This window comes from Saccopteryx bilineata, chromosome 1 (genome assembly GCF_036850765.1).
Source record: "Saccopteryx bilineata isolate mSacBil1 chromosome 1, mSacBil1_pri_phased_curated, whole genome shotgun sequence".
Lineage (NCBI taxonomy): Eukaryota > Metazoa > Chordata > Mammalia > Chiroptera > Emballonuridae > Saccopteryx > Saccopteryx bilineata.
In genome coordinates, this window is record NC_089490.1 from 226,900,293 (window position 1) to 226,957,975 (window position 57,683).

Below are 57,683 nucleotides of genomic sequence, written 5' to 3' on the forward strand. Positions count from 1 at the left end.
GACAACACGCAGGGCTGGTCCGCCCCGCCCCGCGCGACACCGAAACCACGGGACAGAGCGGAATGACGCGGGTGGCGAGGAGGGCGTAGCACCAGCTCCCCAGGAGTTCGAGTCCCTCCTGAGCTAGGGGGGTGTGGCGCGTGGTTGCGGAGGCGACAAGACTGACGGCACAGTAGGGGCGGGGCAGCAGGATTCGGCCCCTTTCCGGGAGCCCTGAAGCCCTCTTAACACCGGAAGTTCCGGTTTCGGTAATGGAGGTCAGAGGTTAGCAGGAAGTCGATACGTGGCCGCCGCCTGTCCCCGCTGAGGAGGCGCAGCAGCCGGAGATGGCGACGGTGCTGAGCGCAGAGCGACTCGAGGTCTCTGTGGACGGCCTCACGCTAAGCCCGGACCCGGAGGAGCGGCCGGGTGCGGAGGGCGCCCCGCTGCTGCCTCCGCCGCTGCCGCCTCCTTCGCCTCCCGGGGCCGGCCGAGGCCTGGGCGCCGCCGGGAAGCAGCTGGAGCCTGGAGAGGCGGTGGCTGGGGGCGCGGCGGAGGAGGCGCGGTGGCTGGAGCAGCGCTGGGGCTTCGGCCTGGAGGAGCTGTACAGCCTGGCGCTGCGCTTCTTTAAAGGTGAGCCCAACGGGCCCCGCCGCCCCTACCCGGCCGCGGGAGCCCGGCCCGGGCTGCGGTCCCCAAGGAGGGCTGGACCCGTCTCACCCTCGCGGTGCCGGGCCGGGGCCACCGTAGTAGTGCTGCGTCCTTGCGGGCACCCGAAGTTTGTCACTACCTGCTTGGCCGCTGGGTCACGCCCCTGAGAGGCCTGAAACTTTGGTTTAGACGTCCGAGTCCCGCCTCAATGAGGTTACCGGGGGATTTTACCTGATTTACTTTCTCGGGTTTCCGTGAGCCAGGATGGAAGAATGAGGCTTCTCTCTCCCAGGGGATCCCATTCTGGGTTTTTTTTTTTAAACTATCGCATTCCTTTTTCTGTTTATTGTAGCTTGGCATATTACAACCCACCCATTTTTACTCTTTTGTTGGTTGTGGAAGAAGTCTTTCCGTAGGTTCCTACATGCCCTTTCCAGTTGTCTGGGGAACTGTTTACTGGAATAGGGTTTGATCACCGGGCAGTATTGATGTGGCAGAGAAGAGGAAGTATTAAGCTAACACATTCCCTCTGGCTTGTCAAACTCTAAAGAAAAGGGATGCCTGCTATGTCCTTAGTAACTTCTAGGTGAGCATTTTACCTTGTAAAGTATGTGACAAGAGTGAATTCTCTAAGGTTTAAAAGTGCCCTCTGTGCTTCTCACAGAATTGTAAAATATTTGTCTTAGAGCAAGATTGTGGTCTGTGGGTTTTTTTAATTGGGTGATTCACTTAAATGGTGGTGATACCAGTCACATGACCTTGTCAGTGGGAAAGACTGATGAGAAGCCCGTTAGTTTGATTCTTAGAGATATTTAGATCTCGTGTTGATTGGATGGGCAAGGAGAGACATCAGCAAGTGGTTGCTAGGTTCCCTATACATTCGAAAACAGCAAATTTATGACGTTTTCTCCAGAGGGAGTATCTTTTGGAGCACATATTTTACTAGCTGAAGTTGAGTAGTTCAGTGTAGTGGTACAGCCAAAGGTTACTTGCTTTTTCTCAAAATAAACTTTTAATTGTGCACACGAATGAAATCCTCTAATAAATTTTCCAGAACAGTTTTGATTATTCCATATTCATTGCACTTGGTGTTAAAAAGTTTACCCTTGAGCCTGACCAGGTGGTGGTGCAGTGGATAGAGCATCGGACGACCCAGCTTCAAAACCCCAGGGTCTCAGGCTTGAGCATAGGCTCACCAGCTTGAGCGCAGGGTCGCTGGTTTGAGCGTGGGATCATAGATGTGACCTCATGGTCCCTGGCTTGAGCAAGGGGTCACTTGCTCTGCTGTAGCTCCACCCACCCCCATCAAGGCACATATGAGAAAGCAATCACTAAACAACTAAGGACCTACAAGGAAGAATTGATGCTTCTCTCGTCTTTCTTCCTTCCTGTCTGTTCCTCTCTCTCTCTCTGTCTCTGTCAAAAAAAAAAAAAAGTGTACTCTTGAATAGTCAATTGTCATTGCCCTCTGTGCTCTACCAAGCTTGTGAAAGTGGAAATGGATAATGGGTTTTGGATCGCTTGACCCCTGAATTTAGTGTTTCCTGTAGTGGTGATATATTATCACATATAAAATTCTGGTGGTTTCTGCATAGTTCTTCTAACTATATTTTACCTTGTTGTTATTCTTAGAACTTATTTTTCCAGATTCAGTAAGGTTAAAGTATCTTGTAGCAGAAGTATATAGGAATAGAGAAGAGCCAACTTTTTTTTTTTTTTTTTTTTTTGTATTTTTCTGAAGTGAGAAGCAGGGAGGCAGAGACAGACTCCCACATGCGCCCAACTAGGATCCACCCGGCAAGCCCACTAGGGGGTGATGCTCTGCCCATCTCGGCAGTTGCTCCATTGCAATCGGAGCCATTCTAGCGCCTGAGGTGGAGGCCATGGATCCGTCCTCAGTGTCCGGGCCAACTTTGCTCCAATGGAGCCTTGGCTGCAGGAGGGGAATAGAGAGAGAGATAGAGGGTGGAGAAGCAGAGAAGCAGATGGGTACTTCTCCTGTGTGCCTGGTCAGGAATCGAACTCAGCACTTCCACACACCGGGCCGACACTCTACTGCTGAGCCGACCCACCAGGGTGAAAAGAACCAACTTTTAATCCTAGCTTTTAAAATAAAACGGATGATTTCATCTTCTGAGCCTGTCCGTGTGTGTGTGCGCGCGCGCGCGCGTGCGTGCGTGTGTGTGTGTGTGTGTGTGTGTGTGAGAGAGAGAGAGAGAGAATGTTTGTGAGACAGAGACAGACAAGAAGGGAGAGAGAGGAGAAGCATCAATTCTTCATTGCGGCACCTTAATGTTCATTGATTGTTTTCTCATATGTGCCTTGACTGGGGGATTACAGCAGACTGAGTAACCCCTTGCTCAAGCTGATGAGCTTTGCTCAAACCAGATGAGACCGCGCTCAAGCTGGCGACCTCGGGGTCTTGAACAAGGGTCCTCCAGGTCCCAGTCCAACGCTCTATCCACTGCGCTACCACCTGGTCAGGCTTCTGAGCCTGTCTTATTTGAATATCTTTGATAGATTAAAACACTATAATGTGCAGTAACCTTAGCATTGATTTGGAATCAGGAAGCCCTGGGTTCCATTTATTCTGTAAACTCCTAGACAATTACCTTTTCTGTTCCAGAATATGTTTCTATCCATGCATATATATGGAGCTGTATTAAATGAAATTTGATGCCTCGGATTTAAGGTTTAGTGATCTAAACCTAATTCTGTTTTGCTGATGGTAGGACTCCTAGGGGAACCTGTAATTTGAGAGCCTACTTATCAGCCATCTTAGAGGAAAAAGCTACATTATAGGAAGTGGGTGACTAATGTGTTGCTACCTTTGTTTTAATGTGTGAATTTTTCCAGTGAGTATTCCAGTGAGGCATTTTTATCAGTCTTGTAAGGACTTCTAATAGATCACTATTTTGTGGTTTTGTACTGGTGTCTCACAAGAATTAGAAATAGCACTATACTTTATCTTCTACTGTGGAATAACTATGAATCTTAAAAGGATGGATATCTTTTTCCATTGGAAATAACTTGAATTGGGAATTAGGTATCGTGTTTCTCATTCCATTCCTGTCACGGTGGTAGGTCAGTGACTGGAACCGATTATATCAACTACCTACACTTTTATTCTTATGAAGATAAAAGTAAAATAATAGATGAACTGTAGGCAAATGTAGGTTAACATTTCACCACTTAAACTTCAGACATTACTGAGTCCTTATGGATAAAGTTCCATATTAGGTTACCACTATAAATGAATCCTACATTCCCTTTTGCTATTAAGGAATTTAGAGGCCAAAGAAGGAGTTCAATACCCAGTAACAACTGCAGTGCACTATGGAGGATCCAGGGAGCAAATGCCATTGTGTGTGTGGGGGGGTGCCAATAGCCATGCCTGTGAAGGGCAAGGCATGTGTGTTTGGGAAATGGCAGATAGGAAGTAGTTTGGAGAGAGCGAGAGAGGAGAGTTGTCAGAACCGGGGACTGATCTGAATGTCATTGTAAGTAGCCTTTTTTTTTATTGCACAGTGAGGAACCATTGAAGGTGTTTAAAGGAAGGAACAAAGTTGCCCAATTCTAGTTTAGCAAGATTAAGCTGGTTTTCTTATCTCTGTGTAAAGCAGTACTAAATTGGTTGGCTTTATTATAGCCTTCATACATTTTGGATGGAGTTAACTTGGGGAGTTGTATTTTAGTTTTTAGAATTCTTAGGGGTGATTTTTTCCCCTTCTCTAACACTTTATTACCTCATCACATTAAGCTGGTAGAAGGTTAATTTAAAATTAATTTAAAATTGCAGACTAATAATTGCCACCAGTTATTGAGCAGATGTTCACTAAAAGGCAGGTACTATTTTGAGAGCTGTATATACACTATTTTGTTTAATCCTCCACAAACCCTTCAGTGAGGGTATTATCCTGATTTCTTAGTTGAGGAACTTGCCCCAGGCCACTCAGTTATTATTAGTAAGAGGCTGGGTCGGTTCTCAGGCTGTATGATTCCAAAGACAGTTCTTTCCACAACCAGAGATGAACAGCAATTAGAACTCTGGTTTCTGGTGGTGGTCTGAGGAAAATATTCTATTTTATTACTTATTGATTTTAGAGAAAGAGGAGAGAGAAAGGGTAGGTCAAGGAGTGGGAAGCAGCAACTCACAGTTGCTTCTCATATATGCCTCAAACCAGTGACCCTAGTGTTCCAGTTCAGTGCTTTATGCATTGCATTACCAAAGGTCAGTCTGAAGACAATATTTTAAAGTTATTACCCTGTTGCCTTATCACATCTTGGAACTTTTTTTTCCTTTTATTGAATTTATTGGAATGACATTGGTTAACAGAACTATATAAGTTTCAAGTATACGACTCAACAAAACATCATCTGCACCCTGCATCATGTGCCCTTCACCCAAAGTAAAGTCTTTTTCCATCCCTGTTTATCCCCCTTTTGCTTTTTTCTACCTCCCCCAATCCCCTTACCCTCTGGCTGCCACCATACTGTTTGTATATGTTTGTGTGTATGTGTTTGTTGTTGTACATATATATATTTTTTCTTAATCCTTTCACCTTGATTTTTTTATTTTTTTGGAGAGAGAGAGACACACACACACACACACAGACAAGGGAGAGATCCCACAATGATCCCAACTCAAGCCGGCCCCTCCGCGCTCAAGCTGGTGACCTCCGGGTTTTAAACCTGGGACCTTCGTGTCCTAGATCGATACTCGATCTTTTTTGCCACCACCTGTCAGGCAATCCTTTCACCTTTTTTCATCCAGTCTCGCAACACCCCTTCTGGAATTTATTTACTATATTTGCTTGGTCCTGGTGGTATAGCTCGATTGGTTCGAGTATCATCCCAAAGCGCAGAGGTTGCTGATTCGATCCCTGGTCAGGTCCCATACAGGAACAGATCGATATTTCTGTCTCGCTACTCCTCCACCCCCCACGCCCATAAAATCAATAAATAAAATATTTAAAAATAAACTTTTGAATACTCACAACTGTAAACCTACTTTTGCCCACCCCTGTGTGTGTGTGTGTGTGTGTGTGTGTGTGTGTGTGTGTGTCGGGGTGTGGGTGTGTTTTTAAAGATTTTATTTATTGATTTTTATGCCTGACCAGGTGGTGGCACAGTGGATAGAGTATTGGCCTGGGACACAGAGGACCCAAGTTCAAAGCCCAGGGGTTGTCAGCTTGAGTGAGGGGTCAAGGCACATATAAGAAAGCAATCAATGAATAACTAAGGTGCTGCAACAAAGAATTGATGCTTCTCATCTCTCTCCCTTCCTGTCTGTCTGTCCGTATCTGTCTCTTTCTCTCTCTGTCTCGCTCTCTGTCTCTCACAAAAAAAAGCTATTGATTTATAGAGAAAGAGGAAGGGAGAGGGAGAGAGAGAATGCGAGAAGCATCAATTCATGATTGCTTCACTTTAGTTATTCATTGATTGTTTCTCATATGTGCCTTGACTGGGCAAGCCCAGGGTTTCAAACCAGTGTTCCAGGTCGACACTATCTACTGTGCTACCATAGGTCAAGCTCTCGTGCTCTCTCTCTCTCTCTTTCTTTATATATATATATACATACATATATATATATGTATGTATGTATATATATATATATATATTACACACACACACACACACATTTTTGTAAGTGAGAGAAGGGGTGGCAGAGAGACAGAATCCTGCATGCACCCCAACCGGGATCCACCGGCAAGCCCACTAATGCTCTCCCCATCTGGGACCGTTGCTCCACTGAAACCAGAGCCATTTTTTAACGCCTGAGGTAGAGGCCATGGAGCCATCCTCAGCACCTGAGGCCAACTCACTTGAGCCGATCAAGCCATGGCTGCGGGAGGAGAATAGAGAGAGAAGGTGGAGAGTGGAGAAGTAGATGGTCACTTCTGTGTGCCCTGACTGGGAATCAACCAGGGACTTCCACACACTGGGCCGATGCTCTACCACTGAGCCAACCAGCCAGGGCTGACTCAAACTATTTTTTAATGTAAGTGGTTTTAATTAACATTTGCCCGAGGCCTCTCCTTTATTTACTACACATGCAGAAAATACACAAATTTTAAGTCTATAGCTTGATAAATTTTCACAAAGCAAACATACACTGGTGACCAACACACAGGAGGAGATAATGTTTACTTTTATCAGTTAACTAAAATGAGAGCTACCCTGGCTCAGTACTTAGGAAGTTGAGCTCTGGAGTCAACACTACCTGGGGTACTTACTCTAGTTTTTCCACTCAGTTGTTTAAATTCTGTGCCTTCCTTTACTCAAAAGGTTTTAAGAATTATAGGAAACTATATATATAAACTCATAGCACAGTATCTGGCAATTGGTATTCTGTGGCTGGAGAGATTACTGAAACTTATTACGGAGTGTGTTGACTTAATGGGGGAAAAAGTCAACTTTTATTAAGCACTTTGTACATGCTTGGCAGTTTCCAGTGTTTTATATTCATTGACTAAAATACTGCATTGTTTTATAAGTAGTATAAGAATATATCAATCAAGTTTTTTCTCAACCCAATATAGGAGAGATGTGGTTTTAATTTTAATATTTCTAAAAGATGAGCTTTATTCAAAGTACATTCTCTGTGAGACAATGGTATGATAAGGGCCATGAAAGAAATGGATTTGGTTAGTCTGCTATGATAGAAATATGGTATCCAGGATGGGGGTAGGGGGGATGGTCTTGCTCTCCTCTGCACAAATCAGGCAATCCCTGGCTGCTCCTTTCAGTTTGCAGCATCATCCTTTAGGGCAGGGGTCCCCAAACTTTTTACACAGGGGGCCAGTTCACTGTCCCTCAGACCGTTGGAGGGCCACCACATACAGTTCTCCTCTCACTGACCACCAATAAAAGAGGTGCCCCTTTCGGAAGTGCGGCAGGGGGCCGGATAAATGGCCTCAGGGGGCCGCATGTGGCCCCGGGCCTTAGTTTGGGGACGCCTGCTTTAGGGTTAAAGACAAAATGGAACTCATTCAGGAGAGAGCAATTTGTACAGTGTGGGAATTCAAATCCCTGCCCTCATTACCATAAAGGCTGCTCTTTAGCCAGTGTGTGCTCTATAGGCACTATATCAAGACTTTGGAGTGTGTTATTTCCAGCCCTAGCTAGAACCCCAAGGACAAGTTAGTATATCTCCCTTTTATTGATAACAACACTGAGGCTGGGGAAGGTTACCTAATTTGTCTTTGTTATATAGTTTGTAAATAGCGGAGCTGGAATTTAGTATGTAGGATTGATAAGGCTGTGGATGTTTGGCCTAGAGAATTAGAAAACTCAGAACATGATAGGTATTTTGTAGCCTTTTTGAAGTCTAATCTGTTAGTGTGTTTTATTTAATGCTGAGGATTTAGGAATAAATCCTGTAGATGGAGATGAGAGAGATCAACTCAGAAAAAAAAAGTGAAAATTACACTTATTTGATCAGTGGTTCCCAACCCCCGGGCCGCAGACCGGTACTGGGCCATGGGCCACTTGGTACTGGTCCACAGAGAAAGAATAAATAACTTACATTATTTCCGTTTTATTTATATTTGAGTCTGAAGGATGTTTTATTTTTAAAAAATGACCAGATTCCCTCTGTTACTTCCGACTAAGACTCACTCTTGACACTTGTCTCGGTCACGTGATACATTTATCTGTCCCACCCTAAAGACCGGTCCGTGAAAATATTTTCTGACGTTAAACCGGTCCGTGGCCCAAAAAAGGTTGGGGACCACTGTATTTGATGATGGAATAGACTGCTTTGGAGCAATGAATTACCATCACCAGAAAGTGTTCAAGCACAGATTAGCAGTTACTAGGTGGATATGCTTTGATTCTTTTTATCTACTACAGATTTTTTTTCTTTGTGATTACCATGAGGTTTATATAAAATATTTTATAGTTTTGCTAGTTTAAGTTCATAACTTCTGCAGCATGCAAAACTCTATACTTGTACTTCTCCCTCCTCAAAGTTTAGGTTACTGACATTACAGTTTACAACTTTATATTGTATATCCAATGACATTACTGGAGGTCAAGTAGATATGTAGGACAGATTTGAGCTTTGTGCAATTCAGTCACCTGTCTTTAATATCCTTTCCAACCCATATATTTTATGGCTTTAATTTCAGCAAATAAAGGCTAGAAAGGACATTAAAATAATTTGTTACATCTCTCTACCTTTACCTCCAGACTGAAGGGGAAAATACTATTTTTCCATGAACTTTATCAATTGAAGTGTGAAACTAGTAACTTGTGTATGATTAATTTCAGGTGTAAGGAACTTAATTTTAATCTTTCAGATCTTTGGACTTGGTAACTGATTATAATGCTGCTATCAAATTATTTATGCTGTCATATTAGAACTGTAAAGTTAAATAAATATTAAGTTAAGAACATAATTGAAGTTATTTATAGGGTTTTTTTGGTGTTTTTGTTTTGTTTTGCGCAACAGAGACAGAGAGGGCCAGATAGGGACAAACAGGAAGGGAGAGAAATGAGAAGCATCAAGTCTTTGTTGCGGCACCTTAGTTGTTCATTGATTGCTTTCTCATATGTACCTTGACCAGGGGGCCTACAGAAGAGTGAGTGACCCTTGCTTAAGCCAGCGACCTTGGGTTCAAGCCAGTGACCCCGTGCTGAAGCTGGTGAGCCCATGCTCAAGACGCAACCTTGGAGTTTCAAACCTGGGTCCTCTGCATCCCAGTCCAACGCTCTTATCCACTGTGCCACTGCCTGGTCAGGCTAGAAGCGATTTATACTTTTAATTGCTTGGGAAAATGTGTTTTATGTATTGTTTTGGTTTCTATTGCTCCTATAACAAATTACCAGTGGCTTACTTAAAACAAAGAACACTTCTTCTTACAACTGTTGGGGTCAGAAGTTCAAAAGCGGTCCCATAATATAGACATATATAGACAAGCAATCCTAAGAGAGAAATTCATAGCATTACAGGCCTACCTAAGAAACAAGGAAAATCTCGAACTATCTAACTTTATACTTAAAGGAACCAGGAAAAAAAACAACAACAAAGCCCAAACTGAGCAGAAAAAAGGTAATAAAGATCAGAACAGAAATAAAATGTAAAACACAATGCTTCACCTGACCAGTGGTTGCTCAGTGGATAGAGGTCACTGGGTTGAGCAAGGGGTCACTGGCTTGGCTTGAGCCTCCCCTCTGCTCCCTCTTGGTCAGGGTGCATTTGACAGTCAATCAATGAACAACTAAAGTGATGTAGCTACAAATTGATACTTCTTAATTTCTCTCCCTTCCTGACTCTCTCTCTTTAAAAAAAAACCATAATAATAATAATAATAAACAAGGTTTCTTAGACTCAAAACCAAAGCTCCCGTTTTTATCTAGATTCAGCTTTTAAAGAACCTAGAACCTGGCCCTGGCCTATTGGCTCAGTGGTGGAGCGTCAGCCTGATGTGCAGGAGTCCCGGGTTCGATTCCCGGCCAGGGCACACAGGAAAAGCGCCCATCTGCTTCTCCACCCCTCCCCTCTCCTTCCTCTCTGTCTCTCTCTTCCCCTCCCACAGCCAAGGCTCCATGGGAGCAAAGTTGGCCCAGGTGCTGAGGATGGCTCTGTGGCCTCTGCCTCAGGCGCTATAGTGGCTCTGGTTGCAGCAGAGCAATGTCCCAGATGGGCAGAGCATCGCCCCCTGGTGGGTGTGTCAGGTGGATCCCGGTCGGGCGCATGCGGGAGTCTGTCTGTCTGCCTCCCCATTTCCAACTTCAGAAAAAAAAAAAAAAGAACCAAGAACCTTGAATTTCTGAACCTTTCACTAAATTGGCTTCCTTACTCTTTCTAGTGGGGTTTCATTGAGGATCAGAGGTAATTGTGTATGTTCAATCCACCATGTTTAACTGGAAGTTTTATGTGTGTGTGTGTTTTCTTTTTATTATATTTGAATTTTTTTGAATATTTGGTTATTCTTGACTACTTCCTCTAGTCCAGGGTCAGCAAACTTGTCCTGTAAAACAGCCAGACAGTAAATATTTTAGGCCTTAAGAACTGCATATGGTCTGTTCACAGCCTTTGTTTTTATTTATTTGGGTTTGTTTTTTAGTGGTTTTACAACTCTTAAGTAACATAAAACCATTCTTAGATCACAGGCCTCGAAAAGATAGCTCTAGGCAGAGTTGGTCCAGTTTGCCAGCTTTAGTCTGTCCCCTTTAAGTAAAACAGATTTTTAACCTGACTTGTATTGGTCTTCAATTTTATGGAAAATAAATTTTTTTTAAAAAAAAGGTTGCTGGACAGATGCCAACAAGTGAGTCCTTTCAGTCAGTTCAGTTGAGAATGGCTTTATAGTCAGACACTCTTCTGGATTGTAGGGATAGTCACTTTCTATTTATCATTGATGTCTTTTTACACACGTGTTCCTGAAAAATAGCTCTGCAGCTTCTTTCCAAGCCTAATTTATGTTTGTCTTTTAGGTTGCTATAGAAAGCAGAATTATAAAATTGATTGAATTGAATAACTTTGTGATAATTAACTCCATGAGTACAGGAACCTAGGATGATGCCTGTATTATTCCTTTCTGTCAGGACTGAAAGAGAACTCTCTTTTGGAATAGAGCCCTGTTTAAAGAATTTGGAGTATTAGCAAGGCTTTTTTTCCCCTTCTATTTATGCAATTAATAGTAGCTGCAACTTTTTTCTTGCTATGTTTAATGCCTGTGAAACTAGAAATAATTTAGAATAAAATTATTCTCATCTAACTAAAAGAATTGAACAAAACAAACCCTTGTGTGATGTGTAAACCAGAACCATCTGAAAATTAAGAGAAGTGACATTTTTGTAATACTATAATAGTCTGCCTAGTGATGCAGATTGTGAAGTTTTCATTTTCTGTTTTATTTTTAATTTTTATTTATTTTTAGGGGCGGGGAGATATCAACCTCTTGTTCTACTACTCATTAATGCATTCATTGACTGATTCTTGCATGTGCCCCAACCAGGGACTGAACCCACCAGTGTTGGTGTATCAGGATGACAGTCTAACCACCTGAGCTGCTGAGCCAGGGCTGTGTTTTGTGGTGTTTTTTTGTTTTGTTTTGTTTTTAAGTTTAGAATGTCAATACAATGAGGGCTGCCCTGTACTAAAGGTGGTTGGTATCATTAGCACACATATTCCTGGGTATTTTATATTCCTCAGGAGAGACTTATTAACTTTGTTTCAAAGGCTGAAAGATAAGTTACCTTGAAGTTTTTTAAAAAGTACATATGCATATTGAAGAAAATTTGGAAAAATAAAAAATGAATTTAAAAAATCTATAATTTGGTATTTGTGAAATAATGTTTAATATTAATGTTTTCTATTTTCCTTTTCTCTTTAATGTGAGAAAATTTGATCCCCAAATAGAATATAATGATTAATTTGAAGATTCAGTAATAGGATTTAAAGGAAGGATTATAGAGCAATTCTTAAGACTAACAAGTACGTAAATGATTCTGTGGAAATGCCGGTAGAATTCACAAGAATGGATGTACTGTTTTGCTCATTTTAACAGAAATTGACCTGTAACATCAGTGTTGTCTTTAGTGAGATTTATTAGTTGTGCTTTTGTGATGAGTGTCTGTGAACAAAGTATAATGCCAAGTGTTGGCGTTCATGGTGTTGAACAGATTTGACTGCTTGGATCATAACTAACACTTAGATATATTTTCTTCTTTTGAAAAATTCTTTATGGATTGGCAGTATATTCTTAGTTCTGTCAGGTGTAAAAAGGGCAGATGATAAAATGATATCCTAAAATCCTGATTTTTTTTTTTTTTTTTTTTGTATTTTTCTGAAGCCGGAAACGGGGAGGCAGTCAGACTCCCGCGTGCACCCGCCCAGGATCCACCTGGCATGCCCACCAGGGGGCGATGCTCTGCCTATCTGGGGCATCCAAAGCCATTCTATCGCCTGAGGCAGAGGCTACAGAGCCATCCTCAGCACCCGGGTCAACTTGGCTCCAATGGAGCCTTGGCTGCGGGAGGGGAAGAGAGAGACAGAGAGGAAGGAGAGGGGGAGCGGTGGAGAAGCAGATGGGCGCTTTTCCTGAGTGCCCTGGCCGGGAATCGAACCCGGGACTCCTGCACGCCAGGCCGACGCTCTACCACTGAGCCAACCGACCAAGGCCTAATGTTGTTTGATCAGTAGCAAAGACAGGTGGGGATCTACCGGTCACTGGATTGTTTCAATTTTTATTAAATAAAAAGGTCAGTGTCACACTTTTGTCTTTTTTAAAAAAATACTATTTTTGAGTTTGTTCTTGTTGAAAAAATATTCAGATAAATAACCCAGCATCAACCTGGAATGCTGAGGTCGCAGGTTCAAAACCCAGGGCTTGCCCAGTCAAGGCACATATGACAAGCAAGCAAGGAACAACTAAAGTGAAGTAACTATGAGTTGATAGTTCTCACTCTCCCCTTTTCTGTAAAGTCAGTAAGTAAAGTCTCCCCCCCCCAAAAAAAAAAGATTCAGATAAATAGAAATATATATATAAATGGGAAACTACTCTTCAGTCCCCACCCGCTGATTTGGCAGTCACTTCCCCAGAGGCAGTACCTCTTAACAGTTCAGTTCTACACATTTTCCTTTGAAAATATTGAAATATTGCAACTAAGGTTTAAATTCTCTTTGATAACCACTCCTAATCATAGTCTCCTCCCATTTTCTCATTTTCATTTATTTAGTGTGACTTTTTAGATCTTTTTCTTTGCTTTTATATTTATGTAAATGTATCTATCAAATATATATTTACTGCACATTGTATTTCATCAGTTAGACTTAGTTTTATTTTATGTACTATTAAGAAAGGAAAACTGTCCATTATAACCGTAAAATATCATAGATTGTAATACCCAGTCTGATTGTAGAGATGTAAAATTGATGAAATACGTTTTGTGTACTATGATTATATTTTATTTTCTGCAGCTTGCTTTTTTCACTTAGCAATATTTTCTTTACGTGTTTCATTTATGCCACAGTCAGAATATACCGGTTTATTTAGCTACTCCTTTGGTGATGAACTTCTTAAGTTCACAGTAACAAGCAAACAGTACCGCAGTGACTATCCTTATGTCTGCCTCCTTCTGTGTATTTGTAAGTGCTTATCAAGGGGAGATAATGAGAATTGGAATTACTGGATCATAGAGCATGCACATTTATAGTTTTGAAATATATTGCCAAATTGCCCTCTAGGATAACTATAACAGTTCATACTTTCAACACTAATATGTGAGAGTGGGTGCTTCAGATAATTGTTATTTAACTTTTTTTAACCTATCGGACAGCAGATGGAGGTCTTGGTATTTAATGGTTTCAGTTTCCAATTCCTTGATTAGTGAGGTTGAGTATCTTGGAATAGTTTTCTCAGTTTCCTGAGTTATAACCTTAAACCCATATTCTTCTGTCAACGTCAGTGATTTTATTTTGATGATTGTGTGTACATGCATGAAATTTGTAAGCGGTATATACTACTTACTACCGTATCTCTTTTTTTTTTTTTTTTTGAAATTTGGAATTAGCCCTGGCCTGATAGCTTGCTTGCTTAGAGTATCGTTCTAGGTCACACAGGTTGCTGGTTCAATCCCGGTCAGGGCACATACAGGAATAGATTGATGTTCCTGTCTCACTCTCACCCCCTAAAAATATAATAAATAAAAATTAAGCCTGACCTGTGGTGGCACAGAGGATAAAGCGTTGGCCTGGAATGTTGAGGTCACTGGTTTGAAACCCTGGGCTTCCTTGGTCAAGGCACATATGGGAGTTGATGCTTCCTGCTCTTCCCCTCTCTCTCTCTCTCTCTCTCTCTCTCTCTCTCTCTCTCCTGTCTCTAAAAATGAATAAATAAAATCTAAAAAAATAAAGAAAAAATAAGTTGAAATTAACCAACCAGTAATTAATGCTACCTAACTTATCAAAGAAGCAGAACTATTCTCTAGGGATTTCCCATTTTATCAGTACCCGGTTTCACACTACATTTGAATGTTGGTGGTAGTTAACACTTTACAAGTCAAACTAGCAGAGCTAACCATAACATGAAGAAAGGAAAGGATCGAATAGTTATTACTAATAATAATACCTATTACCTCTGAAGTAGCTGTAGACTCCTTTATTTATTTATTTATTTATTTATTTAAAATATTTGTGGCACAGTGAGTCAGAGAGAGGGACAGACAGGAAGGGAGAGAGATGAGAAACATCAATTCTTTGTTGCAGCTCCTTAGTTGTTCATTGATTGATTTCTCATATGAGCCTTGAGGGAGGGGGGACTACAGCAGACTGAGTGACCCCTTGCTCGAGCCAGCGACCTTGGGCTCAAGCTGGTGAGCCTTGTTCAAACCAGATGAGCCCGTGCTCAAGGTGGCAACCTCGGGGTCTGGAACCTGGGTCCTCCACGTCCCAGTCCGGGGCTCTATCCATTGTGTCACCACCTGGTCAGGCGACTCCTTACTTTATTGATGAATAACTTTTCAAAGTGTGTGTGTGTGTATGATCATATTAAAAGTGATTGATCCAATTATTTTTTTAAAAAACTTAAAAAGTGATCGTTGAACGTGTTTAATGGGTGTAAAAGATGTCAGTGGTACACCTGTGTGTGTGTGCCTGACTGTAGCTTAACAGATTAGTTTCTCTGTAGTAGTTTTAAACTAAATATTGGTACTTAACTTCATTTTTAAAAATTTTTTTCATTGATTTAGAGTGAGAGAGAGAAAGAGAAACATCAACTTGTTCCACTTAGTTTTTCCACTTAGTTGTGTACTCATTGGTTGCTTCTTGTATGTGCCCTGGACAGGGATGGAACCAGCAATCTCAGTACACTGTGACAGTGCTCTATCCACTGAGTAACCTGGCCAGTGCTCCTCTCGGTGTGCCAAGGTCATGGGTTTCATTTTTGGTCAGGGCACGTATGAGAAGTGATCAATGAGTACACAACTAAATGGAACAACTAAGTTCATTTAGTTGAACTTTCCCCCTTCTCCCTCTCTCCCCCTCTTTCCTCTCTCTCCCCCTCTTTCCTCTCTTTCCCCCCCTTTCCCTCTCTTTCCCCCTCTCTCCTTTCTTCCCCTGCCCCTCCCCCTCCCCCCTCTCATTTCTTCCCTCTCTTCCTTTCTCCCTCTTTCTCTCAATTGATGGGGGAAATTTTCAATTCAGCATAAAGGCTATTAAAATTTAGTATTTGAAAAAACTCTCACTATAGTAGTGTTTCTGTCACAGGCAGTTTGTGACATACCTTATAGCAAAACTTCAGCATACAGTGCTGAAAATTATATATTATTCCAGTACTAATTATTTTTTTTGTTTTTCTTTTCTAACAGAAAAAGATGGCAAAGCGTTTCATCCAACTTATGAAGAAAAATTGAAGCTTGTAGCACTGCATAAGCAGGTTCTTATGGGTCCGTATAATCCAGACACTTGTCCTGAGGTTGGATTCTTTGATGTGTTGGGGAATGACAGGAGGTAAAACAGTGTTTTGTTGTATAATTAATGTAATGAGAAATGTGTGGAAATGGTACAAAGTAAATTGATTAAGAAGTAAATAGCTGGTTCATTAGTTTAGAACTGAAACAAACGTTTTTGCTTACTGCTTCTGGAGCCTCCCGATGTTTATCTGTTTTTGGCTTGGGGATGTTTATAGCTAAATATTGTGGAAGGAGTTTATTCATCTGATTATGAACTAAGACAAGTGCAGCTTCATTTGAGTCTTCTTAATACCATAAAAGCAGCTATTTAAAATATGTAGTAATTGATTCCCTTATTGGCACATATAGAGAGCTTTGACAAAAAAGAATATGTTGACTATTTTATTCACTGAAAGCTAAAGTATAAGTAAAACAGAACTTACCTACATTTTTGCTCTATAGAAATTATCAGCAATTGGTTAAATTGTAGTTTGTGAAGTAAGTTTGGATAGTACGTGGTATACCTAATTTAGTAAGTCAGTACATGGCGTTGACACTGAAGTTTTGAGCCTTTTGATTATAGTACAGTAATTCTTCATTTTAGTTATGATTAAGAATTGTTCATATTTAGGTTTCAGTGAAATCAAATTCTCATTTTCTTAAGAAAATAGGTAACTTTTCTTGTTATTCCTTACAGGAGAGAATGGGCAGCCCTGGGAAGTATGTCTAAAGAGGATGCCATGGTAGAGTTTGTCAAGCTTCTGAATAGGTGTTGCCATCTCTTTTCAACATATGTTGTATCCCACAAAATAGAGAAGGAAGAGCAAGAAAAAAAAAGGTGAAGTTTGAGGACACAGAACACTTTTATCCTTTTATAGCCCAGTATACTGATGCTTTTGCTTTATGGAGTGTTCTAGATCAGGTATCTAACTTCCCTAGGATCCCCAGTGATGACAACTGCTCAGATGCCCTGATGTGGGCAGATATTTATGAGTTTTGGGGGAGGGGAGCTTGCTGCCTCTGTCTGGCTATACCACCCATCCATTATGGCAGCATTCCTTTTGTGTCGTTACTCTAAATTTAGAGCAAGCACCATACATTTAACCACCCTCTCCTCCTAATCTCTGGTCTGAGACACCCTTTGCTGCTATCTCCCTCAAGTTTCTAGAATATTCATACTCTGTATCATGGTTATCAATTGCACTACATAGTAGGCCTTATATAGATATTCCCTATTGGTATTGGCCTCCAGATGCCTTATTCATTATTTCCAGAGGCTGAAGGGGGAGCTGCTGAATGTGCTGTTTATATTTATGGGATTCTCTGTCATGGTTTTGAACACAGCAGAATTACAGTTAGCATCTTATTTATCTAGAGGTTATATTTTCTCTTTTCTTTTTTTCCTGTCTTTCTTGCCTGTCTTTTCTTTTTTTTTCTTTTCTTTGTGTCTTCTGAGAGGAGGGGAGATAGAGAGACAGACTCCAGCATGCACCTTGACCAGAATCAATCTGTCAACTCCCATCTGGGGCCAATGCTTTGCCCATCTGGGGCCGCTGGCAATCAAACCATTTTTAGTGCCTAATGTGGAGGCTCAGCAGAGCCATCCTCAGCATCTGGGGCCAATGCGCTTGAATCAATTGAATCATGTCTGCGGGAGGGGAAGGGGGAGGGAAAGTGGTGGAGAAGTAGGTGGTCACTTCTCCTGTGTACCATGACTGGGAATCGAACCTGGGACTTCCACACACCTGATTGACACTCTCCTGATGAGCCAACTGGCCAGGGCCTGGTGGTTATATTTTCAGTGACTTTGACTAAATTTTCTATGTAATAAAAATGATGCTATAAAACCAATTTTTTCCCCAGATTATATTACACTTACTTTAGAAACAGTTGATTATCTGAAATCTCACCTTAACCGGATTGGAAATAATAGATGAAAGAGAAAAATAGCCTGATATGAGGGAGAAGCCAGAAGCCATGAAAAGTAGACAAAAGAATTAAAGAAGTGTGGCAGTCAGGGACCATTTAATGTAAGGGTAAACTTCTCCATCACTGTATTATGACACATATTTTTTATGTTTGTAGTTGTAATAACTCCTAAGTCATCAAAAGACAGGGCACTAGATATAATTTATTCCTGTTTAAGAGGATAGGAAGTATCTTAATATATTTTCAAAAGTTATTTTTAAAGTTCCTTTTTATTTTTTTATTTGAATTTTAAAATTTTTATTTATTGATTTTAGCAAGAGAGGAAGGGAGGGAAAGAGATAGGAACAGCTATCTTTTCCTGCATGTGCCCTGACCAGGGATCAAACTGGCAACCCCTGTTCTTTGAGACAAGTCTCTAACTAACTGAACTATTCAGTCAGGGCTTCAAGTAGTTCCTTTTTTTTTTTTTTTTTTTTCTTTCATTTTTCCGAAGCTGGAAACGGGGAGGCAGTAAGACAGACTCCCGCATGCGCCTGACCGGGATCCACACAGCATGCCCACCAGGGAGCAATGTTCTGCCCCTCTGGGGGGTCGCTCTGTTGCATCCAGAGCCATTCTAGCGCCTGAGGCAGAGGCCACAGAGCCATCCCCAGCGCCCGGGCCATCTTTGCTCCAATGGAGCCTTGGCTGCGGGAGGGGAAGAGAGAGACAGAGAGGAAGGAGAGGGGAAGGGGTGGAGAAGCAGATGGGCGCTTCTCCTGTGTGCCCTGGCCAGGAATCGAACCCGGGACTCCTGCATGCCAGGCCGACACTCTACCGCTGAGCCAACCAGCCAGGGCTCAAGTTCCTTTTTAATGATAAATGGAATATATAAATTACTATTCAACATATAAAACTGAATTTTTAAAAAAATATATACTTCTGTCGTGAGATGAAGTTTATATAGAATTCTTTTAAAGCAGTTAAAGACTAGACTTCCTCTATCCTAAAGCTGAAGCTCTGGCTTGTGGAACATCTTGCCCTGTGTACTAGCTGTGAAACATTAAAAGTAGGTCATGGTATTACTATATTTTGAACCTTGGCTGTTATCAAGGGTGTTGTTAATTACTTAATGAGAGTTTGGGGGGGAAAGGAGGGTAACCCACAAGCTCGTGATAGGACCAAGAAATAGTGTCTTCAACTGGCTGGATAGCTCGGTTGGGTAGAGCATTGTCTCCAAGCACAGGTGTTGCCGGTTCAATCTAGGTCAGGGCATATACAAGAACAGATTGATGTTTTTGTCTGTCTCTCTTTCTCTGTCCGTCCATTCCCCATTCTCTCTCTGAAATCAATTTATAAAAAGAAAAAATAGCCTGGCCTGTGGTGGCACAGTGGATCAAGCGTCGACCTGGAATGCTGAGATCACTGGTTCAAAATCCTGGGCTTGCCTGGTCAAGGCACATTTGGGAGTTGATGCTTCCTGCTCCCCTCCCCCCTTCTCTCTCTCTCTCTCTCTCTCTCTCTCCCCCCCCCTGTAAAATGAATGAATGAATAAATAAATAAATACATAAATAAAAATAAAAATCTTCTAAAAAAAAGAAAAGAAATAGTGTCTTTTCTGATAATCCTCAGAAACCTCTTTCATCCTAGCTCCAGCCTCCCTGGACTCTGCACTGCACTTTGGCATGAATGGCAGCTGTTTCTAGAGCCGAGTCTCTCCTCCCTTAGGTAGGGGGGTGAGGGGGGAGACCTTGAAAAGGGCTGCACCCTGATTTCCAAGTATGCTTTTCTTTATTACACTAAAAGGTTCACAGTTATTTTTAATTTCAGAAATAATACATAAATGTATACAGTATAAATTATTGCCATATATGAAGCCCAAACTGAAAACCTTCCTTCCCACCTTTCCTTTAATCTCAATCTTCTCTCCATAGGTCATTGACACGTGTAAGATGTGTTTTTCCAGACCTTTTTCTGTGTCTTTACCTGCTTTTTACATTAAATATGTTTAATGTCTTGACATATTAGACCATTTCTAGCTTTCTCTTATGGCTGCATGGCATTTCAGCGTGGATCATTCATTTCTCTATGAATCTGTTGACTGCTTATTCTTTCCAGCACAGTGTTAAGCCCGGAGAAGGTAGTGGTGTGAGATAGGCTGTTTCTGCCCTTATGTAGCATGTACTTTCATGGGAAAGGCAGATGTATTGCTGAATGTATCACACAACTTTAATTGCAATTACAGCAAGTAGCGTGAAGGAAAAGCTTGTGGTGCTGTGAGCATATATTAGAGGGAAACCTTAGGGCAGGGGTCCCCAAACTACGGCCCGTGGGCCACATGCGGCCCCCTGAGGCCATTCATCCGGCCCCCGCTGCACTTCCAGAAGGGGCACCTCTTTCATTGGTGGTCAGTGAGAGGAGCATATTGACCATCTCATTAGCCAAAAGCAGGCCCATAGTTCCCATTGAAATACTGGTCAGTTTGTTGATTTAAATTTACTTGTTCTTTATTTTAAATATTGTATTTGTTACCGTTTTGTTTTTTTACTTTAAAATAAGATATGTGCAGTGTGCATAGGGATTTTTCTATAGTTTTTTTTTATAGTCCGGCTCTCCAACGATCTGAGGGACAGTGAACTGGCCCCCTGTGTAAAAAGTTTGGGGACCCCTGCCTTAGGGCATGGGTGCATCAGCATGATTGGAGTTGTATCTTACTGATGGACACCTTTTTCTATTGCTGTGCAACAGTAATTCTTGCCCTGATCTTGTATATTGTATGATTAACTCTATATGATAAGTATACATTTGAGATTTTGATAATAATATCACATGGTTCTCAGAAAAAAGTTATGTCAGTTTTCACTGTGAAATGAAGTCTTGAGTGATTTTTAAGCAGGATTCTTTGTATAGGACTCATTCACTCTGTCCTGTGTTTGTAGGAAGGAAGAGGAGGAGCGAAGGCGGCGTGAAGAGGAAGAGAGAGAACGCCTGCAAAAGGAGGAAGAGAAACGCAGGAGAGAAGAAGAAGAAAGGCTCAGACGGGAGGAAGAGGAGAGGAGGCGACTAGAAGAAGAGAGACTTCGGTTGGAGCAGCAAAAGTGAGCTTGTCCTGTGGCTTATGTGTATGAGTGGGAAGTGTGCTGCCACACTGCTGGGACCTGATTCTTGACCACGTGTGCCTTAGAATAACTTCTGATTTGTGTAACTGAGAGGTAGACCAATAGTAGCTACTTGCCATTTATACTAATGATACGTTACCAAAGAGGACCTCATCTTAAGCATCGCCGGGTTGCAAAGAGAATATGAGTGTACTGGAAGAGTTTGGGACTCGCTCCCAGAGCGCAGGGACTTAGAACAGGTCCTGAGGTAGCTTGTGTGCTCCCTGCCTCCAAGTCCACGTGATCTCTTGTCTTTGCTTCTCAGCTTATGTCTCAGTCTCAGTCTTCCTGTTCTCTGCAAAATGTCGCTGTCACTTTGGCATACATGGGCTAGTCCAGCCTAGATTTAGGTGCCTTTTGTTTTCATGCATCTGACCAAGACTGGTTGGAATCTGAGAGACCTGGTTTCAGAATCCCTGGCCAGGGAATCTAGTTGGTTTAGCCCATGTTGGGTGTCCTCTAGTACAGGACTTAGGAGCTAAAACTGTTTCTTAGTAAGGGCTGGGAGAGCAACTGTTTCAGAAGCTACTGGTTTTTCAAGAGGGAGCTACAGATATAAGGAGGAAGGGACTGACACCCATAAAACACAGAAGAGGTACTGGGGTCCTAGGGGTGGTATGGTAAATGGATTAAACCAGAGAACATTAGAGTCCTTGGATTTTTCCTCATTATTTCTGAGTTGTTCCTCAGAAAAGCTTCCAACCAGCCCAGGACCTCATTTTGCTTTGGAGAGAGATTATGACTACTACCCTCATGGGGAGCGGGTGTTATGCTCTGTTCAGGAGTCTGTGAGACTTTGCGTTGTTATTTATCTATTAATAGATGGCTTTGAGATCTCCTAAGTTGGTTATATAACTTAAGCATGTGGTTCCTCGGTGCCAAAAAATAGGGTTGTAATAGTTTACAGAAATTAGTATCTTTAAAACCAAGCATGCCAGATATTATTTTCAATGTTCCTTTTTAAGGCTGGCTTTAAATTAAATGCCAAGGACCCTCAAATTTTCACTAGCTTTATTTATACTTACCAGGGCCACCTATAATGTCTTTTAGCTCTTCTGCCTCTTACTGCTTTTCATGTGTTCGGTAGGGAAGCTATGGCCCACAGCTGACTGCCTGAGATGGCAGTCCATCCTCTTGCAGCATCATGGTTAGAATACTTGGGCTGGAGCCAGTCCACCTAGGCTAAGTCCTGACTCTGCCATCTACTGGTAGGGTGATCTCGGGCATGTTACTAACGCTGCCATTCCTCCTTTGTAAACCCCAGCCTCCAAGGGTGGGTCAGTACATGGAAGTGCCCTGGGCTCTGCCTGAAACAATGAGGGCTCATAAATGTTCACAACTGTGACTATGATGATGATGACGATGAGTTTATTCTCTTTCCATCCCAACTTGCCCTGGAAGCCCTAAATAAAAAAATTGAGACCAAGTTTATTTTCCTAAATCTGGGCCTGGGACACATGCTCATTGGTATACATTACTAGCTTAGTCATTTGAATGTACTGGGATGACATTGGTTCGCAAAACCACACAGGTTTCAAGACAGCACCATCTGCACACTGCATTGTGTTAATACCTAGCTTAGTCATTTTTAAGAGTTATAAACTATAAGAATAAGTAACAAGGACATTTTATTTTGTCATGACCAATCTCCTGTAGTCAGACTAGTATATATGTTTTAATGTTTTTAGGCAGCAGATAATGGCAGCGTTAAACTCGCAGACTGCCGTGCAGTTCCAGCAGTACGCAGCCCAGCAGTATCCAGGGAACTACGAACAGCAGCAGATTCTCATCCGCCAGTTGCAGGAGCAGCACTATCAGCAGTATATGCAGCAGTTGTACCAAGTCCAGCTTGCACAGCAACAGGTATGATAGACAATTCAGCAGTCAGTCTTAGAGAGGGTTTTTAGTTTCACTGGAACCCAAGTTCTTTTTTAACAGTTGCTAATGAATTTTGCATTAGCCTCTCAGGTATAAAGTAACTTTTAGGTGACCTTTATTAAGGGAGACTTTAGTGTTGCACTGACAATTATGAAAGAAAATATAGGATCCTGAAACAGTAGATGAAGTGGCCGCTATTATATTTTCCTAGGTATATTTGGGAATTGTGTGGACCAAGTGTCATTCCAGTGAGTCTGAAGTAGATTGTCATAGTGGTCCAGGAACTAGGAGGACTTGGGTAACTGGCATTTGTTCAAGGATGTCCTTCAGGCAGTGTAGTGTCATAGGCCCAGACAGGTTAGGCTGTTGGCTGGTTCTGCAGTGCTGGCTTGGGTCCATCTTGACTTTCGTGTTAAGTACAGTAGCTAGACAATGTTTCCCTACGATACATTGGTGGTCCTCTTCCACCTCCTCCACATTGGTGGTCCTACCCCCAAATAGTTTGCTTCCATATGTGAATAGGTAGTTTAGGGGAAAGAACATGGGACCAGTATCAGAAAACACTTGGATTCTATCTTGGCTTTGCCATTATTTTGTTTGACCTTGGACAAGTTACCTACTGCTCTGATTTTTCTGCCTTTTCGCCCAGTCAGTAAGAGTGGGTTAGGAAATTCTGGTACCTGTTCTGTTAACTTCACAGGACTATCAGAAGAATAAAATAAGGAAATAACTACTCTGTGGAAGTGTTTTATACATTTCGAAGGTAACTGATAATACCTTTTTTTTATATCTTAAGAGGCATAAAATGCCTCTCTAAACTTAATCTAGCTAAGTTTTACTTATTTAGATAATTTTCACTTTTAAAGCGGTTACCACTTGTCAAAAAATCTGAGTGAAGAAAAGTGTCATCTTGCCCTGGCCAGTTGGCTCAGTGGTAGAGCCTGGCGTGTGGATGTCCCGGGTTTGATTCCCAGTCAGGGCACACAGAAGAAACTACATTCTGCTTCTCCACCCCTTTCCCTCCCTTTCTCTCTCTCTGTTTTTCTCTCTCTCCCCCTCCTGCAGCCATGGCTCAACTGGTTCCAGCAAGCTGGCTGTGGGCGCTGAGGATGGCTCCATGGCCTCTGCCTCAAGTGCTAAAAAAAAAATGGCACAGTTGCTGAGAGCAATGGAGCAATGGTCCCAGATAAGCACACCTAGTGGGTTGCTGGGTGGATCCTGGTTAGGGAGCGTGCGGGAATCTGTCTCCGCCTCCTCTCCTCTCAAACAAACAAACAAACAAATAAGAAAAGTGTCATTTATTAGTTGCTCAACATTTCTTGTAAGATGAAGTAATCTTGTTGTTTTTCCAAGCTCTTTATAAATTCCTTGAAATTTAATGCTCTTACCTTTTCCCCTGAGTCTTTAACATTAGTGATCAGTTCAAAAGCATTGCTGGGTTTGTGTGACCAAAGAGAAGAAGAAATGGATCAGGATGTCACCCCAGAGCTTATTCAAGTTAATGGGTTTTTTTTGTTTTTTGTATTTTTCTGGACAGACTCCCGCATTTGCCCGACCGGGATCCACCCGGCACGCCCACCAGGGGGCGATGCTCTGCCCATCCTGGGCGTCGCTCTGTTGCGACCAGAGCCACTCTAACACCTGGGGCAGAGGCCAAGGAGCCATCCCCAGCACCTGGGCCATCTTTGCTCCAATGGAGCCTTGGCTGCGGGAGGGGAATAGAGAGACAGAGAGGAAGGAGGGGGGGGGTGTGGAGAAGCAAATGGGTGCTTCTCCTATGTGCCCTGGCCGGGAATCAAACCCGGATCCCCCGCACGCCAGGCCGACTCTCTACCACTGAGCCAACCGGCCAGGGCCTAATGAGGTATTTTTGAGGGATTTCTTTCTTGTCCTTTAAAGCCTGTTTCTACATTAACATATTACTCCCTTTTGTCTGCTTCTTTGATGGACATTGACATGATTTTTTAAAATAAGATAGCTCTAGTACATTGTCCTGTCCATTTGTTGCTGTCACTTAATGAGAACAAAGTTGCCTGACCTATGGTGGCACGGTGGATAAAGCATTGACCTGGAAAGTTGAAATTGCCAGTTTGAAATCCTGGGCTTGCCTCGTCAAGGCACATGGGAGTTGATGCTTTCTGCTCCTCCCTCCTCTCTCTTTCTTCTCTCTGAAATGAATAAATAAAATCTTTAAATAAATAAATATTAAATGAGATCAAAGTCAAGTAGGGCAAAGCCAAGAAGCTTTGAAACATAAGTGGAAAGCCATAGTTTAGATTACAGTGCATAGCCTGGGTTTGTCAAGTTGATTGGTTGTCTCTGGAGAGAGAGAAGAAAAGGGACGTCAGTCCCGTTAAGTGTTACTTTTTATATAAATACTGAACAAAATGACAAAATGGGAACGTCTTGTTAATCTGGGGGTGTAGTTACATAAGTGTTTGTTACATTGTTCCTATACCTTTCTGTGCTTTTAAAAACTTCCCAAAATACAAAAGAGAGATTATATATGTGAATAATTACTATCTATTACCTGTAATTGATGCATATTCATGGGCAGTGTAGTCCCAGGGAAAGGAGTTTCTGCTAGGGAATTTCAAGAAAGACTTAGTGGGGAGGGACTCTTATTAGACCAGTTCATCGATAGAAATGCTTTTTTTGCTCTCCTGTCATACAGTGAATGTTCTGAGTGTGCTGACTTGTTTGGGTTGTATGCACTTTTTTTGGAAACTGGTACTCTTTATAGAAAACGCACGTGGAAATCTAGGCCTTAGAAGAAGGTATTTTACAATCTTAAGTGTATTACTAGCCTGCACTACAGCAGAGAGAGGTGTTGCTGTTTAAGTAATTAGTTTGTAAATAAGTTAAATGAAGTGTGTATACAGATACGCCAAAATATGTCATTATCCCTAAACCATGAGATTACAAAGGTTTTTTTTCCACGTTTTTTTTTTTGTTTGGGTTTTTTTTTTTGTATTTTTCTGAAGCTGGAAACAGGGAGGCAGTCAGACAGACTCCCGCATGCGCCGGACCGGGATCCACCCGGCATGCCCACCGGTGGGAGGGATGCTCTGCCCATCCGGGGCGTCACTCTGTGGCGACCAGAGCCACTCTAGCGCCTGGGGCAGAGGGCAGAGGCCAAGGAGCCATCCCCAGCGCCCGGGCCATCTTTTGCTCCAATGGAGCCTCGGCTGCGGGAGGGGAAGAGAGAGACAGAGAGGAAGGAAAGGGGGAGGGGTGGAGAAGCAGATGGGCGCTTCTCCTGTGTGCCCTGGCCGGGAATCGAACCTGGGACTTCCGCACGCCAGGCCGACGCTCTACCACTGAGCCAACCGGCCAGGGTCAATATTTTTTAACTATTGTAAGCATGTCCTCATTTATATTTAAAGAGTAATGCTTACATGCCCAACTGTGCATCAGCACTAGAATGGATAAATGAATTTTGTATTTTCACAATGGAATATTCTATAGCAATGCAAACCAATAAAATGCAATTAATTGTGACCCTGTAGATGAAACGTCACAAAAATAATGTTGAGTGAAAGAAGCCAAACACCAAAAAGAGCATATATTATACAATTCAATGTATGTGAAGGTCAAAAGTAGACAAAAACGCCTGACCAGGTGGTGGCGCAGTGGATAGAGCGTCGGACTGGAATGCGGAAGGACCCAGGTTCGAGACCCCGAGGTCGCCAGCTTGAGCGCAGGCTCATCTGGCTTGAGCAAAGAGCTCACCAGCTTGGACCCAAGGTCCCTGGCTCCAGCAGGGGATTACTCGGTCTGCTGAAGGCCCACGGTCAAGGCACATGTGAGAAAGCAATCAATGAACAACTAAGAAGTCGCAATGCGCAACGAGAAACTGATGACTGATGCTTCTCATCTCTCTCCGTTCCTGTCTGTCTGTCCCTGTCTATCTCTGCCTCTTTAAAAAAAAAAAAGATTTCCTTCTTTAAAAAGTAGACAAAGGCCCTGGCCGGTTGGCTCAGTGGTAGAGCGTCGGCCTGGTGTGCGGAAGTCCCGGGTTCAATTCCCGGCCAGGGCACACAGGAGAAGCGCCCATCTGCTTCTCCACCCCTCCCCCTCTCCTTCCTCTCTGTCTCTCTCTTCCCCTCCCGCAGCCAAGGCTCCATTGGAGCAAAGCTGGCCCGGGCGCTGGGGATGGCTCCTTGGCCTCTGCCCCAGGCGCTAGAGTGGCTCTGGTCGCGATAGAGCGACACCCGGGAGGGGCAGAGCATCGCCCCCTGGTGGGTAGAGCGTCGCCCCCTGGTGGGCGTGCTGGGTGGATCCCGGTTGGGCGCATGTGGGAGTCTGTCTGTCTGTCTCTCCCCGTTTCCAGCTTCAGAAAAATACAAACAAAAAAAAAAGTAGACAAAAACGTCTCTGGTGTTACAAGACAGAATTGTTGTTCCCTTGTGGGGGTGGGGGTGGAAAGGACCAACAGGGACAGTTCTGGTATGTAGATAATGTCTTGATCTGGTTGTTGGTTATATGGGTGTGTTTGATTTATGAAAATTGATCAAGCTGCACATTTGTGATGTGTATACTTTTCTGTATGTGTGTTATAATGTCGATTTAAAGCTTTTCCCAGTTAGTAAGGTTACTTTGGTATTTCTAGTAGTAGTTATATCTATCCTCTTGATAAAAGAGAGAGATATCCCAAAATACTTGTCCTTTGGATTTATGATGTATTTACTCTCCCATTTTGACTCAGAGGACATTTTTATTTCATGTTTATGAATATACATATTTTAATCATAATTATATAAACTGATGAATTTTCATTGAGAAAGTATTTTGAGTTCAAGATCCATTTTATAAGCCTATTTAAGTATTAGACCAAAATATTTTACATGATTCACAGTTTTCAGTTTACTTGTGGTAAGAATTTTTCTTTATACAGTTCACAGTGAGTACTTCATTTGTTAATTTTTGTACATATTTGATTTGTTGGTTACTTTGGAGGGCAGTATCAGATTTTACCAATAATAGTTTTTGCCTTTGTGAATTTTCTTCTGTGCCCATTTATTTCTACCAAGTTTCCTTTCCTGATTCAAAATTTGTGTATCTGAATTTTATCAAGAAGATTTTCTTATGTCAATTTTAACAGATGTTACTGGGTTCAGTTTTTACTCTTAATAATTTTATTTTGGGTTGATTATTTCTACCTACTTTAATTTTGCCTCATTAATTTTTCTAGTGATCCTCAGGTAACAAAAATGTGATTCTCAGTCACAGTTTTTCATTCATGTGGATTTTTTCTGTATCACTTTTAGTTGTTGGATATATATTGTACTATTAATATTCATTATAGATAGGGTAAAACTGCCAAAGTTTATTAGTAATTTCTTAGTGCTCTAGTAGGGTAAAAACATGGGTCAGCATTCATTCCAGGGCAAATGTCTTGTCTGTTAGCCTTCCTGGTCAGCATATCTTTACTTTTTCTTGACTTGTAGGCAGCATTACAAAAACAACAGGAAGTAGCAGTAGCTGGGGCTTCCTTGCCTACATCATCAAAAGTGAATGCAGCTGTACCAAGTGATATGGTGTCGGTTAATGGACAGGCCAAAACCCACACTGACAACTCTGAAAAAGAGCTTGAACCAGAAGCTGCAGAAGAAGTCCTGGAGAATGGACCAAAAGGTATGAAATTCAGATGTTGTAATTCAGACTTCATGAAAAGTCAAAGTCAAGAAGTCAGGTTAACTAACATCTAGGAGCAATTACATATTTGCAAGAGTTGATTGTGTTTTCACTCTTTTAGTCTGAATCTGATGCTTCTGGTAATCCTTAGAATAGTGTAGAAAAGCAAATCAGATGTCTGTTGGACACTTTGGGTTGTCTTATTTATTGGTTGTTGCTGTGTGACAGATTGCACCCAAATCTAGCAGCTTAAAATAGTAAAATATTTATTACCTCGTGCAGTTTCTGTAGGTCAGAATTCAGGAGCAGCTTGGCTAAACTGCTCATGAGGTTGCAGTTGAGATGTTGGCTGGGACTGTAATCACATGAAGGCTTGACTGGGACCAGAGACTCTGCTTTGGAAAGAGTTCCCCCACCTGACTGGCCAGTTCAGGCTGGCTGTTGGCAGGAGGTCTCAGTTCTTCCCCAGTGAAGCCTCTCCATAGAGCTGCTTGAGTGCCCTCAACACAGTGGCTAGCTTCCTCCAGAGCAGGGATCTGAGAGTGAACAAAGCTGAAGTGGCAGTGTCTTTTATGCCCTAACTTTGGAAGTACCACGTCAGTATTTCTGCTGCATGCTATTGGTCATACATACCAACCCTGATACATTTGGGTGGTGACCTCACAAACACATGTATAACTGGAAGTGAGGATTGCTGGGGACCATCTTGGAGGCTGGCTACCATTTATAACTGTGTTTTTTGAGACTAAAATACCATGTTACCCAGATCACTTAGCATTTTCAGAGGTCTACTAGCTTTTCATAGACAACTTACTTGTTCATTCAACAATTGGTTGGAGATTTCTGTGTGCTAGGAGTACAGTGGTGAGGCAGAACAACATGCCTAAATGTAGATTGTGGCTGTGATGAGTACTGTGATGGAGAGAGAGGCACATTGTAGAGTGTAATATAATATACATGTAATATAGGGGCTGTAACCACTCAGAGATCACCAGAGGTTTTCCTGGGGGTCAGCTGAACTGTGAAATCTGAAGCAGGGTAAGAGCTCAGTAAGAGGGAAAAGTGCTTCATGATCAGAGATGGTGGCTGCAGAGATCTTTTCTGTCTTTTTTTTTTTTGTATTTCTCTGAAGCTGGAAACAGGCAGTCAAGACAGACTCCCACATGCGCCCGACCGGGATCCACCCGGCACGCCCACCAGGGGGCGATGCTTTGCCCATCCGGGGTGTCGTTCTGTTGCGACCAGAGCCACTCTAGTGCCTGGGGCAGAGGCCAAGGAGCCATCCCCAGCGCCCGGGCCATCTTTTGCTCCAGTGGAGCCTTGGCTGTGGGAGGGGAAGAGAGAGACAGAGAGGAAGGAAAGGGGGAGGAGTGGAGAAGCAGATGGGCGCCTCTCCTGTGTGCCCTGGCCGGGAATCGAACCTGGGACTTCTGCATACCAGGCCGACGCTCTACCACTGAGCCAACCGGCCAGGGCCTTCCCTGACTTTTGAAGACAACCAAAAATAGTTTCAGGAAAGACCTTGAAATGCCTTGGCTTACACCTCCCCCCTTTTTTTTTTTCTTATTAATAGCTTATCAATATTTTCTTTTTTTTTTTTACAGAGACAGAGAGAGAGTCAGAGAGAGGGATAGATAGGGACAGAGAGACAGGAATGGAGAGAGATGAGAAGCATCAATCATCAGTTTTTCGTTGCAACACCTTAGTTGTTCATTGATTGCTTTCTCATATGTGCCTTGACTGTGGGCCTTCAGCAGACCAAGTAACCCCTTGCTCAAGCCAGCGACCTTGGGTCCAAGCTGGTGAGCTTTGCTCAAATCAGATGAGCTCGCGCTCAAGCTGGCGACCTCGGGGTCTCGAACCTGGGTCCTCCACATCCCAGTCCGACACTCTATCCACTGTGCCACCACCTGGTCAGGCGCTTATCAATATTTTCAAGTGAATATTTGTCTAAAGCTCTGTGACTAACTGGAAAACCCATTGAGTAGTCCAGTGCACGTAGGTACTGCTCAGGAACAAAACTTGATTCCTTTTTACTGAGTCCCTAGCTGTTCCAATTCTGTCCGAGTTCTTCTGTTTCTTTGAGTTCCTTTAGAATAAACAGCTCCCGGAACTTTGGGGTACTGAGAGGTCAAGTCTTTTTTTCAACAGAGAGTCTGAAGTCAAAGCCCAGCTTTCTTTGTCCACATCCAAAAATGAATTTATTTCTAAGTCCAGATCTTTTTTTTTATATAGATAGGATTAAAAACTGAAAAACTGCCTGACCAGGTGGTGGCGCAGTGGATAGAGCGTCAGACTGGGATGCGGAAGGACCCAGGTTCGAGACCCCGAGGTCGCCAGCTTGAGCAAAGAGCTCTCCAGCTTGGACCCAAGGTCTCTGGCTCCAGCAGGGGGTTACTCGGTCTGCTGAAGGCCCGCGGTCAAGGCACATGTGAGAAAGCAATCAATGAACAACTAAGAAGTCGCAATGCGCAACAAGAAACTGATGATTGATGCTTCTCATCTCTCTCCGTTCCTGTCTGTCCCTGTCTATCTCTGCCTCTGTAAAAAAAAAAAAACAAAAAACTGAAAAACCTTCAACTGGGAAGTTTCCAAGGGCATTCTTAAATCCTTATATGTAACTAGAGTGTTGAAAACAAATCACTGGTAAGATATTACAGATCACATGTCTTACTTTAAGTGGTATGATGACCGCTGAACACCTGTGATACTGTTCAGTAACTTTGGGGGAGACCTTCACAGGGAGGCTTTTACGTTCCTCTGAGTCCTTGATCTGGGGTAGATCATGTTGCACTTGGTTGCATTAGTGAGGCTGGGTGGGCAGTTCTGCCCAGATGGTGTTGACTGCAGGTGAAGGCTCATCCTCTGTAGTTTTTAATTCCCATTTTCAGAATCTCTTCCAGTAATCGCAGCTCCTTCCATGTGGACACGACCCCAGATCAAAGACTTTAAAGAGAAGATTCGGCAGGATGCAGATTCTGTGATTACAGTGGGCCGAGGGGAAGTGGTCACCGTTCGAGTACCCACCCATGAAGAAGGATCATATCTCTTTTGGGAATTTGCTACAGACAGTTATGACATTGGGTTTGGTGTATATTTTGAATGGACAGACTCTCCAAACACAGCTGTCAGCGTGCATGTCAGTGAGTCCAGCGATGACGACGAGGAGGACGAAGGTAGAGCCATTGGTCCATATTCAGTAGCTGCTGGGATGTGTGTTGTCAAAAATGGCAGCAGCCCTGGCCGGTTGGCTCAGTGGTAGAGCGTCGGCCTGGCGTGCAGAAGTCCCGGGTTCGATTCCCAGCCAGGGCACACAGGAGAAGCGCTCTCCCCCTCTCCTTCCTCTCTTGTCAGTCTCTTCCCCTCCCGCAGCCAAGGCTCCACTGGAGCATAGATGGCCCGGGCGCTGGGGATGGCTCCTCGGCCTTTGCCCCAGGCGCTAGAGTGGCTCTGGTTGCAACAGAGCGACGCCCCGGAGGGGCAGAGCGTCGCCCCCCTGTGGTGGGCGTGCCGGGTGGATCCCGGTCGGGCACATGCGGGAGTCTGTCTGACTGTCTCTCCCCATTTCCGGCTTCAGAAAAATACAGGAAGAAAAAAAAAGGCAGCAGTTCAGCCTGACTAGGCGGTGGCGCAGTGGATAGAGTGTCAAACTGGGACACAGAGGACCCAGGTTCAAAATCCCGAGGTCACTGGCTCATCTGGCTTGAGCACAAGCTCACCAGCTTGAGCACAGGGTTGCTGGCTTGAGCAAGGGATCATAGACATGACCCTATGGTCGCTGGCTTGAGCCCAAGGTTGCTGGCTTGAGCAAGGGGTCACTCACTCTGCTGCAAACCCCCAGTCAAGACACATATGAGAAAGCAATCAATGAACGACTAAGGAGCTGCAGTGAAGAATTGATGCTTCTCATCTCTCTCCTTCCTGCCTGCCCCTATCTGTCTCTCTCTCTGTCTGTCACACACAAAAAAAGGCGGCAGTTCAGAGGTCATCAGCTTTATGCTTCCTAATGACCACCTCTCGGGCAGGGAAGACTCCCTTCATGAGTGAGGCCTTGGGCTGGATAGTCTGTAGAGAGGACAGCCTCCTGTAGGGGACTGGTGCCTGAAGATGAATATTTTTGAATGCCAAGTTCTGTTTGGCCATTTGTTTTCTGAATACTATTTTTACTTCCAGCCTTTTGTGTTTTAAAAGCTAAATGTACAAGGTCATTTTGAGAAAAAAAAATTTTTTTTATTTATTTATTGATTTGAGAGAGAGAGGAAGAGAGGGAAAGAGATAGCAACATCCATCTGCTCCTTTATGTGTCCTCACTGGGGATCAAACTGGCACCCCTGGCGTATCAGGATGCTGCTCTAACCAACCAAGCTATCCTGCCAGGGCTGAAAAAATTTAAAGGAACAAGCAAGAAATTCTGTCTAGGAAGGGAAGTGTTTGTACATGTGCACAAAGTATTGTACTTCTGAAGAGCTTGATAAATAATTGAGAAGAATTCTCTGTCCAGAGGAGATAATGAATTTCTCCTGGCTTGCCTGCTGGAGAGCTTCTAAAAGGAGGTTACTTCCTAGTCTGAGCTCTCAGCTGTTTCTATTTCTGGGTTAGTGCTGTTTGGAAGAGCACTGTTAAAAATGGCTGGGGTCCGCCTGGCCAGGCGTAACACAGTGGATAGAACATTGGACTGGGATGTGGAGGACCTGGGTTCGAGACCCTGAGGTCGCCAGCTTGAGCGCAGGCTCATCTGGTTTGAGCAAAGCTCACCAGCTTGGACACAAGGACACTGGCTTGAGCAAGGGATTACTCGGTCTGCTGAAGGCCCGCGGTCAAGGCACATATGAGAAAGCAATCGATGAACAACAAAGGTGTCTCAATAAAAAAATGGCTGGGGTCCACGGACCTGCCTAGAAGTGAGAACCCTGACATCCTGAACCTAATCTATAATACCTCTCAAATGGAAAATGGCAAGTTGTATCTCTGTGCCATTTCGAACCTTAAAACAATTTGCAGCTAAAAAATAAAAATCCTCTGTATCAACAGTAACCACAGTGAACATTTATTGCACCCATGAATTGTTTGCTAGGAGCGAGCACAACTTTCTTTTGTTGGAAGATGTAGCTCACAAACTGCATTGGGTGATCCATATGCATACGCCTCCAATGGAGGTTGCTGAGCCAGCATGTCTTGTCCACAGTGTGGTTTATGGGGATTCTTTTAGCTTGGCAGATGGGAGAGGGGTCCAGTTTTTTTGTTTATTATTTTGGTTGTTCTCCATTAGGTCTGACAGAGGAGTTTGTTTTCTCTGAAGGATTGTGGATGGATGGTAACCCATCCTTCTGTAACTCTCCACCTGTTTTCAGGTCCCAAGTCTTTGCTTAAATTGATGAAAGAAGCATTGTTCATTTATCCTAATAACCTTTAGTTTTACAGATTTTGAACAAAATTTGGATCTTGAATTAATGGACTAAGAATCTGTTTCATGGGTATCCTTACAGTCAGTAGTGTACATTTTGAATGACTCTGTATTTCTCATTTGTAGATGAAGGACATTTATTTTTAAGTATTGCTGTAACCAAGCAAATCTGATTTGGGCTTATTTGTAAGTGTCATCTACTTTTTTAAACGAACTTTTTATTTTAGAATAGTTTTAGACTTATAGCAAAAGTTGCAAATAGTACACGGAATTCCCATATTATACCCCATCCTCACCCAGTTTCTCCAGTTGTTAATCTCTTATATTGTACTGTGGTATATTTGTAATAACTAATGAACCAATATTGATATGTTATTAGTAACTCAGTACATATTCATTCACATTTCCATAGATTTTACCTAATGCTCCAGGATCCCATCCAGGATGCAACATTGTTTACAGCTCATTATCATATCACCTTAAGCTCCTCTAGACTGCTGAGAGTTTGTCAGACTTTCCTTGTTTGAATTCCTTATAGTCACCGTTGACAGTTATCACACAGTTAACTCAGTCACCAGATTCAGTCTGCTATGGTATAACCTGAAAGTTCTTCATCTTCCATGCTGACTATTGCTGTGATCTATTTTCCTTGAGGCTGTTTATATTTAATATGTTAAACTGGGACTTTTAAACTGGATCATAATTTTCTCGTTTTTGTAGGTATTTTCCCCCCAACCCTATATCATGACAGTTCAGAAAACTATTAACTGGAGCAGAACTAGAATATTTAAGATACATAGAAAATAATAGTCCTCATAGGTTCCCTTTCTTCCTAAAACAGAGAGGACTGCAGATTATTGAGGATTTCTGTGGTCTTACTCAGGTGAGTGAAATTCTCTCAGGAAGAATTGGGAATTTAACAGATGTAGAAGGAAAAGGTGGGGCATAGAAATAGGAGCAATGATAAGATTTTAAAAAGCTAAAAAAAATAAAAGAAATAAGAGCAATGATCCGAGTACAGAGAGAGATAGGATGCAAACGCCCCTACCACCAAAGTTCACCACTGGGCACCCAGGGCCCAGGCAGGGCTTGGCACATAGCAGTGGCTCAGATGTATGAATGAATGAGTGAACCACTTAACCAACCAATACATGCTCAAATGCACATGAGTTGTAGAGTGGTGTAAGTGGATTTTTTTTCAAGTAAATTTTGTTTTAAGATTTCATTTATTGATTTTAGAGAGAGGAGAGGGAGAAAGAGAACGAATGGGGGGTAGACAGGAAGCATCACCTTGCTTCCTATAAGTGCCTTGACTGGGCAAGCCCAGGGTCTTGAACCAGCAACCTCTGCATTCCAGGTCAATGCTTTATCCACTGCACCACCACAGGTCAGGCCTTCAAGTGAATTTCTAATGAACACTTTGTGAAAGAAAGGATGGAGTTTCAGTACTTGATGCAAATGTGGTTTTCCTGGTGTGTTCATGACTTGTCTCTGTTCTTTCTCACAGAAAACATCAGTAGTGAAGAGAAAGCCAAAAAGAATGCCAACAAGCCTATGCTGGATGAGATTGTGCCTGTGTACCGACGGGACTGTCACGAGGAAGTGTATGCCGGCAGCCACCAATACCCAGGGAGAGGAGTCTATCTCCTCAAGTTTGACAACTCCTACTCTTTGTGGAGGTCAAAATCAGTCTACTACAGAGTCTATTATACTAGATAAAGATGTTACTACAGTCTGGAGTCTAGGGTTGGGCAGAAGATGGCATTTAATTTGGAAATTTCTTCTGACTTTTGTGGAGCATTGTGGAGTCGGTGTTTACCCTGTTGGTTTTGGTCTGATGGTTTGTGAACTCTTGTTTCAGAATCAGGATTTCTTTGAGACTTTTCAGCGTTAATACTTTGGGGTTGAAAGGATTCCTTAGACTCATCCAGCACTTGGGTGACCAGCAGAGTCACTAGTGGTTACTGAAGTTACACGAGCTACGTGTTAAATCTTTAAAGTCAACAAAGTAGACATCCTAGGTTTGCCCCCAATTGGCTGATGGTTAGCCCATGCTGCCTGCTTGATGTATTTTCTGAGAGCCCACAGTTACAGTGCCCACTCATTTGAAATCCTTATGTTAATAGTCTATGTGAGGTACAGCTGACTTTGAAGGTCACCATTTTAAAAACTTACAAACTTGAAACCTCACAGATTATAATAGGAAAAAATTTGCCTCGGTTTGATCTGGTTGTGAATGAACCAGATTATTTTTTTGCTTTGGGAACAGCTATTTAGTTCAGAGTTGTATTACAGAGTTGTTTTCTGACATCATCTTAGAATGTCCAAACCTGATTGCTGATTTTGAAGTATCAGTATGCACAGAGCACCTCAAACATCCATTTAAGCAAGCCTCCACAAACTCGCACTTCTTTTCTCTTCATTTGGTATTTATATTACCAGTAGCAGAGCAAAAATAACTCATTTTTGTCTCGATTTGGCTCAAATCGTAACTTTTCTACACAAGCATTTACTTAGGGATTTTATAAACTCAAATTGCCACTTACTGAATTAAAATACATAAAATCATTTAAATATAATTCAGTGTATGAAGAATAACATTGCACTAATATGGACATCACTGCCAGAGACAGTCCATTTTTAATTTGGTATGACTTAGGCACAAACCCTACATGATTCCAGTTTGAATTCCTTACTAGAGAGAATTGGAAGTGCATATGCCCCTGCTTAAATTTTTTATAGCTTTAATCTATATTATGTCTATTGATGGGAAGAGGTGCACCTTTGTTTTCTTTACTGAAAACAAATACAAATTATTGAATTGCCTCAGATGTGTAAGTGACTGATTAATCTAGTAATTCTTGTTTTCTGAAGGGAGGGTAGTTACTGATAGAGAAGGACAGGATGGCAATATACATGTCATGTTACTATATGTTGTTACTGAAATACTTAGAGTTTTTAAATTTCAAATCATCAATCACATGTAGGAGGGTTTCCGTTGATTAGCTGCAGTATTACAGCATTCACTACATGAGGAAGGGGGTGTTTGTTTTTGTGTGCTGCGTTTCAGTTTTTTAATACCTGGTTTTGTACATACCTAACTCTGTTTTCTTTTGTTACTTAGAAACTGGATTATTTTTTCCTAAGAAGTGCTTAATCTGTGTTTTTTTAATTCATTTTGATTCAGTAGTCCCAGCGTATAGATGTTTCTACTGTCACATCAGAACACTTATCAGGCTGCCTGTCAGTGCTGTGTATATACAACATAGAAACCACGGGGTTAGGCACTTCTGGGCTTTTTTTTTTTTTTTAAGGAGAAAATACTGTATTTAAAATGTAAAATAAACTTTTAAAAAGCAGGCACTAATATATATTTCTTCCAGCCTTTGATTACGGACTTGTCCTTACACAGGTTAAGATGAATTATCTTCTAAAAATATCATTGTTCTTGAGAGTAGTGTGTGACTTCACATAGCAGTGGTTCCTGTCACGTGTCCATGTGAGAACACTTCGGGTTTAAACTTTTATATTGCCTTTGGCTGTTGATTAGTACAGTTCAAATGCAATTTCAAAAAGATCTTTAAAATAATATATTTAATCGATTAAAATGTTTATCTGTAACTTGTTGATGTTTCTTTAATATAGTTCCTCTCTGGAGTGTTAGTTCTGCATTTCATTGCTTGGGTAGGACAAGAAGAAGTGTTTTAAATGATCTTTTTTGTTTTAAAAGGTTAAAGAAACAACGAACTATTTCTGGTTGATTATTTAGTTTTTTTGTTGTTGTTGTTTTGGTTTTTTTGTATTTTTCTGAAGTTGGAAACAGGGAGGCAGTCAGACAGACTCCCGCATGCGCCCGGCCGGGATCCACCTGGCATACCCACCAGAGGTGAGGCTCTGCCCACCAGGGGCATTGCTCTGTTGCATCCAGAGTCATTCTAGTGCCTGAGGCAGAGGCCATAGAGCCATCCCCAGCGCCCGGACCAACCTTGCTCCAATGGAGCCTCGACTGCGGGAGGGGAAGAGAGAGACAGAGAGGAAGGAGAGGGGGAGGGGTGGAGAAGCAGATGGGCACTTCTCCTGTGTGCCCTGGCCGGGAATTGAACCCAGACTCCTGCACACTAGGTCGATGCTCTACCACTGAGCCAACTGGCCAGGGCGATTATTTAGTTTTTGCTGTGAATTACCTCAGTAAGTTAAAATAGACTAAAAAATTTCAGACTTCTGGTGGACAGGAAAGCAGTGACTTTTTCTTACTGAAAGTGACTTCTATAAAATTGTTTCCCCTTTCCCACTATGTGCGTAGCATGCACCGTAGCGTGCTCCTTGAGGTGCATGGAGGTGCCTTTCTACTGCAGAAAGGCCCTGAGGCATGGCACCTGCTAAGCAGCCCTGAGAGAAGTGTCCCCTGTGTGATGTGGCTGGGGTGTCAGAAACTATTCTAACAATGACCCCACTGAAAGGCAGAGTCTCAGACATTACAAAGTTTTTTTGTTTTCTTTTGAAATTTGGAGAGACAGGATGAAGTGACCGTCTTGACTTTTTGCTGTGCTAGGGACCATGAAGGCAATCAGAGACAGTTCAGGAGAGCTGTTGCTGTGTGAGTGCCTCTTGGAAGCCATGCTGCTCCGTCTGAGCTGTCTGTCTCAGAGAAGAGGAGACACACCAGTTCAGGATAGTAAATGATTGCTAATAATTTCTTGGGGCTTAGAGTATAACCAAAGCCAACTTTGCGCCTGTCCCCAACTTTTTAATTTTTTTTTTTTTTTAGATTTTTTAAAATTGATTTTTAGAGAGAGGCGAGAGAGAGAGAAAAGGGGGGAGAAGCGGGAAACATCAACTTGTAGTAGTTGCTTCTCCTATGTTCCTTGACCAGGCAAGCCCGGAGTTTTGAACCAGCAACCTCAGCATTCCAGGTGGATGCTTTTTCCCCTGCGCCACCACAGGTCAGGCCTACCCCAACTTTTTCTCATTTCAGCACTTCTCTCAACGACCTAAACATGTTTACATTTGTATCTGCCTGGGGTAGAGCAAATCTTCATTTTCATTTATTACCTTTTCAGAATGTGAAGGAGATTAGTATTGGACTTTTATCTCACATATTATTTGCCTAGGATTCTTCAACTTTCTAATTGAAAGCTTTTAAAAACCAAGTTGCTTATTGTCCTCTTTAACACCCTTGTTTATTACGTTGTCATTATTTCAGGCACTCATTATTTTGCTTGATTTGTTTTGTAATGAAAAAGGGGAGCATTAGCCCCATCTTTATTAGTTGACATGCCACTTGGAAGTTGTGATGTGATTAGGGTACTACTTAATTCAGTATCAGGAAACTTAAATGGCTGACTTTTCCAAAACTGACATTAGCATTTGGACTCAGGCCATTAAACAAGGGGGCAGAGTTATAATTGGAGCAGCTAATCATCTCGTAGCGAGAATGAAAGCTTGTGTGGGATTGCTCAGTTCAACCCTACAGTGAGGTGACTGCAAGTCTATTTATGAAAGAGCAAGAACAAGTTCAATTATAAATGCCGATATTTTTAAAAGATTTTATTTATTGATTTTATGGGGGTGCAGCGAGAAGTATCAACTCATAGTTTCTTCACTTTAGTTATTCACTGGTTTCTTGTCATATGTGCTTTAACCAGGCAAGTCCAGGGTTACAAACTGGTAACCTCAGCATTCCTCAGCATCCCAGGTCAATGTTCTATCCACTGCGCCACCACAGGCCAAGCACAAATGCTGATTTTTAAAAACCTTTCTTTAATGGCACGTCTATAAAATTATATAAGTTTTTACCCTTTGCCAAGATTAATTTAAATACCTCTAGTTGTAGATATATACGGGGGGGGGGGGTACATGACAAAATACGGAAATGTAAACATGCTTCATAAGGTCTACATTTTGCAACTTTTCAAATTCCAGACTGTTAGAATTTTTCCTGTAAGTATATGTGTTCTTACTGTGTGTTTGTCTGTAGAGTGGCTCTTTGGCCATTTTTCTGTTATTGGACATTTTAGGTTACTTCTGATTTTTTATTAGAAATGGTGTGTTGTGCTCGCTTTTGCAGCACATATACTAAAATTGGAACGACACAGAGAAGATTAGCATGGCCCCTGCGCAAGGATGACACACAAATTCGTGAAGCGTTCCATATTTTTTAAAAAAAAATGGTGTGAATACCCTTTTATATGTTTTTCTGCAAATCTGCATGAGCTTTTCAAGTGTAAATGCTAAGAAGTAGAGTTGCTGGATCATAAGTTCTGTGCCCCTTTTTTTGAGAGAGGAAGAGGGAGAGACAGGAACTCCTGTTGTGCCCTGACTGGGGAATCAAACTGGCAACCTCTGTGCTCCAGGATGAAGCTCCATCCAACTGAGCTAGCAACCAGGGCTCATTTTTAAGTTTAATAGACCCTGTGTCCTCCATAGTGGCTAAACTAATTTCCCCTCCCATTGATGGTGTAGGAGGGGAAAAAAACTTTTTCTCTGTGTTTATTATCAGGCTTAAATTTTGGTCAATATGATGGGTAAAAAGTGAAATTTCATTTGATTGTGTGTTTTCCTGACAAGTAAGATTAAACATCTATTTTTTATTGGTCATTTGTATTTCCTCTCCTATAAATTGCCTGTTTGTGTTCTTTACCCATTTTTCAGTTGGGTAATCTTTTATATTTATTGGCATTGAAAAAACAGTTTGTTTACTAATCATACATAGAAGTATATTCTCCCACTTAAAAAAGCTAGCCTGCTTATTTTGTTTGTGGGGTGTGTGTGTGCGTGCTTGGTGATAGGTGTTATAAACTGTTACCAGTTTTATTCAATTTTTTTCTTTATGATTTTTGTTTATTTCCACATATATTTGAGTCTGCTTCTAAATTCTGTTCCATTTGTCTGTTAATTCTATACTTTAACTTACTACAGTTTTAAAATATATTTTGATACACACAAATCTCCCTTGTTCTTTTGATGCTTTTCCTTGACTGCTTTGTATCTTCCATATGAATTTCATCATTAGCTTGAGATATTTCATGAAAAATTTTACTAGGATTTACTTTGGAATATTGCATTAATTTCTAGATTAATTAGTGATTTTAATATGAGCTTAGGTTGGCTTTTTAAAAGGTTGATCTGCCCTGGCCGGTTTGCTCAGTGGTAGAGCGTCGGCCTGGCGTGCAGGAGTCCCAGGTTCGATTCCCAGCCAGGGCACATAGGAGAGGCGCCCATCTGCTTCTCCACCCCTCCCCCTCTCCTTCCTCTCTGTCTCTATCTTCCCCTCCCACAGCCAAGGCTCTACTGGAGCAAAGTTTGCCCGGGCGCTGAGGATGGCTCTGTAGCCTCTGCCTCAGGCGCTAGAATGGCTCTGATTGTGGCAGAGCGACGCCCCAAGATGGGCAGAGTATTGCCCCCTGGTGGGCATGCCGGGTGGATCCCGGTCAGTCGCATGCAGGAGTCTGTCTGACTGTCTCCCCGTTTCCAGCTTCGGAAAAATACAAAAAAAAAAAAGGTTGATCTTCGATGGTATTTCAGTGGAAGAAATGGAAGGTACATCCCTTACGTGCCCAAAAAAGGCAAGTGGTGCTGGGGAGGCAGGCTGCACAATTTCATGACATGGGTGGTTGAGAGCCCAAACTTCTTTAATTGTGTTGGTCTACCATCCTAAGGTATGGTGGTGGTTTTATGTTCTTGGTTAGAAGCCAACTTACCAGGATCACATACCTGGTTCAGTCAAGGTGGGTAGGAAGCCCAGTTTTAAAGGGAAATCCCCTTTTCTGTTCCTTTTCCGTTAACAAGTACTTAGTCCCCTCTTGCTTCAATGTCTCTTCCTGGGCAGTCATATGCCAGCTAAAATAGTGGGCAGTCAGCAGCCAGCATTTTTCAGGAGTTTAAAATATATAACTCCCATGCCTGACCTGTGGTGGTGCAGTGGATAAAGTGTCAACCTGGAACGCTGAGGTCGCCAGTTTGAAACCCTGGGTTTGCCTGGTCAAGGCACATATGGGAGCTGATGCTTCCTGCTCCTCTCCCTTCTCTCTGTCTCTCTTGTGAGCATGCTTGCTCTTCTCTCTCCAAAAAAAAAAAAAATGAATAAGGAAAATCTTGAAAAATAAAATAGGTAACCTCCACCCCCCCCCCCCCCATTATATACCCATTTGTTGTAGAAAACTTAGCATATGTAGGTAAAAAGAAAACTAGAAACCTACCACTAAGAAGAGTTATCATTTGGGAACTTACCTTCTGGACTTGTTTTCTAATTTTCAATTAGATCTAATTCTAGCATGCAGGAAAGTCTAGAGCATAAAATAAACCTCACGTACTGACCACCCACATTGATCACATTTTGCCTTATTTACTTCAGTGCTCCTCTAATTACCATATTTTTCACTCTATAAGATGCACCTGACCGTAAGACACACCTAGGGTTTTAAGGAGGATAATATGAAAAAAAATGTTCTGGACCAAATGGTGTGATAAAATATTTAATAAAATACCATATTTTTTGCTCCATATGCATGGGCATTTTCCCCTCCATTTTTTTTTGGTGGGGGGGGGACTCTCATGGAGCAAAAAATATGGTAATAAAACCATATTTGGAAGTTTAAGCCTTGTGTACCTTTTCCTGATTACCATTCTTCATTCTTCATCCCAAAGATGATTATTTTTGTGTGTGTGTGACAGAGACAGAGGGACAGACAGAGCCAGTGACCTTGGGCTTAAAGTAAGCAACCTTTAGGCTTAAGCCAGCAACCATGGGGTCATGTCTATGATTCCACTCAAGCTGGTGAGCCCACGTTCAAGCCGTACTATCCCATGCTCAAGCCGATGACCTAAGGGTTTCAATCCTTTGTCCTCTGCATCCCAGTTCAATACTATTCACTGTGCCACTGCCTCATCAGGCCCAAAGATGATTATCTTGATTTTTATGTTTATCATTCCATATGGTGTTTATAACAATATATATTACCAAAAAAGGAGATCATCTGGTTCTGCAGAATGCTTTTGAATTGTATATAAAATGATATATACAAAAATTTGACAGTCTTTTTTCTGATCTACTTTGTTTTTGGCGATTAGCGTCATATAGCTGTACTACTCTCACAGTAGTCCATCATGTGGATAGCACCCTGTCATTCTGTTCTTGGACATTTAGGGTTTTTCTCAGGTTTCCACATTTATTACAACATTCTTGTACATGTCTGTTTATATTCATGTGCAAGAGTTTCTCTTGTATTTATCCAAAGAAATAGAGTTTTCATAAGCCTTGTAGATCTTCAGCTATTCTAGGTAGTGCAGAATTGCTCTTCAAGTGATTATACCAGTTAAACTCTCAAAAGCAATATACTAGAGTTCTTGTGTCCCACATCCTTACGACAGATTTTGTAATTTTACCAGTTCAGTGGATATAAAACAGAATCTCATCTGTGGTTTAATTTGTATTTCCTTAAGAACCAGTGGGGATAAACATCTTTTTGTGTTACTGGCTTTCTGTGAATGGCATGTTTTGTATAGTTTATCCATTCTCTTGATTTTCTTGATTTGTGAGAGTGCTTTATCTGTATATTATAGGGTTTTATTGGTCATATTCATCACCAATAATCATTGCCACACTTTGGGTTTCCTATTGTTTATTGTAAAGAAATTAAAAATATATATTTTTTTAGATTTTACTTATTTTTAGAGAAAGGAGAGAGGGGAGAGAGAGAGAGAAAGGGGGGAGGAGCAGGAAGCATCAATTCCCATACGTACCTTGACCAGGCAGGCCTGGAATATTGAACCAGTGACCTCAGCATTTCAGGTTGATGCTTTATCCACTGTGCCACCATAGGTCAGACTATAAAGAAATTTTTTGTTTTAATTTAAATGGATTAAACTTTCATGCTTTGTGTTTTTCATCTCTTTAATAATTTTTTATCAGCCCTGAGGATATAAAGATATTTCCTATATATTTTTTTTTCTTTTTTTTTTTTTTTCTGTATTTTTCTGAAACCGGAAACGGGGAAAGACAGTCAGACAGACTCCTGTATGCGCCCGACCAGGATCCACCCGGCACACCCACTAGGGGGCGATGCTCTGCCCCTCCGGGGCGTCGCTCTGTTGCAACCAGAGCCACTCTAGCGCCTGGGGCAGAGGGCCGAGGAGCCATCCCCAGTGCCCGGGCCATCTTTGCTCCAATGGAGCCTTAGCTGTGGGAGGGGAAGAGAGAGACAGAGAGGAAGGAGAGGGGGGGTGGAGAAGCAGATGGGCGCTTCTCCTGTGTGCCCTGGCTGGGAATCGAACCCGGGACTTCTGCACGCCAGGCCGACGCTCTACCACTGAGCCAACCGGCCAGGGCCAGATATTTCCTATATTTTAAAATGTGCCTTGCATTTAGGTCTCAAGTAACCTGGAATTTATTTTTGGTGTGAGGTAGGCGTTTGATATTACTTTATTTTGTATAGGGATAGCTAAATTTATTCTACCATTCATAAGCTAGTTACCCTTTATACAGAGATATTTATATTTTTTATATACAAATATGCAAAGGATATTATATACCTTTATGTACTAATGAGTCACATGTTTGTGTGTGTGTGTCTGTGTGCTCGCATGCCTGTTTCTGAGTGCTTTTTTTTTTTTTTTTTTTACAGAGACAGAGAGAGAGGGACAGACAGACAGGAACGAGAGAGATGAGAAGCATCAATCATCAGTTTTTCGTTGCAACACCTTAGTTGTTCATTGATTGCTTTCTCATACGTACCTTGACTGTGGGCCTTCAGCAGACCGAGTAACCCCTTGCTCGAGCCAGCGACCTTGGGTCCAAGCTGGTGAGCTTTGCTCAAACCAGATGAGCCCGCGCTCAACCTGGCAACCTCGGGGTCTCGAACCTGGGTCCTCCACATCCCAGTCCGACGCTCTATCCACTGCGCCACCGCCTGGTCAGGCTGGGCTCTATTCTGATGTTATTTTTTGTCTACCCTTGAATCAATGTTGCACTGTCTTAATTACTCTAGCTTTAAAGTAAGTCTTAAGTCCCTTATAGGATTTTAAAATCCTGTGGTAAACACTGTCTTTGTGTCCTATTAATATGCTCTGAATACTCTTTCTGCCTAAGGATTGTATACTTCGGTAGTCTCTTGGGGAGAATCTTTATATTATACAACAAGGCATTGAGTATGCAGATAGCCAGCCAATCCCGGGAGATTACATAACATGGAAGTGAAGGTTTTTGTTTCCTCTGGCCCAAATAGTGCTGCCCACACAGTCTGGTGAACTTTCTGGCTTCAGGTACTAATTGCTAGTGTCTGTCTGGGCTACCTCCCTCTTTTCTCAGTTCCTGTCTTAGTAGGACTGCCCCCAGTGTGGAGGGCGAGCACTGCCACCAACTGTGAGGTTAATAAGACACTCGGCTGCTCTGGGCTGGACTTTGTTTCCGACATGTGAAATGGGAGTGTTGGACCAAATGAACTGATCTCAGAGGTGACAGTAGATGTGAATCCTTGCTCAGAGCAGACATCATTCCTTTGTTACTCCTGCTGTGAAGATCTCTGTCCTGGCCAGAAACAGCCCCAAATTCGGGGGACCTGTTTAAAGAATGAGTGGCTAAAGCAAGCCCCAGACTTATCACAGTTCCAGTGAGGCAGATGGGGGACCACCAACCTGAGCCCAAGACTTCCAAGCTGAGAGTCTGCAGCCATCTTGGTCCACCCCTTAATAATAAGTAGGAAAAAACAAGGAAATGCTGCACTTACCAAAAAGCATAGAATCGTTTGCAGTAGAACCAGAACTGGGCTTGGAGTGACCCAGTCATCTTACAAGGAAACTTCATTTCCTGGGTTTCCCCCAGTCACTTTTGCGGGGCCCCAATACATATGCCTGAGTAAGGCAGGACTCTTCTACCTGTGAAGATAGGCCTATGAGCCCCTTTTTATTTGTTGCCAGTTTTTTGTTGGCTTTTATAGAGCAGTTTTCCTCTATGATCCATGTGTTTTATTCTTAAAGCTGGCCCTTGTGAACCCATAATACTGACAAACTAGGGACAACACTGACACCTCCGTAAAAGGGTTTGCAGGAAAAAAGCCAAACCCTTGGACCTAGTGAGACATTTGGGCTGATAAAGTGCTGCTGGAGAGCATCACCTGCTTCTTCTCCAGGGCCCTGGTCCCGGTCCCAAGAGCCCCATCCTCATTAGCTTTTGCTCAGTCTCCATTTCATTACACATGCAAGCTACCCGGGAAGAGTTCTGAGGCTCCTGTGTCCTCTGTCTTACCACTAGGCTGGCTTCTGCCCCTTCCAAAGGTCACCAGCAATCTCTGGTTAAAGCCATGGATACCTTTGCTCCCTGGGCTGCCCTGCTGTATTTGACCTATTCACTGCGTCCTTCTCAAAACCTCTGCCCCACTTGACCTCCAGCCACCTCTCTGGTTTCCCACTGGCCTCTGGCCTCCCACCCTCTCTTGGCTTCTGCTCCCCTCACCTGTCTCCTACAGGCCGGTGTTCCTGGGATTCTGGTCACAACCTTCTACTCCCTGCACCAGGGGAGGCCCCATACTGGTTCATGGACTTCCTCTTTTGTATTCTGGGAAAAGGGCTCCTCTGGGCTCCTGTGGGGCTTCTAGGCAGGTTTAATGAGGTCATGTGTGTAAAACGCCTTGGACAACCAGTAAGTAGTGAGCAGTGTTTACAGATGATAAGAGGATCCGGAAAAAAGAGGCTCCTGATTTGGTGCTGGACCCACGGATAGATTGATGACACACAGATCCCCAGGAACCTTTTATGCAAGAGTTGGACACATAGGCCTTTTTCTCAGCTTGCACCCTGTTCTCAAAGGACTTTATAACCAAAGAAGTCAATGCTCACTACTCTGCGTCTGGACGACCAACCTCCCCTGCTGGAGAGTCGAGTTGGAGTGGGCAGTTCCCTAAAAGGAGTGTCATTTCTCCGGGACAGGAGAGGTGCCATAGATAAGCTGGCCCGAGCTCAGACTGCTTGGGAGGGTGCAGACCACCTGCCCAGGCTGTGCCAATTGTGTGTGCACAGAGCAGTGTCGGGAGTCTGTCCATCGCCAAGGGTGACACTGGATTATCTCGCCCTCAGCCTGACACCTGTTACTAGGTGCTGTCTTTAGGGACTGGGCTATTGCCAGACTGCCCACCAGGGCTAGGAAGCAGTTTGGACCAGCGGCTCTACAGCACTCAATTAACAATTCATTGAACAAACAGTCCTTGTCACCTACTCCCAGTGCCAGACACTGGTGATCTTCAGGGCATCTGACTTCAAGGGTCCTGCTGTTGGACAGCTGATGTCTTTTTGGGCAGAGACAGACCCAATAAACAAGGGAAGGAAACAATGTCAGACAATGAAAGCAGTGAGGGAATAAAGGTGATGTACTGAGGCTGGGGCCACTCAGCTCAGAGGTCAAGATCAAGAAAGGCTCCCAGCCTGACCTGTAGTAGTGGAGTGGATAAAACGTCGACCTGGAAATGCTGAGGTTGCCGGTTCGAAACCCTGGGCTTGCTTGGTCAAGGCACATATGGGAGTTGATGCTTCCAGCTCCTCCCCCCTTCTCTCTCTCTCTGTCTCTCTCTACTCTGTCTCTCTCTCTCCTCTCTAAAACTGAATAAATAAAAAGAAATTTAAAAAAAAGAAAGGCTCCCAAAGGGGGTATTTTATCTGAGGCCTGAGTAATAGGCTCCCCCACCCCCGTGAAGATGTGGGGGGCAGAGCCTTCCAGGGAGGGAACAGCAAGTGCAAAGGCTCTACCATAGGAACCAATTGTGTTTGAAGGAAGACAGCCAGTGTACTAGAAGTGAAAGCGGGGTTAGAGAGTAGTGGGACCAAGGTTAGAGCAAGCAGGGACAAGTCAGGCAAGCTTTGTCGCTGGGCAGGGGGCTTAGATTCTAAGCCAGGTACAGTAGGAGTCATGGCAGGAACAGCATTAAACAGAAGAGTGACATGATCACTCTTCTTTGAAAAGATATCCTGGGGCTTGCCTGGTCAAGGCACATGGGAGTTGATGCTTCCTGCTTCTCCTCCTCTTGCTCTCTAAAGTGAATAAATAATAATAGAAGACAGTTAAGAGACAATAGTACTAGTCCAGGTGAGGCAGTAGTGGCTGAAACTAGGGTGGTGCAGGAAAGCTGGGGTTTGAATTCAGAATAAATTTTTGAGATACTGCTGTCACGTGACAAAACCTGTCCTGAGCGGTATGCAGAGGTCTGTGGGGCGACAATTTATACCGAGGGTCACCCCACCTGACATGGAAGGGCCCTGAGCAGGGTGAACAAGTTGTTGGGGTTCTCCACTGGAAACCAGGGCTTCTCACTGTAGTCCTCCCCGACTCGGGCCACTGCAAGCACTTTCTGAACTTGTGTGAATTAGAAAGCAGCCCCTCCTTTTTGGCTGTCATGGCCTGTCTCAAGGCCTGAATTTCAACCCCACCTTGGCCAAAGCCCTTGGGCAGGGCTCACCAGTAGTTCGTGGCTGGCCCAACCCAGGTGTTGAAGGGAGACAGTCCACGACTTAGGAGAATCTTGTCCTGTGTTGTAGAAGCTAAGAAGTCACAATGCTGGAACCTCTTAGGCAGCAAGCAACTGGGGCTCTGAAGCCAGAGCTTCAACTTAACTGACTTTGGCGCCATCTAGTGGGCACATATAGGCCTGCATGGACCACAGCCCTTTCTGGCCCAGAAATAAAACCTGCGTAGCACACGTTGGTCTGGACTTGGAGTCTCAATCTACAGCCCAGCCGCAGCTGCCACCACCACCACCCTTCACCACCACCACCCCTGCTCAGCATGCACAGCAGGAGGCCTGTTCAACATGATGTCGAAACACCTTCACCTCAGACCAACAGGGACTCAAATGGGGACTTCCCCTCGACTTACAGCCTCTGTACTCTGTGCACAGAAGTGGATATTATAACAGCAGAATGCAGCAAACCCAAACGGCCATCAAGATAGTGAACTGCCCTGGCTAGGCAGTTCAGTTGGTTCGAGTATCGTGTCCATACACCAAGATTGGGGGTTTGATCCCTCTGGTCAGGGCACATATAAGAATCAACTAATGAATGTATAAATGAGTGGAACAACAAATCGATGTTTCTCCCTTCCCCTCTAACATCATTTCTTTTTTTAATTTAAAAGAAAGTGGTAAACACTGACTGCAGGATACTATGTGCTGTGTGTTACGAGCAAGCTGGACTGGAAGCATCTCCAACAAGCCTGTTAAAGAACAATACTTACAGAATGATTCCAGCCACTAAGAGAAACAAACCCAAACCTGACCTATTATTCACGTATAAATTTGAAAATATATGAAGGGAGGCCCTGGCCAGTTGGCTCAGCAGTAGAGCGTCAGCCCAATGTTTAGAAGTCCTGGGTTTGATTTCTGGCCAGGGCACACAGGAGAAGCACCCATCTGCTTCTCCACCCTTCCTCCTCTCCTTTCTCTCTGTCTCTCTCTTCCCCTCTGGCTGCCACTGGAGCAAAGTTGGCCCGGGCGCTGAGGACGGCTCCATGGCCTCCACCTCAGGCGCTAGAATGGCTCCAGCCACAATGAAGCAAAGCCCCAGGTGGGCAGAGCATCACCCCCTGGTGGGCATGCCAGGTGGATTCCTGTTGGGCATATATATATGGGGGGGGGAGTTGGTCAGAATACCCACCTCTGGGGAAGGAGGGATTGAGAAAGTGAAGGAGGCCTTTTCCAAAGCCTTACTGTTTGCTTTTTTTTGTATTTTTATTTATTTATTTATTTATTTATTTATTTATTTTTAAAAATACTTTATTTATTGATTTTACAAAGATAGGAGAGAAAGGGGAGCATGGATTGGGAAGTATCAACTCATAGGTGCTTCATGTTAGTTGTTCATTGCTCACTTGTTGTATGTGCCTTGGCCAGGGCAGCCCAGGGTTTCGAACCGGCAACCTTGGCACTCCAGGCTGAAGGTTTATCCACTGCGCCACCACAGGCCAGGCTATTTATTTATTTATTTTTCTGAAGCTGGAAACGGGGAGAGACAGTCAGACAGACTCCCGCATGCGCCCGACTGGGATCCACCCGGCACGCCCACCAGGGGCGATGCTCTGCCCACCAGGGGGCAATGCTCTGCCCCTCTGGGGCGTCGCTCTGCCGAGACCAGAGCCACTCTAGTGCCTGGGGCAGAGGCCAAGGAGCCATCCCCAGCGCCCGGGCCATCTTTGCTCCAATGGAGCCTTGGCTGCGGGAGGGGAAGAGAGAGACAGAGAGGAAGGGGGGGGGGGTGGAGAAGCAAATGGGCGCTTCTCCTATGTGCCCTGGCCGGGAATCGAACCCGGGTCCCCCGCACGCCAGGCCGACGCTCTACCGCTGAGCCAACCCGCCAGGGCCACTGTTTGCCTTTTTAAGATTTTAAGACAAGGGTTAATTAAACAGCTGAGACCCAGCTCTGACTGTGGCTGACATCCCCCCCCACACACACACACCATCATCTCAGCCTTAAGGAGGAGCTGGGGGGTAGTGGAGCCCACTTATCTGGTCAAACGTGCTGGTGATGTGTTGTTTGCACTTACCGTAGTAAACTGCCGCCTTCATAAGCAGTAAGTTTGAGAGCTCATTTCACTCAGCCCTTCACTCCATCCTGGGAGGGGCCACTGACAGGAACGCTCGGCCAGCCCTCGGCCACCCCTCCACCTCATCCCCACCCGGCCACTCTTCTCTCCAAGGAGACCCAGTCTGGAGCCGCTGCTTCTCCAGGTGGACCCTCGCTACCCAGTAACCCCCTGGGCTCTTGCCAAGCTGAAAAAAAAGTCCCCTCCGATCTTTCCAGCCCTCTCTGCTCAGCCAGAGCCCACCAGCTCAAGTCGCACCTCTGTCATGCAGCAGATACTAGATATTGAGGACCTACCACGTGCCAGGTGCTGGAGAGTACAGAAGCCCTGGTGAGAGGCGCTCTAACCCCCACCCCCATCTTTCAGCTGCCCTTCCAACTTAAGTGCCTGTGGTCTCAGGCCAACACCTGGGAGCAGCAGCAAATTCCTCTTTCTGTTCTGATTCCACAGACCGGGAAGCAGTGCCTCTGGTCAGCCTCTGCAAAGAACAGCGATTTTTCAAACTCAGGGTGCTAAGATTAATGCAGCAAACTTTGTTCCCCACAGCGACCCGCCCCTGACCTCTGGGCCTCCGCCCGCGCAGGTAGGGGGGTTGCTAGCGCAGCCAGAGGGGCTGCGCGGGGAGGGGGTGGCGCGGGGGCGAAAGGGATTATTGTTGGGTTAGGGTTGTGACTGTGCTGGGCGACCTGGAGCCAGTGCCCTCCCCTCCTAGTGCGGGTTTTCTCGTCTGGGGAAACGGGCGATGACGCCCCTGCTTTCTCAGCCGCGCCGGATTGGCACGGGGTGGGCCCTGCAAAGCCGCAGCGGGCCTCGGGCGGGGCATCAACCGTGGACAAAGAGGGGCGCCCCACCCACAACCCCTGCGGTTTCTCCTCCCACTCCCCACCGCCCCCGTGGGGTGGGGCCCCGCGGCCGCGCCCTCGGTCTCCGGCCTGGTGGTGGAACCCGTTCTGCTTCGACAATAGCCACCACTTCCTCCCCGCGCTGCTCCCCATCGCTTCTCCCAACAGATTGGGGCGGGAGGGTTTTTCTCCAATGCTTTAGCGACCTGGTGTCCCTAATGATTTTATTGATTTTACGGATGTTCGGTTCCACCACCAATATGCTTCCTATTAGTAGGAAAAAACCGCGGCTGTGAGCAGGGGTCCGTTGTCACTGTTGCCCCCGCCTGGCTGCGAGCCCGGGGACACACGGCTCCCGGCTTTACGCGCAGCGGCCGCCAGAGGACGCCCGGGCTCCGTCCCCTCAGCCTCCTGCTCAGCTGCAGAAACATGACCAAGCACGGAACCCAAGCCCTGGCCGGGGGGGCCAAGGGTCCTCAACGCGCCTGCCACCCCAACCCTGCGCAAGGCGGCCTGGGCCTGCTGGAGGAGGTGCGTCTTGGCGGGGAAGGCCCGGGTTGTGTGTTTGTGTGTGTGCGCGCGGGTGCATGTGTGTCTCGGGGGAGGACAATAGAGCAGTCCCTGGCCCTGGCCCCAACCTCCAGATGCCACTGGCAGAGAACTCAGCTGGATGACTGTGTGTGTGTGTGTGTGTGTGTGTGTGTGTGTGTGTGTCTCCTCGGGCAGGCCTGGCCCTCCCTGTGCCTGTGTTTCGGTCTGTAAACAGAGAATGTACACTGCCTGTCTATTGCAGCGTGATTCCGAGGCTCCCAGGAGCCATATCACTGTGTTTTAAAATCAAAAGGCATTTGAGGATGAGAGCTATTCCTCTAATTCCCAAGTGTGCCAGCTCCCAACTCTGAGATTTTTGTCATTAATCAGCAAACCTGGGATAGAATGAGTAGTAGCCTGTCCTTTTAAGCATCTTCAGTAAAATCTGGCCGACTCAGGAGATGTGTCCCTGCTAAAAATTCCCCTATGGCATTACTGAACTTGGTGGGGTATTTCTGTGGATGGAGGAGATGGCAGCTCGTGTTCCAGGACTCCATGTGAAGTGGGGACCACATCTTGGTTCACCAGCCCCAGGCCACCCTGAAGCAAGGGAAGGCTCAACCATTCTCCATGGTTAGGGCTGATTGATCACACAGCCTTGTCTTCCCTTGTGCTGTTTGGTACTGGGCAGGGACACACCATTAACAGATACCACCGGCTCTTAAGTTCCCTGAACTTTGAGAATTTTTCATTAAGTGTGAAGAGCCAGTGGAACACACAAGCTTACTGGCCTTGGCTGCGGAGGAGGCAGAAATCAGTGGATGCTGGGGTTTGGCTGGGCCCACCTTGCTCCCATTTAGGTTGGATGGCTCCCTCCCCAGCAGCCTGGGCCTCCTCTGGCCTTGATGCCTGCCAAAGCCTGGGAAGCCTGTGGGGAGGAACTCAAGACCTGGAACCTCAAGTGGGAACCACCTGGCTGCCTCCACTGCAATCCTTCCTTCTACTGTCCCCCATTGTGACCCCCACAAGTTGGGAGGACTCAGAGCCCATCAGGAGAGTTGAGCTCTATCCTCTGGGTGGCCTGGGCAGAAGACACCTCATGCAGCACTCTTTACTTAATCTTCATTTATTTGTGCTACCCACAGTTTCTGAGCATTATTTTGAATCAGGCTCTCCAGTAGAGGTAGGGTGGGACATAAAGACATATTTTTATAGGATCAATGGAGAGTGCTTCTAACTTCCTAATCTGTAATAAACTGCTCACCGGCTGTGTGACCTGGGACAAGTCACTCAACCTCTCTGAGACGCAGTTTCTTCATCTATAAAGTGAGACCAAGGGTGTCTTGCCTAGAGATGTTCACTGTGAATATCTCCATCGGGCTGTGACAGGTTCCAGGGGGACTTTTTCTGGCCATAGCAGAAAGACAGCCTGAGGCTCTGGTGGCTGTGGAGATAGCGTGGACATGCCTCTCTAAAGCTCCTTGGTTTTTCTTCCATCTTCTCTTGCCCACCTGGGCTCCTCCCACCCTCTGGGCTTTCTCAGCTGCCTCTTCCCTGGTGCCTGGTGATCTCCAAGGGCATGCTGCCTCTATGACTGGTGACTGATTGACTGAATGTCACTGCAGACTCCTGTCTGGGACAGGAACAGATATTCCACAGGAGAGAAAGGGTTCCCTCAGCCCCTGCTTGTCCCAGCTCTAACAACGGCTGCTGTGTGCTCTCTCTTGTGGGCCTCACCCCTTCCAGAGAGGGCCTGCTTACACCCCCCTTCAGTCAGCCATCGGTCAGGAAAAGGTGTTCTGCTAACTACTGTCCTCCCCACTCCTCTAACCCCCCACCCCTGACAAAGCAGCCCACCCAGCAGCTGGGCTTCCTGACCTCAAGAACCTGGCCCCTGAGAAAGAGCAGACACCTCCCTCCACCACTACCCTTAGCCTGTTTTCCCTTCTTTCCTCCTCCACAGTAGGCCAAGGTCAGAGGGAGGACAGACACCACAGAGTGTCGCCCCTCCCCCTCCACAACCCTCATTACCTGATGAACCTACCCAGAGGCCAGCGGGCTCACCCACAACCATGCCCAGAGTGGGGCTGGCACCACGAAGATGTGTGGTTCAGCTCGCCCACACTCATCATCATTCTTCATGGCCTCTCCGTTAGTGTCACGGGCATCCTTAAAGAACCTTGTAGCTGACAGTGAATGCCACCCCTCAGGAAATGACATTCTCTTGCTGGAACAGAGCACCCTATGAGGGAGACATTACCCTGACCAGCTTGATTGGAGGGTGAGCAGGCCTTTGGGACACTCAGAGAGGACAAGGCTTAATGACCCTCCAGGTCCAAGAAAGGGAGAAGCTCTATGTCACAGAGAGACAAGATGCACATGAGGCCACAGCAGCTGTCCCCTCCGGGTCAGCCAGAGCCATGAGATTGAGCCATGAGATTGAGAAAGGGAGAGTCAGGACACTACCTTGTCTTGGGCCCAGGACTAGGCCTTAGGAAGCGCTCAAGCACCATTGAGAAAGTCAGGCTGCACTTGATGGTGGGGACCAGGCATCTGAGGCTCATGCTCTCCCAATGAGATGGCATCCCCGGCCCTGGGCAGGCAGGGACACTGTCACAGCTCTCCAGTCCCTCATTTCAGGGGCTTCTCGGCTAGTCCCAGGCTTCTAACCCACCTTGGTCTCTGCTGGTTCATTCTCTCTCACCTGTGCTCTGCCCCAGGCAGGACACCTCTTCCCTCCTTCCATGTCAACTTGTCAAGGCCCAGCCTCTTAGAAAATATACCAATGAAAGGACTAAAGTGTCAAATCCAGGCAAGGTTCTGTGAGCCGGCACAGGCTCCAGTGGTGGTAGAATTGGGGGGCTGGGCGGAGGGCACAGGGAATGGGAGGAGCAGGAGGGGGAGACAGAAGCAGGGAAGCCAGGGATGTCCCTTCATTCTTTGGGGCCTTATGTCTGCCCACCCACACTTCCACCCTGACAAACCTTTTGCTCCTCCTAACCTCCTACCCTTCTTGGTTAGGGTACGGGGGAGGGTGTGTGTGTCGGCCTCCAGCTGGTCATTTCCCTGGCTCCTTCCCCACCCACCCTGACACCTGAGTGTCCTGTATGTGAGAACCATGGCCCTGTGATCTCTTTTCCCAAGGCCTGTGCAGTGGACTGCTAAGGACATTAGTGGAGAGAATTGAGAAGGCCATGTTGAATTGCCTTGGGAGCACCAGTCTTCCTTTTTCTGTGAGGGCCTCAGGTCCTAGCACAGGCATCCTTCTCAGCCATGGGAAGAAGGGACCTAACACTGCTTGCCAATGACCTCACATTGTGGCCACATAGGATAAGAGAGGAAGGAGGGATTGGGCCTTTATTTTTTTAATTGATTTTAGAGAGAGAGACAGGAATATTGATCTGTTCCATATGTGCCCTGACTAGGGATTGAACCAGCAACCTTTGTGCTTTTGGGTGACACTCTAACCAACTAAGCTATCAGGCCAGGGCTGGGTTGGGTCCTTTTCATCAGTGAGCAGTCTTCCTGACATCCTGGGTGGTCTAGAAGGATGTGTGCACAAGGCTGCACCACTGTCAGGGGACATCAAAGAGGGCACTAGTTCCCACACATCCTTGGCTGAATGGCAAGCCTTGCCTGCATGCGGGAGATACAAAGGGTCTGGCAAATGGAAAAGCTGGCTTAGATTTGGAACAGTGCCTGAACTTTGAATCTATCCCCCTGATCTACACACAGTCCATCAGCAGAGCGTGGAGCCTTACTGGACCAAAGTGTTTGACCACAACTCTGACTGTTTGCTGTATCAGGGGGACAGCCTCTAGAAAGGAGGTTGAAAAATTAAAATGAGAAGGAAAAAAAAACAAGGAGAGCCAGCAACTGCTGCATCCTGTAGGGACCCTGTAGGGAGGCAGACTCCACAGTTATTCCAAGCAATCCAATAAACAAACAAAATCAAGCAAAATCAATAGCAAATGAGGTCAGTAGAAACTCGGCGAGGGAGCCCAGATGTTGGACTTTGCCTCTCTCCTTCCCCCCTTTTCTCCCTGTTCCAATATCCAGGGAAGACAACTCTGTTTGGGCCAGGTGTCCACCCTGATTCCTGTCAACTAGGATAGGTAGGTCGGGGGACAGAGAAATTCTGTAATGTCATTGCAGCTAGAAACTACCTTCTTGACCTATGGATAATGATCCTTTCCAGAGAGAAGAGGGGTCATCCATTTCAGTCTAGGTAGTGTTAAAAAACAAACAGGCATATTGCAGATTTTAAGAGTTTATTTCAGCAAAAGTCGGTGTGAATGGGGCAGTGCCAATCCAGCCTTGGTTTGGAGTGCTGCCCCAGGAGCCAGGGGAAAGACTTATACCAAGGAAGTACGGAAGCAAAGAGAGGAAATTACTTGCTTGCCTCTAGCTGAAAGTCTCATTGGCTATTTGAGACGAGTTGTCTTTATTGGTATGATTTACAGGCTTAGATTTTGGTTTGCTTCTGCGGGGGCCCCCCATGCATTAGAGCCATATCAGTCTAATGGCCTCCTTGTCTAATTAATTAACCCTAGATACCCCCTAAAGGCATCTGCCACCCTGACTTCTTTCTGAAAAGGTGAGCAGAGATGCCCCCGGGAGCCCAAGGTATTCAGATTTGTTCCCTCCCAGCAGAGGGTATGTCTGCTAGCCATTTTCTCAGCAGGTGCTTTGCAAACATGTATTCTCCCCCTGGACTGTGGAGAGCTGGAAGGGGGAAGGGTGGGGGGAAAGCACTCATCACCCCTAAGGTCCTTTTTAGTTATCCTGTCTTAGAAGTGGTACCATCCTTCTATTTCATGTAAATTGCATTGAGAGAAATGGTTGTTGGGTCTTCTTCATTTTCTTCCCTCTGTATGAGTTCCGGCCAGTGATTAAACCTGGCAGTAAGGCCACAGGACATGGGCGGGAGCCCTGACGATATCCAGGGGATATTCAGGGTGGGCCCCATGTGAAATGCAGCTCCCAAGTTGCAAGGTGGAGACAAAGGAGCCAGGAACAAGAAAAATAAAAGGTATTAAAATAGGCTTAGCTACTTTGGGGTTTTCCTTTGTATTTATTTTTAGCAAGGATTGTGTGCCTAACTGCATTAAAATAGCTGATGCCACCAGTCGTTGTTCCAGGCCTTTGCACACTGCAGCCTGGCAGGCTTTCTGCAGCCAAAGTGAAGGCAGCTGGCAGGGCCAGGCCCACCCAAGCTGGAGAAACGACATTTGTTTCAAGAACCACCCCTTCCCAGAAAACTCAGCGGAGTGAATGAAAACAAGAAGCAGGACACTTTTCATCCAACTCAGGACTGGGGGAAAGCTCACCAGAGGCAGCCATGCTTGAGGACCAAAGCCTCCAAATGGCCTCCCTCCCTGACTGTAGACAGCAGAGGGCTGACATTCCGCCACTGGACCACCAGGCCTGGCAACCCTGGGACAGAGGTGGCAGCCAGCATTCTCTCCTCATGCTCCATTAGGGCTTTGCTTTGAGTACCTTTCCTAGTGGATGGCAGTCAGAGAAGACTTTCTTAATCAGCAAGTCCTAAATGCCTGAGTCTGTTACATCCTTTCCTCCGGTCCACTGTCTAGTGGAGCTCCGGCCACCTGGGAGAAACACATGTGGCTGACGTGCTGGTAGGAGGGTAGAAGGCAGAGAGGACCAGAGTGAGAAGGTTTAAGAGATAAACTTTGGAGTCAGTGAGCTCCCTGCAGAAGTGGGACAGAGTCCCC

The 57,683-nt window shown here is 44.5% G+C and overlaps 1 protein-coding gene and 3 non-coding genes across 5 annotated transcripts; all 4 read left to right on the plus strand.

Annotated features, from left to right (window-relative positions):
• Window positions 1-263: 263 nt before the first annotated feature.
• On the plus strand, window positions 264-37,638 carry ACBD3 (acyl-CoA binding domain containing 3). 2 transcript variants are annotated; one of them, XM_066237332.1, is made up of 8 exons: window positions 264-612; window positions 15,949-16,090; window positions 16,730-16,870; window positions 20,880-21,038; window positions 22,787-22,961; window positions 28,427-28,613; window positions 31,505-31,789; window positions 35,525-37,638. In XM_066237332.1, exons 1-8 carry the CDS (start codon window positions 327-329, stop codon window positions 35,734-35,736), a joined length of 1,587 nt encoding a protein of 528 aa, XP_066093429.1. In that variant the 5' UTR covers window positions 264-326; the 3' UTR covers window positions 35,737-37,638. The 2 variants fall into 2 exon arrangements, with proteins under 2 accessions (XP_066093429.1, XP_066093439.1); XM_066237342.1 differs by lacking the exon at window positions 31,505-31,789.
• TRNAI-GAU (transfer RNA isoleucine (anticodon GAU)) lies at window positions 10,022-10,097 on the plus strand. The gene has a single exon. It is a non-coding gene; the product is annotated as a tRNA-Ile (tRNA).
• Window positions 26,940-27,015, plus strand: TRNAT-GGU (transfer RNA threonine (anticodon GGU)). Its single transcript has one exon. It is a non-coding gene; the product is annotated as a tRNA-Thr (tRNA).
• A 2,430-nt stretch (window positions 37,639-40,068) lies between the features above and the next one.
• On the plus strand, window positions 40,069-40,175 carry LOC136321563 (U6 spliceosomal RNA). The gene has a single exon (XR_010728714.1). It is a non-coding gene; the product is annotated as a U6 spliceosomal RNA (small nuclear RNA).
• The last annotated feature ends 17,508 nt before the right edge of the window (window positions 40,176-57,683 follow it).

What these genes read in the sequence shown, in the direction of transcription:
- ACBD3 (XM_066237332.1), top strand. Translation starts at nt 327, where the DNA reads ATGGCGACGGTGCTGAGCGCAGAGCGACTCGAGGTCTCTGTGGACGGC. An exon ending in CTTCGGTTGGAGCAGCAAAA is followed by an intron (nt 21,039 to 22,786) that starts GTGAGCTTGTCC and finishes TAATGTTTTTAG; the next exon opens with GCAGCAGATAATGGCAGCGT. An exon ending in CCTGGAGAATGGACCAAAAG is followed by an intron (nt 28,614 to 31,504) that starts GTATGAAATTCA and finishes TCCCATTTTCAG; the next exon opens with AATCTCTTCCAGTAATCGCA.